Genomic DNA, 72,089 nt, shown 5'->3' with positions numbered 1-72,089 from the left:
ATAAAACTTATTTGTTTAATATAATAAAACAAAAATTATATTATTAACTATAAGGAATCAAACACCAATGCATGTATATATATATATATCTTTACATATCTAAGTTAATCAAAATTGTTAATTCAAATAATTTTTATATAACTATTTATTTATTTATATAATAAGTTTGATTAAAATTAATTAAAAGTATTTCATAATATACCTAAACTGAGTTATTTCATAAGTATTATTGAAATAAAAATACAAATAACAATATATATGACAAAATTGAAATATTATATACATTAATTTTAATCATTTATGTTAATTCAAATACATGAATTTGATTAATTCCTATATTTTATAAAGATTAATTATAATCATTTATGTTAATTTAAATATATTTATTTGATTTTAAATATATTAAAATTAAATCTAATATTTAAAACTAAATCAATTTAAAATTATTTATTCAAATAATTATATGTATATATAATTATATGCTACACCCTCTGTCCCATCTATAGTATCCATATTGTTGTTTTTTTTTTTTTTGTCTGTCTCATATCTTATGTTACTTTTTTTTAAAAAATAATTACATACCTTAATCTCATTTTAAATTTTCAAATTTATAATTTTTGTAAATTTTAATTGGATTAATTTGTTATTTTAATCTTAATGTATAATTATTTGTATTATAAAATAATTATTTTCATTAATACATTCTTAATTATTTACTAATTAAACTTATAATAAATATATGTATGTACATTAACATGGACATGGTAAGTGCCGCGAATTGAGTAGTTTATTTACATTTTTAAAAAAGTAGGATAACTAAAAATTAATAAATATTTAAACTTAAAAATATTCTAAAATTACTAAAAATAGATTATTGCTTGGTATGCTTTCTTCTCTCTTTTCTTCACCGTCGGACATTCAGACTTGATGTGACCGATTCCTCCACATCTATAGCATATTGGCTCTTTGACAGATTCAGGTTTAGGGGACACAGTGAACTTCTTCTTGAATCCACCATCAAACTTCTCTTTTGGCTTGCTGTAATTTGGAGCTTTCTGTTCAGAGTATTTTCGTTGTGAACTGGAAGTACTCACACCATGATAGCCACCACGGTTCTGAAACTTCCCATATTTCATCTTTGCTGCATGTTTCTCACTAATCATCCTCGAAAGTTTTCGACTCAGAAATGCCATTTCCTCATCAGATTCGATCAGCTCCATGTCCTCCACACTTAAGGCCATGATTTTTGGAGTTTCATCTTCAAGATAATTCATTTCATAGCTCACCAATGTACCATATAATTCATCCAACGTTATATTTTTCAGCTTTGGTGGTTCATCGAGCATAATCACCTTTGGTCTGAAATTTTTTGTGAGACTTTTAAGCATCTTCCTCACCAGCCTCTTTTCTTCAAAGTGCATTCTAAGAGCTTCTGCTTGATTGACAACATCCATAAAGCGATAATAGTAAACATCGATTGTTTCGTCCTCATTCATCTTCATTCCTTCGAACAATGTCTCCACATGATCTAGTTTAGATTCTCGGACTTGCGCTGAACCTTCAAATGCATTTTTCAGAATGTCCCAAGCTTCTTTAGAAATTTTGCAATTTGATATAAGCTTCGTCTGAGTTTCATCCACAGCATTAAAAATCGAAAACAAAGCCTTCAAGTTTGCTATTCCAGCAGCTTTTTCATTCAACGTCCATTCTCTCTTCGGTTTCTTCACAAGAGTAGTAACATCATCTTCATCTTGAATGGTTTTCATAGGATGAGACCATGCACACTCAACAGCATCGAAAACGTCTTCACCTTGAAGCATCAGAAAGGCTTCCATTTTATTCTTCCAACTTTGGTAATTTGTCCTATCGAACAATGGAGGTCTTGATGTTGAACGTCCTTCCTTACTCATGTCTGTAACTGTGACCAGATCTACTCAATGAATTAGAGAACACTGCTCTGATATCAGATGTTGGGGAAGTGATTTATCGAACAAAACACATTCAAACACTTTAAAGGGCCAACTCCCGAAGCGTGGGCAGTTCACAGTTATTACTACGTTTCAACAACGAAAAACAATGCAGAACATAAAACAACAATAAGACAAAGTGTTTGTTAACCCGGTTCGATTATCAACCAATCTACATCCGGGGGGATACCAATCCATGAGGAATTCCACTAACCACTGCTAATTAAAGACACAAACAACCACAACTCATTTAACTCTAATGCTAGTCATGGCTAACCCAGGAAAATACCTCATAAGGTTCTCGCTGCTACAACCTCTTACTAACAACGACCACACAGCAGAGAATTCCAGAGATTGATCATTTCCTCCGGTTGGAACTCCATTAATTCCGAACACCTTTGACCTCTCCGGCGAATTTTTCTTGTCAAAAGCTCATTCAAAACTAAAGAGAATCGATATTGATAGATGGATGAGAGCTTCACTCAATATTCTTCTTTCTAAAGTATGATCTCCAAATCACACATTACCAATCTTCAACCCTATCCGGTAGAGTATATCACTCATATTCCTGGAATAAAAGATTCCACATTAATTTCCCTTTGCACCATAATGGAAGGAGTGAGTTTCCATATTTTGATCTTTCCTCAAATATGTCTTTTGTCTTTTGGAAAGTCTTTGCTGCAGAAATTAAAACACCATTAGTTCATATGCCAAAATAACTTAGGGAATTTCCATTCACAATAGGATAACTAAAAATTAATAAATATTTAAACTTAAAAATACTCTAAGGGTGTGTTTGTTTGAGGGTTTGGATTTTGAGTTGAGATTTGAATAGTAAAAATTTTAAATTTGAATAGTTGTATGATGTGATATAAATAGGTGTTGATGTGATGTTTTGAATGTAAAATTGATTTTTAGTATAATATAAAAAATGAAAAATAGGTGTTTGATTTGATATTTTTGGGGGGAAAAAATTGGATGAATAGTAGAAATCTAATTAAATCCCCCAAACAAATTATTAAAAATATAAAAAGACTATTAGCATATTTCTGACTTTTCAAAGATCAACATGCAAAAATTCAATAACAACCTTCTTGCGGGACAAAGGGAATATATATATTCGTAAAAATAAAAGTTAAAAAAAAAAAACACACACAAACACCAACATACAAAACTTAACGCAAAAATCATTTCTTATTATAATTTTACGATTTTCTTTGTACTTTAAAAATAATAATTAAAAAAGAAAGAAACAAAATGCTAAACAAACTCACTTTATATATTTTATCTATTATATAAAACTTCATTGCGGCACATAATTTGTTTATTATACTTTTAGTAACGACTAAATATTATGCTATTATACCAATTATTTTTAAAGATAAATATGCACTTTCATTTTTAGACAATATTTGATAAACAAGTCATCAACTTTATCTCTTTTTATTAATAGGCCATTATATAAAAAATTTACAATATTTATTTCAATGGAAAATAATATCATCTATATAATAATAGTTTTTATTCATATAATTTTTTAAATAAGATTAGAAAAAATATGTGTTCATACTATTTATTTATTTATTTATTCCTTTTTATATATAATGTACGCAAATAAAAAAAAATAAAATTATGTAATAAATGAAATGTTTGATGTATATATTTTATGCATTTTTAATAAAATCTAATAGTATATAATATAAATTTTATTATTCAATATTTAAAATAAAAAATAGTGATTAAATATTAGGTTTAAAAAGACCATTATATATTGAATATTGTAATTTACATAATTATGAGAATTGAATTGAATTTTTCTTTAAATAAGATTGATTTTAGAATACTCTTTTTAATATAAATAAAAATATAAGGCTCAGTTGAATATTTTCTGTACAATTTTATAATTTTATATATAAAATAAATATGGGAATGGTTATGATGCTGATTTGAAAAGATTAACACACCTAATATATAGAAATATTATACGTATTTATTATACATAGCACATGATATGTGTAATAAAGTCATGTATTATTTGTTCATAATTACAAATGTGTTGTATAAGAATATATCATTTGCTAAAATCAATCGGTGCGTGTGTTGTATGAGATTATAGAATTTGTTTTTAATTTATGTTTTGTATTTATATTATATTAACATAAGTGTGCTATAGTAACAATAATGCGTGTTATCTGTTAAAACACAATGAGCTATTCAGCACAATGCTGAATTTTATATTCAACCTTGTAGCCACAACTCAACAATATATATGCATATAAATATCATATCAAATAAATTTATTTATTTAAAAAATAAAATAAATAAAATAAATAAGTATGGATTTTGTTCGCCCAAACTATAATACTTACTTAGACACCATTCCTAATATATATTCTATTTGTCCGCTAAAATTATCTAACTATTTTTTTTATCCATGATTTGTTTATAATTATTATTCTTACTTTAACAATTATTAATTAATTTTTTGTTATATTTTCTACTTATTCACTACTCTTTTATCAATCCTTTGAATTTATATAATTCCGTCAGTTTATTTTTTACCTACCCTATTTTAATATTATAATATTATTATTCCGTCAGTTTATTTTTTACCTACCCTATTTTAATATTATAATATTATTATTTATTAATCTTTGTGCCTAACTAAACTACATAATTTTACTAGACGGCGAGAACACAATTTATTCTATTCTTTCATAAAAAATCAGCATTCAAAACAAAATATTATTTTTTATATTACCGAAAAATTCTTCATACATCGTATAAAAAATATATCAAAATAAAACTCTAAAAAAATACATCCATCAAAAGAATATAATTCAAATAATTATAATATTTAATTTTTATAATAAAATATAAAATAAAGAATAAAATCATGCACGAGTATTTCGTTAGTTATTATTAATAAAACATATACGACTATTGATAGTATAGAAAAAATAATAATATAATAGTATTTTGTGTATACTTAGATTAATAAAGGTGTATTAATTATTTTAATTTGATTGGATTGATCGGATTTGACCAGTGACGGAACTAGCCGTAAATCTTCTGGGGGCAAAACATTGGTGTTTTTTTTTTATTGATTCAAATTTATTTTTTTTTCCGATTTCTTTCGGTACAATTGGCTAAAGAAATTATGAAAATATAAATATTTTTTAAAAAATTCAAAACAAACTAAATAAAATTTAATATGTTTTTATAAAAAACAAATTAAAATCTAAAGGCTAAAAGTATTATATGTACAATTCGACGGTACCAAAAATATTGGATAGTCATTCGTTCATTTATGCATAGTTAAAAAATATTGTCTCTAAACCCTATGTCCTAAGCCTTAAACTATAAAAATTATATTTTAAAATACTCAAATTTGTCTGTGTATAGGCTTGTCTTATTTATAATGCAAATATTAGCGACATCTTCAATCATTCAATGCTATCTTGTAAAAATTTAGAATATTGTATCAATACAATAAGGTCATCCTTTGTCTATTTACTAATTATCAATGTTGTAGTTCATTGACATTCATATTTTTATTAGGTGTACATGTATATCCACATAAGTTGCTATATAACATCACATTGGTCGTGATGATGTCGGAAACATAAAAATTATGTAAGTTCCCGAGATTCAACTTGTTGTGCACCAATATACCATAGTTTACAAATATATATCTCCATAAATATTGTATATATGTTTAATATATTTTTTCATACTTTACTAATAACGGAAAGACCCCTGCAAATATAGTACATGCTTCGGAAGTCGATCAATATAACTACAAAATGAGTGTAAATGCTCATATTTTTTTATATATACACCTGATAACTCTTGATTTTGCCATATTTTATAGCTTATATTTATTTAATTATTTATTTATTTATGTCAAATTTTGATATCATTTATGTTAATTTATTCTAATAATTGTATTAATTTCATATTGTTTGTATAATATTAATTTATTAGTTTTTAAGTGCAATTTATAATTATTTTGGTGTATAAATTAAATTAATTGATGTGTTTCTTGAATTATATTTTTTGGCATTATTTATGTGCTATTTAAGTATTTAATTTTAACTGAATTAATTTTATTTAATAAGTATTATTTATTTAAAGAAATATTTATAAGATGTTCATTATTTATATAGGTGAAATAATGCTTGAAAACTGATATGAGAGCCCAAAACTGGCCTTAAAAAGTGAAAAAATGGCTTCAGAAGCGAAAATACAGTCACCGGCGTGAAAGTCAACAAAAGTCAACGGTCAACGCCAGAAAGTCAACGCGCGAAAGTCAAAGTCAACCGAGCACTGAAGACAAGCGACGGCCGCGCGGAAGACAAGCGACGGCTACATAGGAGTGCGCAAGCGCGGAAGGCAAGCGAGCGCGGAAGGCGAGCGGCGGCTGTATTTATGAGCGCGGAAGGCAAGCGACGGCTGGCACAGAAGGCAAGCGACGGCTAGCACGGAAAGCGAAGCGGCGGCTAACACGGAATTCAAGCAGCGGCTGACACGAAAATGTGAGCGGAGCGGAAAGCCATACGTGGAAGTGAGCGAAGCGGCGGCTGCATTAATTCTCGCTGCATTTATTGCCGCTGGTCAGCAGTGCATTTACTGCGCCGCCACAATAATTTCTGCACAGAATTCTGCTGCATTTATGTCTCCTGCACCCTCAGCTCCTGCATTTACTACATTCTCCCAGCTCCCTTAATTAAAATCCTGCACTACTTTTTAGCCAATTTTTGGCTATTTTTTTATGTAATTTTTATTTTAGAACCTTATAGAAAATAGGTAGTTATTAGTAGTTATATTAGTAGCTATTTTTAGAGTTAGTTATTTATGGTTATTTTTAGAGGTAGTTAGTAGTTATTTTTAGAAGTAGTTATTTATTGGCGGTTGTAACCGCCAAGCTTCTAGAAGTTTTTCCCCCTATAAATGTCCCCTCTAATTGTACCATATATATATATATATGATACACCATAGATATATATACATATACACCATATATACACAATAATATACATTCCATTTTCTCCATTTCTTTTCTTCCGTATTTTTATCTAGTTTAATAATACGAGATTTTCGGTTTTGTGTCGCGAGCAAACTGATTTTCTCCCCCTTTTTCTTTTAATTCCAGCATAGTATTTTAGCTAGTAAAAATCCTATCATATTTCTCCACCTCACCTTTACCCAAAAATTCCATGTTCGATTTGAATTGTTCAAGTTGGATTTCGACAAGGTTGCGGAAGGGCGATAGAAGAATCGACTATTTCAGCCCTGTTATGCGCCAAAAGCGGTTTCCGGGTAGTTCAACGTAGCTAAGTACGCGGGAGCCTTGTCGACCTGCTTAATTGCTGTTCTGAATTCGATTTTGATTAAAGAGAGGTAATAAAAGGGGTAGAGCCACTAGCGGAACGGTTGGAAGAATAATTCATGGGGCATAGGCGGGGGTCTATTGGGTCACAGAGATTCCTAGTGACAGTAGGGTTTCTTGCTTATAATGTTCTTCGCCGGGTGTCGCTGAAGCCTCGTTGTAAATCCCCCAAGATCAAGTACCAACCGAGTCGATAATCAGCTTAAGCGAGCAAATGCGATCACATTCATTTCTCCAAGCCGCCCCGCAATTATACATATATTTTCCGCTATCACGCTATCGTCATCCCGCTCATTTCATCCATGGAAATCTAGTCATTAAGGAACGCAAAAGTCAGACACAAACGCCTCGCTTCATCCCTTTCGAGATACGTATATTTTATCGCTTTTTAGTTAGATTTAATTCCTGCAATTGATCTTTTCAGTTTCTTCGATTGCATTAACTCATTGCACTTTTTCTAATTAAATATAGGATATTCGCATATTCCCTGAGTTCGACCCGGACACTCACCGGTTAAAGAGATTTTTTATTTTTGACGAACTTTTTGGAGTTACTACACGAACACGCACGACACTATTTTCATATATCATTTTTTTTGTATCTTAAAAGATATTTTAAAAACTCTCCAAAAATCTTCGATCAAATTTTGGCGCCGTTGCCGGGGAATAAGCCTAGTATCTTTGTTTTAATTGGAAAATTTTGATTTAATGCTAATTTTATTTTAGTATTGAATTTTATTGTATTTTGAACATCTAATCCATCGGCGGTATGCTTTGTAGGTTTCGAGAGTGCGATATCCTTCAAGGATCAAACCTACACGGCAATGTATATTTCGGAGAAAAATCAGAAAAATTTTCAAAAAAAAAAAAAAAAAAAAAGGGCTCGGGAGCGGCATCTGCAGTTGTGTTCTAAATATACATATAGTAATAATCATATAATAATACACATAATAATAATATTTACTATATATATAATAAATAAATCATAGTAAATAATAATATTACTATAATAATAAATCAACAATAATAAAATAATAGTAATAATAAGAATAAGAATAATTAGAATAAATAAAAAAAAAATTAGGTTTAGGAGCCGTCGCTCCCTTTTCTCCCCTTTATATATATATAATAAAAATATATATATATATATTTTTATACAAAATAATAATAATTTTATTTTGTTGTTCATTCAGGATTTCCAAGATGATCTACTCGTTCATTCAGATTGAATTTTAAAATTGAAGTAGACATCTATCCTTGTGAACCAGCGGTGATGGCGAACGAAGCGGCGTTAATATCTCTGTATGCAAGCGAAGCGGCGTCAATGTGTGTGTGCAAGCGAAGCGGCGAAAACAAGCGGGAGAAGTGAGCGGGCCTGCGCGCTTGAGCGGCGATTACACAAGCAGAGCGGTAACTGCTGTAAGCAGCATCTCCCACCCAGCGGATCAAAGGAGACCCCAGCAAGCGGACATCCACAACAGCGGATCTGGCATCCGTTTTTCTTTTTCTTTTGAGCAGCGATGGAGTCCAAGAGGAGGGATTCGTCCGTCTTCCACAAGCGAAGCGGAGTTCTAAAATATCTCCTTAATCTGAGCAGCGATAGACAATTTTAGGATTTAAAAAATTCTTCCAGATCAAGATCCTCCCCTGCGCCAAGAAATTTTGGAAATTCTGCAGCGCCCAATTGAAGCCAAGAACTCCAGACCATTCAAGCGATTTCCACAAGATTTACCAACGATGTTGCCGCTGAAGCTTCACCCAATTCTCAGTGCAATTTTTGAGCGGCATCGGTAAGCGCAGCAGCGAGTCTATCTTAGCCGATATTTGAACAAAGCGGCGTGGAAACTGCAAGCGCAAGCGAACCGCCGGTCTGTCCAAACCTGCTTGTCCCTGCCGGAGAAAATCAAAATTGAAAACTGCCCAGTCCTAAATCAAGCGCTATGGGGCTGTTTTGACGAATTCTGAGATTTAATTGATTTTGAGAATTGATAAACGAGGATAGGAAATTCATGAAAAGCCTCCACTAGACGGACATGCTGTCGTGCGCGCATATTCTGAAATTTTCAGAATGTTCCCAAAACTTGACGCTTATGAGTGAGAGGAGGGGAATGTTTTAAAATTCTCCGAGCCACAAAGAAGTTGAAAAGGGAGTTCTATAGCATTATATTTTAATTGATTACATCTATATGAACCGTGCTATTTTTGAATTGTTATTTGGTGATTGCAGTCCCTCCGATTCTTATCAAGGTTGTTCGAGGGCGAACAACAATTCAAGTGTGAGGAGGGAAGCCATCGGCACCACCAAAAATTTTGAAAAAAAAATCTGGCTGCAAGACATGAATCAGGGAAGTTCTTGATTCCCTTATCGATTATTTATGCCGGCTTATTTATTTATTGCTAACTTGTTAGATTGTAGAATAACTGCTTCTTAGATAAATTAGTTTAGGCGTAATCTAGTGCATTAGGATCATTTCCAGATTAGTAATGTTAGAGTTAGATAATTAGTTTAGTTGCTGTATGTTATGTTTAGTAAATTCGGTTGTACATCAGAATTGGCTTTCATCGTGCTTCTCCTATTTAGTCTGGAAGTTGGTTGTAATTTAGTGTTGATTAATGTAGCCTAGTATAATACATAATAGATAGAGTATGATGTTCTTGGTTAGATTAGCTTGCTATATATTAGCTTAAATTAAGTCTACTGTTGTGTATTGCATTAGTATAAGAGTGCTAGTTGATGTTGTCATAGGCTACCTGCTTGTTTAATAAGATTAGATAAGTTTAGTTCTTTGGTTAATTTTAGCCTTAGTTGATTCCATTAGCTTAGCTTGTTAGGAAGTATAGTTGGTCGATGTTGCATTCACTGGGTCGAGTTTTCTAAAATGTGTTAACTTAAATTGTCAACTGTGTAGTAATATAGATTTTGCAGACTCACTTTTTGAGTCTCTGCATATTATTAGCTAATTAATTTTGTTGCTCCTTTCTTGACTTGCATTATGCTAGTTTTGTTGCAGTAGGAATGTATATTGCTTGTTCAGCATAAATGTTGTAGATTGTTAATCGGATTAGACTAGTTTATTAGTACAGAAAGAGGTTTGTTTAATTTCACTAATTAATTGTGTTACCAGTTAATTATTTATTATATTACTTAGTTTTGCTCTACTTCTATAATGTTGCTGCTAATTCTTTCTTTCTTTTTCTTTTTTTTTTTTTTATTTTTATTTTTTATTTTTGGCATTCATCGCCTGATTAATTAATTGTTTAGTTAGTTAATTAGGATCGATTAGTATATAAATTATTGTCTGTTTGTTTATTTATTTACATTTGTGTGCTAATTAATTTATGTGGAATTAATTTATTTTGGCTTAAATTATTCATATTTATTTTTTATTTATATTGTTTAATTTATGTCGATTAATTTATTTTGTGTAATTTATTGTTGTCTAATTTATGTTGAATTAAATTATGTTATATATTTATATTTATTTAAAATAAAATTAACTATGAAATATGTTCTTTTCTCGAGTAAATTGATTTCCATTGTGCTTAATTTGAGTTTGAAATTGAATCTATTCAATAATTGAAATTCTTTTGAGTATGAGTATAAATCGGGATTTTGATAAAGTTGGTTGATATCCCCTTCGTTTCATTAATTTCATACTTAGTCTAATTTTTAGATCTTTCATCTATTTAGCTGCGCTTGTTAGCGGAGAGGATGAATTAAGTATCCATAAAAATGAGATTGACGAACGAATAGTGTGAGGAGGATGCCGATTATCTTTATATGCGACTTGACTTGGCGAAATAAAAAAAAAAAATGTCGAAATTAATTTATTATCGGTAGCAATGTCTACCAGACCGCCTTGTTTCTTAATTTATGATTGATTATGGCGGTTTATTTAAAGCTTTGAGTCGTCGCATCACTTTTAGAAGCTACTCCGAACACTTAAGTTTGAAAATATTTCGGGAGACATAATTTCGAATCTTTGCAGATGAGCAATATCGCGTAAATGGCTTAAGGATCTGAACTTTAGCTAAGATTTGTTTACACACTACGTTGATATTGCCGACAATATTGAGTCCTTATTTAGAAAATACTTGGTTTAATTTCATAAATTGAATTTATTCGAGGACGAATAAAGGTTAAGTGTGAGGAGTTTGATAACTCTTGATTTTGCCATATTTTATAGCTTATATTTATTTAATTATTTATTTATTTATGTCAAATTTTGATATCATTTATGTTAATTTATTCTAATAATTGTATTAATTTCATATTGTTTGTATAATATTAATTTATTAGTTTTAAGTGCAATTTATAATTATTTTGGTGTATAAATTAAATTAATTGATGTGTTTCTTGAATTATATTTTTTGGCATTATTTATGTGCTATTTAAGTATTTAATTTTAACTGAATTAATTTTATTTAATAAGTATTATTTATTTAAAGAAATATTTATAAGATGTTCATTATTTATATAGGTGAAATAATGCTTGAAAACTGATATGAGAGCCCAAAACTGGCCTTAAAAAGTGAAAAAATGGCTTCAGAAGCGAAAATACAGTCACCGGCGTGAAAGTCAACAAAAGTCAACGGTCAACGCCAGAAAGTCAACGCGCGAAAGTCAAAGTCAACCGAGCACTGAAGACAAGCGACGGCCGCGCGGAAGACAAGCGACGGCTACATAGGAGTGCGCAAGCGCGGAAGGCAAACGAGCGCGGAAGGCGAGCGGCGGCTGTATTTATGAGCGCGGAAGGCAAGCGACGGCTGGCACAGAAGGCAAGCGACGGCTAGCACGGAAAGCGAAGCGGCGGCTAACACGGAATTCAAGCAGCGGCTGACACGAAAATATGAGCGGAGCGGAAAGCCATACGTGGAAGTGAGCGAAGCGGCGGCTGCATTAATTCTCGCTGCATTTATTGCCGCTGGTCAGCAGTGCATTTACTGCGCCGCCACAATAATTTCTGCACAGAATTCTGCTGCATTTATGTCTCCTGCACCCTCAGCTCCTACATTTACTACATTCTCCCAGCTCCCTTAATTAAAATCCTGCACTACTTTTTAGCCAATTTTTGGCTATTTTTTTATGTAATTTTTATTCTAGAACCTTATAGAAAATAGGTAGTTATTAGTAGTTATATTAGTAGCTATTTTTAGAGTTAGTTATTTATGGTTATTTTTAGAGGTAGTTAGTAGTTATTTTTAGAAGTAGTTATTTATTGGCGGTTGTAACCGCCAAGCTTCTAGAAGTTTTTCCTCCTATAAATGTCCCCTCTAATTGTACCATATATATATATGATACACCATAGATATATATATACATATACACCATATATACACAATAATATACATTCCATTTTCTCCATTTCTTTTCTTCCGTATTTTTATCTAGTTTAATAATACGAGATTTTCGGTTTTGTGTCGCGAGCAAACTGATTTTCTCCCACTTTTTCTTTTAATTCCAGCATAGTATTTTAGCTAGTAAAAATCCTATCATATTTCTCCACCTCACCTTTACCCAAAAATTCCATGTTCGATTTGAATTGTTCAAGTTGGATTTCGACAAGGTTGCGGAAGGGCGATAGAAGAATCGACTATTTCAGCCCTGTTATGCGCCAAAAGCGGTTTCCGGGTAGTTCAACGTAGCTAAGTACGCGGGAGCCTTGTCGACCTGCTTAGTTGCTGTTCTGAATTCGATTTTGATTAAAGAGAGGTAATAAAAGGGGTAGAGCCACTAGCGGAACGGTTGGAAAAATAATTCATGGGGCATAGGCGGGGGTCTATTGGGTCACAGTGATTCCTAGTGACAGTAGGGTTTCTTGCTTATAATGTTCTTCGCCAGGTGTCGCTGAAGCCTCGTTGTAAATCCCCCAAGATCAAGTACCAACCGAGTCGATAATCAGCTTAAGCGAGCAAATGCGATCACATTCATTTCTCCGAGCCGCCCCGCAATTATACATATATTTTCCGCTATCACGCTATCGTCATCCCGCTCATTTCATCCATGGAAATCTAGTCATTAAGGAACGCAAAAGTCAGACACAAACGCCTCGCTTCATCCCTTTCGAGATACGTATATTTTATCGCTTTTTAGTTAGATTTAATTCCTGCAATTGATCTTTTCAGTTTCTTCGATTGCATTAACTCATTGCACTTTTTCTAATTAAATATAGGATATTCGCATATTCCCTGAGTTTGACCCGGACACTCACCGGTTAAAGAGATTTTTTATTTTTGACGAACTTTTTGGAGTTACTACACGAACACGCACGACACTATTTTCATATATCATTTTTTTTGTATCTTAAAAGATATTTTAAAAACTCTCCAAAAATCTTCGATCAACACCTTTATGGACCAATAGAGTTGTATGTGTAAAATAAGTTTAATGCAAAAACTAATGTGGAGTTATATAATATTTGGTCCATTTATGCGTATTTGATTGACATGTTTGGATTGGGCAAAGTATATGCATTGGCTGGACAATTATTGTGGTCATAATATTAAGTTCTAAATCCTAGATCCTAAACCATAAGTCAAAAATTTAAACCTTAAGTTGAAACTTTAAATGCTAAAATTTCGATATACTCATTTTAATAGAATTTATTTGTACATTGAATTCTAATACTTGTTTTGATGATAAATTCTACTTAAAATGCTATATTTGGTGTCAAATGTAGGATATTTCAAAAGATGACAAAAGTATCAAATTGATGAAGAATTGCCGTTTAGTATCTTGGGCAGAAGTGAAAATATGACAAAATTAAAATTTGTTTTTTTTTATGGGAGATATAGATAAAATTTGCAAATGAAAATGATTAATCTTTGGGAATAAAAAAGAGGGGGAGGCGCCACTTTTAGATCAAACATGATATAACACTGCTGAACAATCCCAAAGAGAAATCGTGCAACGACAAAAGGAAAAAGATCTTTCAAAGAGATTTTTAATTCTTTCCCATCAATCCGATGTGATACCCCGGAGATGGGCTGGTGATAGGCCAACTTCCGTATATTGATGAGCCGGTGCTAGGTAATCCGAAATGGAATAGTGATTAAATGGATTGAACAGACTACTCATGATCAAAATTGTTTACCAACGCTAGCAGTCGATATCACGTGACCTTTATCTTCAAACAATTAAGAAAATAGCCGAAAAGTTACAATTTTATTACTTTAACAAGTATGTCCGATATTTTTTTTCTTTATTTTTTCAACCTCATTATGGTAGTAGGGCATGACAAAACGGGATATTAGGAATTTATTTTCTTACCGACTCTGTAAAAAATTAAATATCATTCAACAACAGGGGCCATATGAAAGACATTTAAAACTTAATGTAATTCTCTAGTGACTACGCAATACTACAATCATAGTACAGAAATTACCTATACAAGTATATGTTATAGCACATTAGGTTTAAGAGATGCAATTACGAGTACCTAACAAATGCATAATTGAATACCGGACACTTTAACTTGTACCACAAATGTCGACCGAAAAACATCAACAATGTGCAAAATACAACCAAAAAATTTTCTACAACTACAACAATCATACAAAAAAAAAAAATGATTTTATTTACTTTCAAATTATACCAAAAACAAAACTATACTTTCACATGACTTATATTAGTAAGAAGACTAAACGCTTCAACTATATAAAACTCAAAAAAAATTTTAATAATTTTGTATACATATCACCCACTTGACAACATGGGCATATATTATCCAATATGGCAACAAACACAAAACTACAAATAAATATTAATAGTGATGAAGAAATGGTTTGCGGAAACTAACAAACGCATACAATATGGGAACCAAGGTTACACCACATTCAACCGAAAAAAATGAATAAAATTACTACTAAAAACAAATTTCAAAACAGTCAGAGAACACACTTGCTTCCTCAAACTTCGTTTCGGTGATGGATCTATTGTGAAATCTATTTCAGCATTTTCCGGACATGTCATCGGAGCTTGTGAGAAATTCAAACACCACGTTGGTTTCAAGTACTTCGAACAACCGGAAAGGTTTTATTTGGGACAAAACAGTAAGAGTTAAAAATGTAGGTAGTGGATTGTGAGTGGATTGTTGCTTATTATTTCATTTTATTTATTATTATTTTAAAAAAAATTACATACGCATAATATAAATATAACTATTTTAAGAAAAACAATAGATACATAGCAGAATATTATATAAGTATACAAAAGAATATTTCAAGTAATTAAAGTTCAGCTGACGCATGACACGTATGGGTGGCAAAAATAAGCACGGTCCAACAACCCGGTCTGAGTAAGGCACGAAAAAATCGTGATTCGGTTCAAAAATTAAACCCGAAATAATTTTGGGATGGGCCGGTACAATTGAAAATTCGTGTCGAGCCCTGGCCTACTGAAACCGGGCCATTCTGGCCCAATCCAATTTCGAACAAAAATAAATAAATTAATTAATATATAATAATATAAATATTATGTAAATAAGAATTTATTTTAAAGGTTAAAAAATACAATTTCAAAAATAAAATCCTAACAAACAAAATCCTAATCCAAACATTCCACTCAATTTCTCACGGACTCCTCACGGTTGACGCAATCACAAAGGCAGAAAAGCAGATCTCTTCACAATGATGCAGTCACGCAGGCAGAACAACAACGCACCACGGTGCAGCCACGCAAGTAAGTGTTGTGTATCTTCTCAAATGCCTCACATTGGATAAGAGATAGAAAAGTGAGGGCAATGACTCCTATAAATTGACCCATTTGGATCTTGTTTTAAAACACCACAACAAACATTTTCTCCTTGATAACTAGAAAGAGTGAAGTAGAGATTTGGTGAGTTGTAAGAGTGTTTTACAATTTTGTACGTGCAAAAATTGTAATAAATATTTTAGTAGATTATTCTATTTTGGGATTGTGGATGTAGGTCTGTTATGAGACCGAACCACATTAAAATTCTTGTGTCTGCTTATTTATTTTTCTTTCTTCTCTTGTGTGTGTTTCCAACAAGTGATATCAGAGCGATGTCATAATTCTTTTAAAACTCTGAGAATACTCTACAGTTACAGCTGTGATTGATCTTCCACATCATAAAGGATTTTGCTAGAATTTTTTTTTTTTTTTTGAGCGAGTTCTTGGTAAAGGGAGGAGAGAATGACAAGACATGTTTCGAGAGAATTTGACTCCACGTCAAAATTCCAAGTTGCAGTTCCACAACGGATTCCGGCAACACACCGGATTTCTGCCAGAAATGTCGGTTTTGACTGATTTTGAGTTTCTAATTTTATTTTTGAGCCTCTGTTTATTTGGTTGTTGGAATTGCTTGTTAATTGGAGATTTATTAAGCACTATGTCCACTACTTTGAAATATGAGGTTTCGCTCTTTGATGGAAAGAGTGATTTTACTATGACAAAGTACAATTCGAGACTATTTCGTGCAACAAGGTCTTGATGTTGCCTTGAAAGATGGAAAGCCAAAACGTATGAAAGATGGTGATTGGAGTTTGATCCGGAAAAAGGCTATTAGCACATTTGATTTGCACTCACCCTGCAGATAAAGGTTATCATGTTAATGGAAACATTGTCAAAAAAGTTGTAGGATACTTTAGATAGTAAATTTGCCACGAAGACGTTGACTAACCACCCGATTATGAAGATGGATCTATACTTTTTGAAGATGGAGGAATGATGTAATATAATTTACCATACTAACAAGTTCAATGAGCTAGTATGTCAACTGTTGAATGCAAAAGAAGAAATTAAAGAGGAAGAACAATCGTTGCTCTTGTTAGCTTCATTGCGCAAATTCTACAAGCCGTTGGTGCAGGCAATGTTGGTTGGAAAAATTACATTGAAATTCAATGAGACTATAACAATTTTGAAAAAGAATGACAAAATAATGGAAAACGAAGGCACTTTAAAAGGAGAGTCAAATACTAGTTGTGGGGAGTTCTCAAAAAAGAGAAGGAAAATGAAGAGTGACTGCGGTGGAAGATCGAAATTTTGGCCGAGAGATTACAACTCTATTCAGTGTCATTATTTTGGAGAGCTTGGTTTCGACTTTTTAAAGAAGACTTAAGAAGTCTGAGAATACCACGGACATGGTCAGTTATGAAGGTGATTTACTTCTTTTAATTACAAATCCTGTTGAGAATTCTAATTGGGTGATGAATTTTGTTGTCGATGTCCATATATGTAAAGATCAAGCTTTAATTGATTCTTTGCATACAAAGAGAGATTTTGGCTACATTAATATGGGAAATAAGATGAAGCAGCGAATTGAAGGCATTAGAAGAGTTCGCTTAAAGCTCTACAATGATAATGTCAAAATAATTTTTAATGTGAGATATGTGTCTACTGTTGGAGCTAATGTTATTTCATTGGGCGAGTTCGCTTCACATAGGCATAGATATATTGACACTAAAAATCTATGCAAAGTGTACAAAGGTGACAACTTGATTATGCAAGGGAGAAAGAAATAAAACAACATATATTATTTAGATGGATATGCCTTGCGAGCAAATGTAGGAACAACATGATACGAAGAATCATAAAATTGAAAAGAAAATTCGTTTTTTCTGATATGGTTGAAATATGTGATACTATGGGAAGAGATAGGATTTGTTCTGTATCTTCCCAAATATCCCACATTGGATAAATGATAGAAAAGTGGAGGCAATGACTCCTATAAATTGACTCATTTGGGTCTTGTTTTAAAATACCACAACAAACATTTTCTCTTTAGTAACTAGAGAGAGTGAAATTGAGATTCTGTGAGTTATTGTAAAGAGGATTTAAAAATTTTGTCCGAGTAAAAATTGTAATAAATATTTTAGTGGATTATCCCATTTTAGAGTTGTGGATGTAGGTCTGTTATGGGACCGACCACGTTAATATTACTATGTCTGGTTATTTATTTTTCTCTCTTCTCTTATATGTGTTTCCAACAGTAAGATCATGTCAACGGCTCTTGATAGTTAGAAATCGCATGCGTTTTATATTCATATCATATGCGATATTTAGGTGATTTTGATTGGATTCTACCTAATTTATATGCGAATTGTTTATTTGCTGTATTTATTTGCTGTATGCAGATGGCAAATATTAAATTTGGCATAATTGACAGAAAAAGGAAATAAAATTAATTAAAGGCCCAAAAGTCAATCTACAAAATAATTAGGGCAAACATTAAATAAAAGGAAGGATCACACGTTTCAAAAGAGGAGGACGGCTAGGGCAGAAACGCACAAGAATAGGAGACTGACAGATTCATAGATCGCGCAGGAGCAAATCGACAGAGAAGATTTCCTCCTCCCACTATGACTTTATCTTTCACTTTTGTTCTTTGTTATTTAATTATGAAGTAGATACTTTTTTGGTTTGAGGGGTGATAATGTTTTGGTTCTTTTGTTTTGGAGATTCTTGATTTTCTTTATAAGAGTTCTTTTTTATTATCAATATTCGTCTAATTCTGATAATAGAGTTTGTGATTGTTAGATTGATTGAATATTTTGGTACCAATATTTAAATTAGTCTGATAATCTAAAGTCAATTCAGGTAGGATATCCGTAATTGTATTCGCACTTGAATAGGTGATAACCGGGTAGAATAGTTCATTCCCGGGGGTTAGACAATCAAATCTAATTGCTCATCCTAGGTAGTAATTGTTTTGAATTGGGTTTTTCTAAATTACAATGCGGTTAGGCAATATTCTTATGAGCGCACCTAGGTTTATTTGCTTAATTAGGGGTAGTTAACGGTCGTACCTTAATTACCTACACTGTAAGGAAAAATTGGTTGTCAGAACTTATTGATAACTATAACCAATTTATTGATTCTTTAATAAGAATTAACTTTATTGAATTAATGATAAAACACAAGTGCCATAACTGCATCATCCCTTGAGTCAGGTATCCCCTTGATAGTCAGTTCCCCCTTAATTTAATTGCTTTGTTATTTTATTTTCATTAGATAATAAAAGAAAATTCCCCCTTTATTTACTGCATTAGAACACGAAAGAGTAAATCACACAATCCCCGTGGAGACGATCCCTTCCCGGTATTACATTAAATTGTGATCACGGATTAGGTGAAATATTTGATTGGCCGCGCAACAGGTCAATTTTTGGCGCCGTTGCCAGGGATTGTCGCTTTGTTTTACTCTTTTGTATTATTTTAATTTATCCTCCTGTTTATGCCTCGTTCTTCTCGTACAGGTTAACTGATATTTAATCTTGAGATCAAGAAGGTTGAGCGAAAGCTACGAAAGGAAGCCAAGCAACGAAAAGCTGCTTAGGTTGCAAAGCTGGTAGAATCTTTAAACCACCTCAGAATCTCTAGCTCTAGCGACTCTAAAAGTGATCAAGAGACTGTCATGGCTGAGGATACCCGCACTCTAAGGGAGTTGGCTGCTCCCAACTTGGCGCAGCAGCCCTTATGCATTAACTTTCCAACTCTGAATAACACTATTGCTTTTGAACTGAAATTTGGATTAATTCATTTATTGTCTTCTTTTCATGGACTTGCAGGTGAAGAACCTCACAAACACTTGCAAAAGTACGACGTGGTGTGCTTCAGCATGAAACCACCAGGTGTACTGATGAACAGATCAAACTTAGAGCCTTCCCATTCTCGCTCAAAGATGCTGCAAATGATTGGCTCTAATATCTCCCACCTGGAAGCATCGACACGTGGAACGACATGAAAAAGAAATTTTTGGAGAAGTACTTTCCAGCTTCCAGAGCTGCGATCCTGAGGAAGGAGATATGTGGCATTAAGCAACAATCATGTGAAACGCTCCATGAATATTGAGAGCGATTTAATAAGCTTATCATTAAATGTCCACAACATCAAATTCCCCCTCAATTATTGATTCAATATTTTTATGATGGTTTGTCATTGATGGACAGGAACATCATCGACGCTGCAAGTGGTGGAGCTTTAGTAAATAAGACGCCGGCACAAGCTTGGGATCTTATTGCGAGGATGGCTGAAAACACGCAGCAATTTGGTTCAAGAGATGTTGGACATATGAGCGGAAACAACAGCGACCATGCCATCCAATCGATGCAACAACAACTTTCTGAGTTGACGAGCTTTGTTCGCAAGATGGTCGTGGAAAAATCAAACCCGAGTGTCCAGGTCAAGGTGTGTGGAATATGCACGAGTGCAGGACACCCTACAGATGCATGTCCGACCCTCTAAGAAAAATGTGCAGTGGATGTGAACACTGCAAACTACAGTATGAATAGACCTCCAGCGTACAATCCATACTCCAACACCTACAATCCAGGCTGGAGAGATCATCCGAACCTGCGTTATGGAAACACACAGCAGGGTAATGCTCATCAACCATTCGGAGCTATGCAGCAGATGCAACAACCTCGTTTCTATGAGAAACAGCCGCCCCAAGCACCCACAAGCAACTCCAATCCATCTTTGGAAGACTTGGTGAAGTCTACGGCTACCAGTACCCTGCAATTCCAGCAAGAGATGAAGTCAACTGTCGACAAATTACAAGGTCAGATCAATCAAGTGTCAGAGGAGGTGAGACAGCAACGTGAAAGAGGAAAGTGGCCTGCTCAACCTGAGCCAAATCCAGCAAATGTCAGCGCCATCACTATCTACAGTGATATGATGATTGAATGTTCCTCCCGGCCTAATCCAAAGAATACGAGTGCTATAACCCTTCGTAGCGGAAAGGAATTGGAAGGTCCACCTCATATCTCAAAGGAACAAAATGAGGATCAGATTAAGATGGAGATTGAAAAAGAAACTGAACTTCACGAAAAGGTACTTCCTAACTCTGTTCCTCCTACTGAAACTAAATCAGCTCCTTTTCCTGACAGGTTGAAGAAACCACAAAAGGCAAACAACAAAAAGAGATGATGGAAATATTCAAGAAGGTGGAACTTAATATCCTGCTCCTGGAAGCTATCAACCAAATCCCCAAGTACGCAAAGTTTTTGAAAGAACTGTGCACTAACAAAAGAAAATTGCGAGGGGACGAGCATATTATAGCGGGTGAGAACGTTTCTGCTGTTATCAAAAGAAATGTACCACCTAAAACAAGTGATCCATGTATGGTTTCTATCCTTTGTAAGATTGGAAAAACTAAGATAACTAAGGCTATGCTAGATCTAGGAGCTGCTATTAATGTCATGCCTCGATCAATATACGACTCTTTAAATCTAGGGTCTCTAAAAGAAACAGGAATTATTATTCAACTTGTTGATCGAACCCATGCTTATCCCGATGGTATGATAGAAGATGTATTAGTTCAAGTGAATGAATTAATTTTTCCTGTTGATTTTTATATTCTTGATATGCACGATGCACATTGTTTTAATCCACCGCCTCTTTTGTTAGGAAGACCTTTTATGTGCACTGCAGGAACAAAGATAGATGTTAAAAAAGGCATACTCAGCTTGGAGTTTGATGGAGAAGAATTTCATTTCAATATTTTTAATCCCGTCAAATGTCCTGTTGAATCTGAATCGTTATATGCAATTAATGTTATTAATTTTGTGGTGCAGGAAACTTGTGAAGTTGGTAATGAGAATAAACGAAGAACTGTGTTGACAAAACAGTTAGAGAAAAGACCAACTGGAGAGAGTAAGAAAGGAAAAAAGATTGTCGAAAAGTGGAGATGGATTCCCAAAGGATCACCATTGCTGGCAGCGAAAAAATGTCATAAGGAGAATCAAAATTCTAAGCCAAAGAAAAAATGTGTGGCCAATAGACATCGCTTCAAATTATACCACGAGGGACCCTCACTTGATCCTATAAAGTCGGCATCCGTTGCCGATTTCGATGTTCAGAATTGATGCGAGGCGAAGTCTAGCTCAAAGACTATAAAGAAAAGAGTTTTTTGGGAGACAACCCAAATCATTTAATTGCTTTCTTTAATTTTATTTATTTTTATTATTTAATTGCTAATAATACTTTTGATAGTTTTGTTTGGTTTAGTCGCCGCCTCCAACCTCCGGCGCCGTCGACTTCTTCCTCCCCTGCTCAGTCATCACCGATCACCACATCCGTTCCTCTAAATGGCTTTCGTTGGTTAGTTGTTTTCGCAGGACTCAGGAGAACTTCAAGCCTCCCTAAAAATCACGATCAAATAAATAGGTGTTAACAAAGATCCCAACTACTACACCCCCTATGGACTCCAGGGAAGTTCCTCTATTCTTTCATTGCTTTCTTTACATTGAGGACAATGCATACTTTAGGTGTGGGGAGAGTTATGCAAAATTTTGGGCAAATTTTTCAATTTTTGTGCTACTTTTTATGCTTGATTTGCTGTCATTTTGCATGTTTTTGAAATTTGTCTGAAGTGAGTCAAATGTGATTTGTGTGATAGGTTAGTTTGGCATGACTAATGACATTTGATTGATGAAATGTTAAGTCAAGTCGACGTTTGAACCCTGTGAGATTTGAGCCTATGTTCCAAAAGTTACATTAGAAAATAAATTGCACATATTCAAGCTTTTGGAAATTTCTTTCATGTGTGATTTGTAGTGCTCAATTAGATGACCTAGAACTTGAGTAATTATGCATGTTGAACTTGCAACTATCGAGTCTTGCGTTTTGAAAATGATAAGGGAATTAGGTAACCCATTAAGCCTTTCTTTATTACCCAGCACAATATATTCCCCTAGTTAGCCCATTTGAGCCTTCTTAGCCTATTTTTCTCTAATAATAACTTGTCTTTTAGCCTCGTACCCTTCTTTTAATTAAGCCTTCTCCATTTGAACCCTATGTTAGAATGAATTACTTTAAGTCCATGTTGTGATGCACTTCATTTCTTCGGCACTAGTTAGAAACGAACTTCGGGTACGAATAAGTCATAGTATGAAGGAATAACTATGGGTAGTGTAGGTATATGTATATATATATAAAGGCAAAAGCCAAAATAAAAAATAAAAAATAAAAAAAATAAAAAAATAAAAAAATAAAAAATAAAAATAAAAAAATAAAAAAATAAAAAATAAAAATAAATAAATAAATAAAAAGAAAAAAAAGAATATATATATAATAAATACTAAATAAATAATAAAATAATCATCTTGAAGTATTTCTATTTGATTATATTATTGAAGTTTGGGCAGTGAATAGAATAAGGATTTCATTGTTTATGCCGATTTGTTCTTCATGTGCTAGCATCGTGTTCTTATTGTATTCTTTTCTGACATATTTTAGCCCTTGTATATCCTTTTTCCTACCTTGACCATAAGCTCCATTACAACCCTTATTGAAAGTCCTTTTGATTCTCTATGCTAGATTCAAATATCTTTAGTAAGGGAGATTTGATTTTTACTCAAGCCTATAGGATAATCTTTTGTTGCACTACCTGAGTATTGAGCCAATTATACATTTAATTCCTTCAGAGAGCATGTGAGAAAACACTTTATCTTGTGAGGTTGAGTTGGCTTGATGTGTTAAAATTCGGATTGAATTGGTTGTGTTGGATCCTCTTGTCATATCGAGTTGCCTGCGATTTCTTTGGCTTATTTCGAATTTATACTTGAGGGCAAGCATGATCTAGGTGTGGGGAGAATTGATAGTTAGAAATCGCATGCGTTTTATATTCATATCATATGCGATATTTGGGTGATTTTGATTGGATTCTACCTAATTTATATGCGAATTGTTTATTTGCTGTGTGCAGAGGGCAAATATTAAATTTGGCATAATTGGTAGAAAAATGAAATAAAATTAATTAAAGGCCCAAAAGCCCATCTACAAAATAATTAGGGTAAACATTAAATAAAAGGAAGGATCATACGTTTCAAAAGAGGAGGACGGATAGGGCAGAAACACACAGGAGCAGGAGACTAACAGATTCATAGATCGCGCAGGAGCAAATCGACAGAGAAGATTTCCCCCTCCCACTATGACTTTATCTTTCACTTTTGTTCTTTATTATTTGATTATGGAGTAGATACTTTTCTGGTTTGAGGGGTGATAATGTTTTGTTTCTTTTGTTTTGGAGATTCTTGATTTTCTTTATAAGAGTTCTTTTTTATTATCAATATTCGTCTAATTCTGATAATAGCGTTTGTGATTGTTAGATTGATTGAATATTTTGGTACCGATATTTAAATTAGTCTGATAATCTAAAGTCAATTCAGGTAGAATATCCGTAATTGTATTCGCACTTGAATAGGTGATAACCGGGTTGAATAGTTCATTCCCGGGGGTTAGACAATCAAATCTAATTGCTCATCCTAGGTAGTAATTATTTTGAATTGGGTTTTTCTAGATTACAATGCGGTTAGACAATATTCTTATGGGCGCAAGTTAGGTTTATTTGCTTAATTAGGGGTAGTTAACGGTCGTACCTTAATTACCTACATTGTAAGGAAAAATTGGTTGTCAGAACTTGTTGATAACTATAACCAATTTATTGATACTTTAATAAGAATTAACTTTATTAAATTAATGATAAAACACAAGTGTCATAACTGCATCATCCCTTGATCCAGGCATCCCCTTGATAATCAGTTCCCCTTAATTTAATTGCTTTGTTATTTTATTTTCATTAGATAATAAAAGAAAATTCCCCCTTTATTTACTGCATTAGAACATGAAAGAGTGAATCACACAATCCCCGTGGAGACGATCCCTTCCCCTGTATTACATTAAATTGTGATCACGGATTAGGTGAAATATTTGATTGACCGCGCGACAGGTCAGCTCTATATATATACATTATACATATATATATATATAGGATACATACATAGTCTCCGTTGATAGTGTGTTTGGATTGATTTGAGACTTTTTTTATCAAATAATTAAATCGTTAAATTTAATTACACCATTATTAATTTTATAAATTTATTATAATTTACATTTATATCATTAGATTTTTTACCTATCCAATCAATACACATCAAAATCCTTCAAACTCAAACCAAACCTATAATCTTAAAGAAATACAAAATCTCAAACCCATTATAAATTCAAATCCAATCCAAACTCCAAATAAACACACCCCTAATTTTATCCTAAAAAAATAGTTAAATAATAATAATGTCATTTTTGTAATCATATGTAAGTTGTATAAGTTTCTTTAAATTATACTAGAAGTGCAACTACTAAAGAAGAAAAGAAATACATTGATTTCCGAACAATCAAAATGAAAAAACGAAGACATTGATTTAGGGCAGATAAGCATAAAAATTTGTTTTCTACAAAATAACATCAATAATCAATATCCTTTGAAATATAATTTTTTGAAATAGTTAAATTTATTTTAGTCAAATATATATTTCTTTTTACTAAACTCCATAATATCGAACTTAAAAAAAAAAAAAAAAACCCACTGTTAAAATATATTTAGAAGTAATATATTATATTTATGGTAGTTATTTTATTTAATAGATTCGTTGGATTCTTGCCTTATTTAGATGATTTGTATATCACTACAAATATGTATGTATTCTTATGATTGAAATAGAAATTTCAGTTTCATATTCTAACATGGTATCAGAGCCAAATTCTCTCCGGGTACATCCATTACCCGTTATATCATGTATATATTTTTATATTTTATTAATGTATTTGCTTTTATTACGATCATGTTGTTATTTTCATGTCGTCACCGTCTCTACTACTCTACTGACAAAGTCTACTTTAAACTCTAACGTCGTTGAGAGTCTTGTTTTCGACTCTAACTTTATTGAGAGCGAGGGAGTTCTGTTTTCGAATCTATCTCTGTTGTGAGTGAGCGAGTGTTTTTTCCGACTCTAGCTTTATAGAGTGAGTGAGTCCTATTTTCGACTCTAGTTCTGTTGTGAGCGAGCGAGCGAGTCCTGTTTCCAACTCTAACAGTGTTAAGAGTTCTACTTCTGACTCTAATATAATGGACGACTACAACACTTTCAGTCAATCTTGGCGAATTCAAATTCGTACGTGAAAAATCTCGGCTATATCTTTTTCGGTCACTTCTGACAAACTCAAGTTTGTTCTATCATATCTTGAGTTAGATGAGGGGTGTTAAAATATATTTAGAAGTAATATATTATATTTATGGTAGTTATTTTATTTAAGAGATTCGTTGAATTCTTGTCTTATTTAGATGATTTGTATATCACTATAAATATGTACGTATTCTTATGATTGAAATAGAGAATTTCAGTTTCATATTCTAACACTCACACCTTTCAACCTGAAACTAAGCGCATCCTTGATTGTAATCTCACCACATTATTTTGAGTTTGCCCTTTCGACTAATTTTTTCGACACAATTCTCAATATATATAATATATTATACTTCCTTCGTCCGCAAAAATTAGCATATTTGAAGTTGGCGCAAAGATTAAGAAAAATAAATAGTTTATTGAAAAAGTAAAAAAAGTAAAAAATAAAAAAAATAGTTAAAAGTATTTTTGCAAAATTTTAAAGTGTAATCCAAATGTAATGTCATATTTTTATCACTCTTCTAAATAAATAAATATATTTATATATATTAGAATTTTTATTTATTTTTTATCTTTTATTAACTAATTTATACTATGTATAAATATGTATAGTTTTTATATTTATCTATCTTATACTCCATCGTATGGAATGTATATAATCGTTCATATTTTCGGCATAAATTTTGAAATATTATATTATATATGTACTATAAGAGAAGTATTAGAAGATAATGGTTTTGTTTCTTTACAAAAATAAAAAATAAAAAATAAAAAAATAAAAGATTTCTAAAACAAAATTAATATGTACATAATTATTAGTTTTATATTATTTTCATAATTTTTATATTTCACATAAAAAAAATTAGAAATTTTGAGAAAAAATAATAAAATTGTATTTTTTATTATAAAAAAAAGGGTCTATATATTGGCAATACAAAACAGACTCGATAAACTCAAATTAAGTAATCTAATTTATAGATAAGACCAAATCTAAATATAAATCTACTAAATCTAAAATTGAATATTTAAAATATCTCAACAAAACCAAAACACAAAATAACTCACATAATTTTATCCCTCAAAAAAAATGAAAGAAAACAAATTTGTTAAATAATAATAATGACATTTTCATAATAATATGAAAGTGGTAGCAATTTCTTTAAATTATAAGAAAGATACAACTACTAAAGAATAAAATAGATACATTGATTTCGGAAGAATCCAAACAAATAAACGAATACATTGATTCAAGGCGGATGAAGCATAAAAGTGATGGTACAAATACTCGTAAAGTACGAATTATCCCTCTTGTGTAAATCTAGTAGGAAACAATAACAATAGAATAATTACGCCGAAAGAAGTAATACAACCAATCAACAAGGACACAAGCAATTTTACGTGGAAAACCTCCTCGATGTGAGAAGTAAAAACCACGGGACCGAAATCCACAAAATCCCCACTATAATAAAAAAGGGGTACAAATCGTTCAACACAAAAATCAACCAAAGTTCCAACTCACAAGATATAACACCAATTTTGTCAACGAATATATGAGTGAAATAGAAAAATCACAATCAGTACCCTTCCGTTCAGACCAAAATACTCAATGATCTAAAGGTCTTATCACAATCGCCACCATTCATAATTTACTCCATGATGTCCCTAACAACATACTCAAATTTCAGTCTGATCCAACGGTTAGATCTTCCGATTCGATATTAACATCGAAACTAGTCCGACATAATTCGAGAAGGAACAAAGCTCTATGTTCGTGTCTATATCAAAATTATATCTAGGTTGATTTTCTATGTGTGAAGTTACCGAATCCCCTCTACATTCAAAAAAATAATAAATCAAAAAAAAAAATTATTTTCTATAAAATAACATCAATAACCAATATCCTTTGAAATATAATTTTTTTAAAAAATTAAATTAATTTTAATCAAATATATATTTCTTTTTTACTAAACTCGGTAACATTGAACTTTAAAAATAATAATAATAATAATAATAATAATAATAATAATAATAACTACACCTTTGAACTTAAAACTAAGTGCACCCTTGATTGGATTCTCACCACAAATTATTTTGAGTTTTGTGATGATTTTGGACCTGTGACAATTGGAGGCCCGGAACACTCCAACCCGACCCGTCCATCCGAAACCTGGATCCAGTACCCGCGACCCGACCCGATTATGTTGAGATGTGAAGACAGCCATTGGATTGAGGGAATTGATCTGGGCCGTTGGATCTGAGCTTAAGCCTTATATATATACATATATATATATATATATTGGCTCTTCTCTTGAACCGGGTTCAGTCTGTTTCGCTCATCGCAATCTGTCTCTCTCTAAAAACCCTACCCTCATGACGGCGCTCTTCGATCGATCTTCCTGGTGTGCTTTCCGGTGAACTGACCGGCGAATCTTGAGCTTCGATAGTGCACTTTGACGTTCAACATGTTCTAAAGCTTTCCATCGGTTTTCTTTCTTGATTCGAGTCTGTTTTGGTTGTTCGCGGTGTATATTGATTGTCCGTGATGAAATTAGACCTAGAATATTAGCATTTCCATAGATTGTGGTTTGGTTAGCGTGATTGTGAGTTTCCGTGGATGTCGTTTGTGGTTTGGGTCGAGGTTGAGTGTTTGCGTTGGTTCGGTTGATATATTCGGGTATAACTGAGTCCGAGCATCTTTGATTTCGATATAATAAAAGATTCTTTAGGTTCGTTTAATTTCTGAATGTCTTTGAGTGAATTACAAGTGTTCGATTCGTATATAATTTCAAAACAATTGGTGTCAGAGCTGTAGGGCTTGTTTTTCTATTCACTGGATTTTTGAAACCTTTGATATCTTGGGAACTCATTGTTTGGTTGTTCAGTCTTTTTGCGTGTTTTCAATGACAAGTTAGAGCCTAGAGCTCAGAAATGTGTATTTCTAGGTTATCCCGATGGAGTTGAGGGATATAGGCTATGGGTAACTTCTAAACCAGGTTTTAAAACTTTTGTAAGTAGGGATGTTATATTCAATGAACATGACATGCCTTGTTTAACAACAAAACAGTCCTTAAATGAGGAAGTTGTTATTAATAGTGCTCCTAGCAACACTTAAAATAAGGTGGAGCATCATCGCTATGAACTAAATAGTAATGAACCTGGAGTGGGTGAGCAGACTGTTTCTGAATTTTTAGATCAGTCCATGGGGACTGATCCTGAAAGGCAGAATCTGGATGGTAATTCAGATTCTGAAAATGTTTGAAATTGATTATGAAAATGTTGAAATTGATTCTGAAAATGCTGAAATCGATAATCAAAATCTAGAAAATTATCAACTTGCTAGGGATAGAAGTAGAAGGAATATTAGACAGCCCCCTAGGTTTAATGATTTTGATATTGATCAATTTCCTTATAATGTGTTTGAGTCATTAGATGGAAATGAACCAAAGTCATATAATGAGACAATGTAATCAAAACATAAAAGGAATGGGTTAAGGCAATTAATGAAGAGATTAAGTCTTTAAGGGACAATAACACGTGGGAGTTAGTTCCTAGGTTGCCTAATGGGTTTATAGTTGATTGTAAATGTCTTTACAAGGTAAAACAATATGAAAATGGAGTTAGGTTTAAGGCAAGATTAGTTGCAAAATGTTATACTAAAAAAGAGGAGATAGATTACAATGAGATTTTTGTTCCTGTTGTTAAATATACCACTATACATGTCATGCTTGCTTTGGTTGCTTATTTTAATTGGGAGTTGAAACAATTAGATGTAAAAACATCATTTTTACATGGTGATTTGTTTGAAAAGATATATATGAGACAACCGAAGGATTATCTTGATAAAAATAAAATAAATCATGTTTGTCTTTTAAAGAAATCACTTTATGGGTTAAAACAATCTCCTAAACAATGGAATCTTAAATTTGATGAATGTATGAAATCTTTGGAATTCACTAGAAGTAAATTTGACTATTGTTTGTATTTTAAAACAGCATGTAAGCATCCGGTTTTCTTGCTGTTATATGTTGATGATGTGTTGTTAATGGGTCATAGTTTGGAAACAATAAATCATGTGAAAGATTGCTTAAGCAAGAAATTTGATATGAAATATTTAGGGGATACAAAAGTAATTCTTTGCATGAATATAGTGAGAAATAGGAAAGAAAACTTGTTTTAAATCAGTCCATTTATATTAGAAAAACTCTGAAAAAAGTTTCTATGTGTGATGCAAAACCCTCATATGTCCCTCTCGCATCTAACTTCATTTTGTCAAAAGAGCAATGCCCTAAATCTGAAAATGATGTGGTTTATATGAAGAATATTCCTTACTCTAATGCCATAGGCTCTATCATGTATTTGATGTTGTGTAGTAGACCTGATTTAGCATATGCTATTAGTTGTTTAAGTCAATACATGGCTAACCCGGGTGTAGAACATTGGAATGCTCTTAAGTGTATTTTTAGGTATTTGGTGGGTACTTTAGACATAGGTCTGGTGTTTGGTAGACATGTGCATGATATTAACTTGATTGGCTATGTTGATTCAAATTATGTGAACGATAGGGATACTAGGAAGTCTACTACATCTTACTTGTTTACTTTATGTGGTTCTTGCATTAGTTGGAAGTCGCAATTACAACATATTGTGGCTCTTTCTATGACGGAGTCGGAATATGTTGCAATTACCGAAGCTTTAAAAGAAGCACTATGGCTAAAAGGACTTTTAAATGAACTAAAATACTTGAACAATGAAGTAACAGTGTTTTCGGATAGTCAATCGGGGATTCAACTTTGTAAAAATCTAGTTTTTCATGATCGCACCAAACACATAGATGTTAGATATCATTTTATTCGAGATGTTGTGTCTAAAGGTCTTTTAAAACTTGAAAAAATTCCTTCCGAATACAACCTTACGGATATGGGAACAAAGGTTTTGTCGGTAACAAAATTCAATTTGTGTAAGAAAACAATGTATATCGATACTTTTGATTAGAATTTTGTAAAAACTGTAGAACTTAAAATTCTGTGTTTTAAGTTACCAAACACACTGTTTTTCTTTTTCTTTTATGTTACTGCTGTAAACTTCTTTTTTTTTTTGTGATTAAAATTTGTGAATACTAATCACGTTAATGAGTCCGCAGGTTAAAAGACTGAAATCATTGAATGCTCGGACTGTGATGACACCCGTATTTGGTATAGTCTCCAGCCCAAAAAGGTGGAGATTTGTGATGATTTTGGGCCTGTGACAATTGGAGGACCGGAACACTCCAATCCGACCCGCCCATCCGAAACCCGGATCAAGTACCCGCGACCTGACCCCGATTATGTTGAGATGTGAAAGTAGCCGTTGGATTGAGGGAATTGATCTGGGCCGTTGGATATGAGCTTAAGCCTTATATATATATATTGGCTCTTCTCTTGAACCGGGTTCAGTCTGTTCCTCTCATTGCGATCTGTCTCTCTCTAAAAACCCTACCCTCGCGACGGCGCTCTTCGATCGATCTTCCTGGTGTGCTTTCCGGTGATCTAACCGGCGAATCTTGAGCTTCGATAGTGCGCTTTGACATTCGATGTGTTCTAAAGCTTTCCATCGGTTTTCTTTCTTGATTCGGGTCTGTTTTGGTTATTCGCGGTGTATATTGATTGTTCGTGATGCAATTAGACCTAGAATGTTAGTGTTTCCATAGATTGTGGTTTGGTTAGCGTGATTGTGTGTTTCCGTGGATGTCGTTTGTGGTTTGGGTCGAGGTTGAGTGTTTGCGTTGGTTCGGTTGATATATTTGGGTATAACTAAGTCCGAGCATCTTTGATTTCGATATAATAAAAGATTCTTTAGGTTCGTTTAATTGCTGAATGTCTTTGAGTAAATTACAAGTGTTCGATTCGTATATAATTTCACAACAAGTTTGTTATTTCGATTAATATTTTTTTCGACACAATTTTCAATATATATAATATTATATTATTTTATTATCTCACAACATTCTACATTCAAAATAAAAATATTATTTTTTATATTATTTACATAATTCTCTATACCTCATATAAATTTCAAATATAAACAAACCCTTTGTTTGTTCATTGTTGTTGAAATATTTTGGGAGCGACTTTACTCTCGCACCCAACAATCATATATGTATATCATATCTATATATATATAGGCAATATGATTTTTCATTTTTTTATTAATTTTTTTTTAAATACTATTTCCTCCATCCCACGAAATTAGTTAATTTTTTTTTTTATCCGTTCCAAGAAATTAGTCCACCTTCCTATTATAATAATAATTAATAACTAATATTTCAAATTAAAAAACTTAACTATATTTTAACTTACTAATATCTTTAGTTTCATTATTTGTTATTTGTAAATTTAGAAGTTGGCTAAAATTTTGAATAATAAAAATAAAATAAATATTTAATATGATATAAATAAATATTCATTAAATTTTAATTTTTTTAAATTAAATTTTAATGTAATATATAATAAATAATGATGTTTGGTTTGGAATTTTATGGCTGAAAAATTAATTAAAAATGAGATTTGATATTGATTTTTTTTATGTTCAAAAATATATAAAATAGAACCTATTTATCATGCAAAATTACAAACTTATTTTTAATTTTGGTATTTTAACGTAAAATATTATATTCTAATACCGTGTATACAGTTGATCAGTTAGAGATGGTTTGAGACAATATACCAAAAATATCGAAATATATTGTATAACAAACCAAATTTTTTTGTTTATTAAAAAATGATATCGATATTGTATCGAATAATCAATATATACAACAATACCGATTTTTTTTTTTTCATTATCTATATATACTGAAAATATTTAACTGTATATCATTATCATACAAAATAATTCATATCGTACCGAAATTTTGAAATTTTGAAAATTTTAGGTATTTTTTTTACGAGTATGCATGTTACTTCTGCAATTCATTATTTTTTATTCACAAATTAGGTATACCAAAATATTTGTACGGTATTGGTACGGTAAAATATTATACAAAAGATGTTGGTACCATATACGATGTGATATTAAAGTTGGTATGTCATAACGAACTATTTCTAACAACCAAATTTGAAAAAATTTATGTACTGCTTATATAAAATTTTTGTTATTACATTTATTATTGTATAAATTACATTTAAGTTATTATTATTATTATTATTATTATTATTATTATTATTATTATTATCATCTAAATGCATGTATTGATTTACAATAAATACAATTATTATTATTTTTAAATAATTTCAGTAAATAAAAAATTCAATATTTAAAAGTTAAAATAAAAAATATTTTAACTTTCAATTTACATTTTATCAAATAAAAAATATTTAATATAATACTTTATTACATTCATTAATCAAACTAATTAACTATCTAATACAATATTTCTTATGTTGTGTATCCAAAAGAAAATGGACTAATTCCACAATGGAGGGAGTATCAATTAGTGAACAAATTCCAGAATTGCATAATAACCTACTAGCACAGGGAGGGACACGAACATGCCGAAGATAACCCTGAAAAAATAAAAAAATTATACATTATTTGAATTCAAAATGTTATACTCTTTCCGTTACATAACAAAGTATCTATTTTTCCATTTTATTCCGTCCAATAACAAAGTATCCATTTCCTTTTTTTTTTAGTAACTGTACTATCTACCTAACATTACAAATACCCTTACAACTTACAATATATTGCGCAAATGTCATTATTTTTATATCACACATACTAATAAAGTTATTTTAGTTATTTATACTTTATTCCTATTATATCCCAATATAATACTAATATTTCTAAAACTACGTGCAAAAAGCAAATGGATATTTCTTTATTGGACGGAAGAAGTATTAAAAAAATCTCATTGAATTAAAATAATCATAATATTAATTTTTTTTTTTTTATCATTGAAATAATTCAAAAGATATCTAAGTACACTGTACCCATTTTTTATGTTTTCACTACAACTTAATATAATACTAAATATTAAAAATTTTACGTGAAAAAAAGTAAATAACAATCTTTCTACGGGACGGAGGAAGTATTATTGTTTTTATAGTATTCATAAGAAAATATATATTATTAAAAAGCATCACCTTCAAAACCCACAGTTTATTTTTTAAAAGAAAATTATATATTTTTTAAAAGAAAATTATATTGAAAAGTTATTTATAATACAAATAAAAAAACATTACATTCGATGTCTATATCTATAAGATGCAACATATATTTTTCACTCAATTTTTTTTTTTTTTTTTTATGTTTTTAACAATCCAAAACAACAAAAATGTTTTTTATTTTTCAAAAAAAAAAAAAAAGTAACATAATTAAAGAATCCTAATAATTAAATGTAATAAGTAAAACATTGTGTTCTTCCAACAAACAAATTTTGACACACTTATCAATTAATATTATAAACAATAATATATATATATATATATATTCACATAAAGTATAATATATATTGTCTATTAAAAATTAATTATTCAATGCAAAATATAATTTTTTTGTCAACGACACATTTTTTTATACTTAACGTCGATAAAAGCTCAAACTAAAAAAAATAAAACCAATACATAATTATACTCCCTCTGTTCCATCTTAGTTATCCGGTTTTATGTAGATACGGAAATTTAATCTAAACAATTATATAATTAGTAAATAATTAAAAAAATATATAAGTAAAAATAACTATTGTATGATACATATAATTATAAATTAAGATTAAAATAATTAATTAATTTAATTATCATTAAAAATATTATAAATTAAGAAATTTAAGATACTATAAAAATATATAATTATTTTCCAAAAAACAAAATAAATAAATTATGTGAGACAGACGAAAATAAAAAATATGATCAAATTATGTATAAAGAATGAAGTACATATTAATTCTCCAGATATTTAATAATAATAATAATAATAATAAGTACTCACGCTGTGCTGAGAACATCTGCATGCAGTCCATATTCTTTGGCGAAGATAAATGAGGTGATCGACTGTGGAAGTGCTGCCTGAATCAAATAATACATGCATATAACATTAATTAATTATTTAATAATTAAATTGCATATTGTGTGTAAGTAACAATACATCACTACTCTTTTTTTTCTTTTTTTTTTTTTTTATGTAAATTTTACATGTAGTTTTAACATATGTAACAATCTTAAAAATTTGAATTATTATAGCTTACATTTATACTAATGACAATATACATGTAAAACATACATTTTTTTAATAATTATATGCACTAATTTTTGATTTTGTGAGCCATTTTAATAATACAAAGTTCAATTATTCGGTAAAATTAATAAATTATGCATATGTAATTTCCTATTTTCTTAATTGACATCTATTCCTTAACTCGTCCTTCTCCTTTATCTCTTGATTTCAATAATAATAATAAATAATAGGGTTTTTTTCGCAATTTTTTGGCCGAAATTTTACTATTCAATTTTTATAATTTCTATAAATATATATTACTATTTCTTCTCACCAAAAATTACATGCCAATCACTATTCAAAAAAAAAAAAAACTACAAACCAAACACACCCTACAAATTGATGGACTACAATACATTCATGCCATCAAAATCTTTTGTTATTATTTTTTATTTGGTATGTTTTAATTTTATACTCATTTGTTCACAAAAATTAGCCTCCATTGAGCTGGGCACATAAATTCAAAAAATGAATATTATATTAAAAATTTTAATTTGGTATATTATAATTTTATATTTCTTTTTTCCGCAAAAATTAGACCATATTGGAGTTGAGACGTAGATTGCAAAAATAATATTATATTAAAAAAATAAAATAAGTAAAATAAGTAATTGAGAATATTTTTTGAAAATATAATTAGTAATTAAGTGGAATGAAGAAAGAATGCAATAAATATAGTGACAATAAGAATGTCAATCGAAATCGAAATTGGTAATTCGGATATTTGAATTCGATTTTTTCGGAAATTTATAAAAAAAAATAAAATAAAATTCCGACCAAATTCAATTTCAGTTTTTCAATTCAAACTTAATTTGAATTCAGTAATTATCGAATTGACCGAATTCAATATAAACATAATAAATTTGAATTATGATGATTCAAATTTATTAATTTATTTAAAATATTATACTAATATAATTAAATATGAATTAAATAAAATTATATAAAATTATAAATTTTTTAAGTTTGGTAATTTAGTATTACATAAAATAATTTTTTGAAAAATAAAATATATGTATATATAATATTAAATAAAATAATTATTTGAATTCAGAATCGATAAATCCGAATTAAAAAATGGTAAAATTAAATTCAAATAAATTTTGAAAATATTGAATTCGGCATATCTGAATATCATCAGAATCACCAAATTACCGAATTTGAATTTTCGAATTTAATTCAAATTCGATCGGTAAATCGAAATTTGATAATTTCAAACACCTATACCGACAATTATAGTAAATTAGTGGTGAATAGAATGTAATAATTAAATACTGAATTTTTTTACTTTAATAAGTAATTAGATAAATTTAACAAACAGATAAAAAAAAAAAAAAAAAAAAACCTAAAATGATAGGAACTTGTGGGCGTAATTATTTATTGGCATACATACTTTCTAATTTTACTATTCAAAATATCATTTATTAAGATACTATTAACAAAATTATACAATTATATTTAAAAAGTCCAATAGAAACGAAATATGGAATCAATTTAAAAGGTCTTTATTTAAAAAAAGATATAAATATTATATGAAATATTTAATTATTCTTATAAAAGATCACATCAATTATATTAATTTTTAATTATTTTTCAAATTTTCTTAAATTTCAAAGTTTTCAAAAATTATGTTTACTTGTGAGGTTATAATTTTTTGTTTTGATTTTGAATAGTAAAATTTTGAATTGAAATAATTGTTTGATGTGATATAAATGTGTTGATGTGATGTTTTGAACGTAAAATTAGATTTTAGTGTAATAAAATAAATAAAAATTGGGTGTTTGATTTGATATATTTGAAGAAAAAAAAAGTTAAAATAGTAAAATCAAGTGTAAAACCTGACAAGTAAACAAATGAGACTCTATAATAAGAGATATATGTTCTACAAATTAAAATCATAGTTTCACATATATATATATATATAGAGCTGTTAACGATCCGAGTCGAGTCGAGCCGAGTCAAATTTTAAGTGTTCGTTAGCATTCGCGAACAAGGTTCGTGTTCGTTCGTTAAGCTTTTGAGCTCGTTCGTAGTGTTCGAGCTCGGCTCGTTAAGAATTTTTGTTGTTTGAGCTCGTGTTCGTGTTCGGCTCGTTTAGACTCGATTAAGCTCGTTCGAGTTCGTTCGAGCTAATTTGTCTTATTTTTTAAAATTTATATATAAATTATTAAGAAAATTTAAAATTATTTTATTTATATATTTTAAATTAATATTTTATTTATTTATAATTTATAATTTTATATGTATATATAATATTTATAATAAATATATTATTTAAACGAACGTTCGCGAACAAAGTCCGGGCTCGTTCGTTAACCAAACGAGTTTGTTTATATTGTTCGGCTCGGCTAGACTCGTTAACGTTCGCGAACAAGCTTTAACCAAGTCGAATCGAGCCGAACCGAGCCGACTTTTCGTTTAACAGCTCTATGTGTATATATTATATATATATATATATATAGAGAGAGAGAGAGAGACAGAGAGAGAGAGAGAGAGAGGACATAAGAATAATATTTATTTAATGGTTGTTGTTGATCGGTAGCATTTTGAAAGAATCAAATTCGATTCTTATATATGGTATAAATCAATAATGTTGTTATGATTGAACAATATAATAAATTTTGTTGGTTCGGATCCGATTCTAATTATTTAATTTAATATTTTCTATTAAGAAGCAGTAAATTTTCATTATAAGATTAAATAGTAAAAATATATATAAAAGAAACAAATCCAAAAAATAATTTATGGTTTGTTTGCTTTGGATATTTTTAATGCAATTTCATTTTTTTTTTATTTAAATCATGATATTTAACAATTATTTCACCTTAATTTTTTTTTTCTTAATTTTAAAACACACACACACACAAAAATCACATCCTTATTATATCTATATATAATATTGGGCATGTTAGATTTGTCTAATACATTTTAGTTCAAAAAACAAATCAAATTTAGTGGCAACATTCTAGTTATTTATTTTTTCAAAAATATTTTCACATTATTCACCAAATTTTTTTATAATTTAAATAGATTATATTCAAAATATTATATACAATATATATATATATATCACATCAATTATTTTTCTTACTTTTTTATTGTCAAAACTAACCCCTAAATTAATAGTATAAAAAATGAATTTTGAATGTATACTTCTTTTTTTTTTTTTTTTTTTACAAATTAAGCGAATTTGAAAATATATTTAAAAAAAAAAAAAAAAAAGAAAAAAAAAAGATTGGAAAGTTCAATTATACTATTTTTTTATAATTAAATTATATAATTAAGCAAAACAAATACTTCATTCCAAAATAATAAGAATAATAATACTAATAATCCTAAGGCTATATTTACTTATTTTCTTATAATTTATTAAAATCTTTTTTCTTATAAATATACATCAGAAATGATTTTACATTATTAAATATATACTCTCTCCGTCTCAATATAATAATTTTGATTAACATTTTTGTTCGTCCTGAAACAATAGTCTCATTTCTATAAATATTTACATCACTATAAAATTATCCTTACCTTTTTATTATTATTATACAAATATCATTACTTTTTACACTAATACGTCCACATGAGCAAAAAAGTCTTTTATTTATATGTTTTTACTAAATATCAATATAGTATCAATATTACTTCAATCTTGGGTCCAATCCAAATAAGACTAGTTTTGAAACGAAGGGATTACATCATATCAAACATTCATTTTATACTTAGGGAGTGTTTGCTCGGGAGTTTGGATTTTGAATTGTGATTTAAATAGTAAAAATTTTGAATTGTAATAATTGTATGATGTGATATAAATAGATGTTTTGTGATATTTTGAATGTAAAATTAATTTTTAGTATAATATAAAAATAAAAAAATAAGTGTTTGATTTGATATTTTAAAAAAAAATTAGATGAATAGTGAAAATCCGGAAAAATCCTCCAAAATAAGACACCCTAAATATTTTTCTTATGTTCAAAACAAATTTAAAAAGCTTACAAATATATCTAGACGCTATGGACTGTGATGATTTTTGTCACTTTGGTGTGTTTGTTTGTCGATTTTAATTTTTGGATTTGGATTTTTTAATAGTAATAATCTAAGATTGAATAGTTGTTTCATATTATATAAATAAAAGTTGATGAAATATTTTGAATATAAATAAATTTAAAATATAATATAAAAAAAAATATTTAATTTGATATTTCTTTTTCAAAAAAATATGAATAATAAAAATCTGTGTTAGAAAAAAAAAAAAAAAAAACAGTCGTTTGATTTATATGCTAATAAATAAATAAATATATATATATATAAAATGTGTGATAAATTAATGAAAGTGCACCTGTATGATTGCGACACGTAGGACGTCGCCGTGCAATCCAACGGCTAGAGAAGCAATGGCCATGGCGAGTGGGCCCAGAATAAATTTAAGTGCTAATCCAACTACTGTGAGACTTGCTCCACAGGCTATCACTTTTTCTTGCAATGCCATGAACAACCCTGCATTCATTAATATTATTATTATTATTATTATTATTTATTTATTTATTTTCGTTATTTTTATAAAATATAGTATAATATTTAATTAAAAAAAAAACCCATCAAATAAGTACATGCTTATACTTTAACTTATTGTATAGTATAATACAAAATTTAAAATAAAATAAATATTTGATAAAATAGTATTAAATAAATAATATGTTTTTATATAATGTTTTAAATAAAAAATAATTTTATTATTTCTTTTTTAATGTTCAAATTTATTTTCGCATTCTTTTTTTTTTGTTGTTAGTTATCTAAATTTGTTCAAGTTTCATTTTTAGTAAAAAAAAATATATATTTATTTATTTTTTAAAAATTTGTGTCCGGTAAAATGACCATACAATTGGACGACGGATGTGATAATATTTAATGAGAAAAGACTCTTGGGAATTATTTGGTTTTAAAACACAAATAAATGATTAATATTTAATAGATAATACTATTATGGTCTGTCAAATTTATTCTTAGTTTTTTTTTTAATATATCCGCTAAATTTATCTTATTAGTAATTTTAGCAAAATTAACAAATAAAGTGAATTTATTGCAATGATTTGTCCATTGTAAACTACCTTTACTTATACTTCTTTTTTACATGAAATAATTTCCGATAAAAAAAAAAAAAAAAAAAGTCATCATTTTAAAAATTGAACACAAAAATTAAGAAATAATGAATTTATATAAATGGAATATGCAAAAAGTATAGTCAGGTGCTATAGAAAATTTATTAATGAGTTAATAAAAAATATATAGTAAATTAAAAAATAATGAAAAAATTGATACTATAATTTTTTAGAATATAGTAATAAAATTATAGTTGGATAAAATGTTTTACTACAAATTAGAATGTGGCGGACAAAAAAAGAAAAAGAATATTGATATCATTTTGGCATACGGAAGGAATAATAACTAACAACAAAAATTATCGATTCTAAAATACTAAAATTATACAACTTGACTTTATTTGTATGTAAATTTTTATTCGAGTTTTTACTATCCATTAAAAAAAAAAAAAAAAAAATCCTAAAAGATAGTGTATTAAGCTAAAATTTTATTTATTATTTTTATATTACATTAAAAATCATTTTAAATTCAAATATTACATTAATATTCATTTATATCACATCAAATATTAGTTTCATCATTCAATTATGTCAGAGATAGTAAAATACAAAAAGAATGAAATTATATTTCAATGTCAGATATATGATTTCAATTCAAATAGAAAAAAAAAATAATACTAATAAAAAATTGAATAATGTGCAATAAACAGGATATAAATATTTTTTAAAAAAATAAATAAAACTTTAATATAATACTTTAAATAAAACTAAACATCAAATGTGATAAAAAGAAATATAAAATTTACGTATTTTATAAATAACATAACATAAAATTATAATAATTGTAAATGAGTCGAATTGAACAGAATTTGAAGTGTTTATAGTTGTTTGTTTAAGCTTAATGAATAAGACTCGTATTCATTCGTTAAAAATTAGAATTTGTTTGTAGTTTTCGAGCTCAACTCATTAAGCAATTTTATTGTATGATCTCGTGGTGTTCGTATTCAATTCGTTCAAACTTATTTGCTTGACCTTTTTTTCATTAAACCAAGAAAAGATTATTACTATTTTATTTTATTTTTAATTCATATACATACGATATTTTATTTTATTTTAAAATTTTTAATTTCATACATTCTTTGAAAATATATCATTTTAACGAATATTTGCGAACAAAATTCAAATTCGTTTGTAAATAAAAACAAGTGTATTTTTATATTGTTTAACGTTTATATTTACGAACGAGCTTAAATCAAATCGAATCAAATTGAATTTAGGAACAATTTAATTAGCTAAATAACTTACCCATGCTAAACATAGCAGTTCCAGTGGCAGCCCTGGACATGATCAAAATGGATCCTTCCATTAAACTTGGCATTCCAAAATGCCACCTGAATAATTATTTAATTATTTATTTAATATTCAGACATTAATAAATTAATAGTTGATTTAATAACTTTAAAACTATTTAAATAAATCAAGAATATCTATTATTCAAATGTAGGGTGTGTTTTGTCTGAGTTTTGGAAGGATTTTTCATATCAAGAATATGCGCGTATAGATATAAGAATTTAGATAAAATATAATTAATAAGTAATTAAAAAATTTATTAGTAAAAATAATTATTATATAGTAAAAAATTAATTATAAATTAAGATTAAAATAACTAAATAGTTTAATTAAAACTAAAAAAATTTAAATTTTAAAATTTAAAATATGATTAAAGGATAAATTATGTAGGACTGGCGAAAATAGAAAATAGGGACAAATCATGTGGGACGGAGAAAGTATTATTTACTTTTTTTTTTATTATTATTATATTAAAAAATAATTATATATTTAAAATGTTAAATGAGTATTTATTTATGTAACAGTTGAAATTATCAAACAAAAGTTGACTTACCTATTTGACAAGAATGCCCAAAGGATCCCAAACAAACAGGCGTAGGAATTCGGATTCTTCCCCATTTTCACACAAACCTCCTTCATCAAGTACCAAAACGAAACCCTAACGCCGGCCGCCGTCGCTGCCGCCGGATTTTTTTGTGGATCATCTTCTCCACCGGATTTACTCCGGCAATCCTCTTCGTCCTCTGCCGTTGAATCATTCTCATCGTCATCGTCATAATCACCACCATTTTCTGCGGCGGCGGCGCCGCCGCCGCTGGTCCGCCGGAGCTCCAAGACAAACAGAAGAATAGTGAGCCACACCAACGCCTGGAAGACCGACGACTGCACCACCAGGTCGACGGCGGCGGCGCCGTACATAGCCCTGAGGAGAGGGACGCCGACGACGAGAGAATTTGTGAGCGTAGAGAGAGAAAATCCGGTGATGAACCAGCACCACCCTCCGCCGCCGCCGCGGAACTTGGCCCATAAGGCGAGGACGGCGGCGATGATGACCTTGGAGGCGACGTCGGCGGCGATGAAGAGGAAGTTCATTCTGAAAGGGTCGACGTGGGCGGCGAATTCGAGGACGAAAAGAGGGTAAGTGAAATAGCAGACCATTTTGTTAATGGCTTCGCATTGCGGCGGATCGAAGACGCGCCACCACCGTACGGCGGCGTACCCTAAAATCAGCGCCGTATACAGCGGCGCGATCGCCACCACGACATTGTAAATGTCGCCCCATTCTATCATGTTAATTTTGAATGGTCGAATAGGTTTAGGGTTTGCTCTAGTGTATTAGCAACCTAGGGTTATATATTTATTTCTTGGAATCTAATCAAAAGTTGCGTGTTTGCTTGGACGATTTTGTAAGATTTTTATTATTTATTCATTTTTTTTATAATATTAAATCAAATATTTATTTTTTATTTTTTATTTTTTATATTATATTAAAAATTAATTTTTCATTTAAAATAGGATAAATTGTTTTTTAAGTCTCGTGTCTGACCCTTTTATCATTTTAGGACTCTAAGTGAACTTCGTCTGAAAATAGTTCCGTAAGTAAAAATATTTTGCTAAAATGATCCTCTGGTGCTGGACTCGCCACACTGGCAGTCGTTGCTGACGTGACACTGACGCGACTGATATATCATTGTCACGTCGGATGATCATTTTAGCTGGAAAAAATTTACTTGCATGACTATTTTGAAACAAAGTTCATTTAAATGACCTAAAAATGATAAAAGAGGTCATATACGGAACTAAAAAATATTTTACCAAGACATTTTATAAAATAAAAAATAAAAAATAATTTCACATTTCTCTGACGTGAAATCTATGTGGCGATGATTGTTAGCCGCTTCAGCGCCACATCAGCAACAGCGGGCCAGTTTGGCGAGTCCATAACCAAATAACCATTTCAGAGAAAAATTTTTATTTAGGGACTATTTTCATCGAACAAATGTGAAATTTTGTAAGATAAAAAATATATTTAATAATATTTTTTAGAAAATTAGTACAAATTAATAATCTCTAAAGTTCAAAAAATATCAAACAAATTAAATACGTCTGTGTCTTCGTTTGACAATAGTACTTTTTTTTTTTTTGGTCGTATACTTATTAGAGCACCGGCAATGAAGAAATACTACTTTGGGGTTCTCCATGTCCGCATAATGCTTTCTTTTTCTACCGTATAAATAAAATGAAATAAAATAAAACATATATATTTATATCTAAATTAAAATTATTTATTTTTAAAATTAAGTATAACAATAAAAAGGGATAAATTTACGGTTTAAAAGTCCCATAAAATGTATATTTCTTTAGTAAAATTTTTTTAAATTTGACTATTTGAACTCTGTGTTTTTTGAAAAAAATATATTTTTTTCTCTCACAAAACGTCCCATCAAACATTATTTTTATACCAAATTCAAACTAATTTTTTTCCAAATTCATGAAAAGAAACACACCAAATACTAACTAAATTATTTATGGGCTATTTCACTAAATCAAATAAGAAAAACTTTCTGAATTGCAATTAAAAATAAAAAAATAAAAGCAAAAGCAAGGGAACGGTTAGGGTGCTGATTTTGAAATTTCAGGACGGTTTTCAAATCAGCACCCGTAATATATATAGACAACACACAATCTTATTATGCACAACACATGTTGTATAGTAAAGACATGTGTTGTTGATTTATAATTATAAGTGTGTTGTATAACAGTACGTGGTGTACTGAAATCAACTATTATTTATATTGTATAAGACTATAATATGTGTTGTTAGTTCATACGTTGTATTTGTTTTACTGATTCATAATTACAAGTGTGATGTATGAAAATATGTGGTGTGCTGAAATCAACTATTATTTGTGTTGTGTAAGACTATAACATTTGTTGTTAGTTCATGTGTTGTATTTGTATTATATCAATGCATACAGTGTTCTGTTTGTAGTAACACTGTGTGTTGTTTGATAGCACATAATGTGCTGCAATGTGTTGTCATCATTAAAATTCAGCATCGTAGGCGCCCCAAAAACAATTATTTAGATTTAAATTAAGGGTAAAATTAATTTCAACATGTGTTAATTTTTTTTTATCAAATCAGCAGCCTATTATAGTTCATTAAGGAATCAACTATAATTAAGGCAACAAAATACTTACTCATCCTAGTTAATTTGTCCACTTTAATTTGAGCTATGGAGTTTTAGGTATTATGTAATTAGTACGTAATTAAGAAGTGTATTAGTAAAAATAATTATAATATAATAAAAAATAATTATAAATTAATATTAAGATAACTAAATAGCTTAATTAAATAAAAAAATTATAAATTATTAATTTTAAAATATAATTAAATGTATAATTATATTTTCAAGAAAAAATAGACAATTTATATGAGACGAATGAATATGAAAAGAGTAAATAAATTAAGTGAGACGGAATGAGTAAATAATGATGGTAAAGTCTATCTATTCAAAATAGGTAAATATTTTATTTATTTATTTATTTTTGTATTCGATCGGTGAACTCAATGTCTAGATTTGATACCCAATCTCAAAGCCCACAACTCGGTTCAGTACTTCATTAAATGATGTGATACTTATAATTACATTTTACAAATTAACTCATCTATTTTTTACTATCCTAATTTTGATTTAAGAAAAGATGAAATATTTAATTTTCAAAGTTAAATATTTATTCGACGGGTTGCAACCCGTGTTGATCCGGAGAAGTCAGCATGGTATTGATTTAACCAGATCAGCATATGCTAGTGGGGTGACCACCATATGTGTATACATATCTCAGCATATGTTGTGTTATAAAGTAGCATATATGCTGAGTTATAATATAATATATATTGAAATATGTGTAAATATATGTTGGTCATTCCTACCGCATATGTTGATTCGGTCAAATCAACATCATGCTCTTGTTCGACACTTGATTTCTCACATTCTCTTGGAACAAAAATTCCACGAGATGTCTCTGTCGTACACGGACACACACTCATGTACACACATGCATATATATATATATATAGATATAGATATATATGTATGTCTTAAGCATGCATGTAAAGCCATTGAATTTAATTATATTTATATGTGTATTCGAGAATAGTATATCGAATTAATCAACCCCATGTTTTGTTATTATTCTCTTTATCACACACTCACACAATTAATACATATAGATGCTTTTATATATATATATATATATATATATACTTGTTTTGTGAAAGTTCTAGTGTAAGTAGGGTTTATTCTTTATCTTTAAAATCTTCAATTTCACAAAATATCGACTATCGCTTAGCTTTAAAATATACTAATGTGAATGGATGAAATTAAACTAAACCCTAGTTTATGTTGATAATTCCATGAGCATATGTGCATGGTTCTATATATATATATATATATACATACATACATACATATATATATATATTAGAGTTCGATTTTAATCTCGTACTAACCATCATTTAAAATTATACAAACAAAATTAATTATAATTATTATTCAAATCCACAACCCTCAAACGAACAAACATCGGAATTATGTGCAAATCAATAATTTATTATGTTTCTATTTGTTTGGGGGTTTGGATTTTGAGTTAGGATTTGAATAGTAAAAATTTTTGAATTTGAATAGTTGTATGATGTGATATAAATAAGTGTTGATGTGATGTTTTGAATGTAAAATTGATTTTTAGTATAATATAAAAATGAAAAATAGGTGTTTGATTTGATGTTTTTGGGGAAAAAAATTGGATGAATAATGTAAATTCAATCCAATCCCCCAAACAAACACATCCTAAATTAAGATCTAATTATATATTAGAAATAATATATTCTCTCTGTCTCATATATCTTGCAATATTTTTTTTTAATTGTCCCACATACTTGCAATATTTTCAAAATAGAAAATAATTAACTCATTAATACATATATACTACTCTCTTTGTCCTTGATATAATGTTAGGGTTACTATAGACACGAAATTCAAAAGGAGTATGTTTAGTAAATAAATTAAGAATGTATTAGTAAAAATAATTATAAATTAAAGTTAAAATAACTAATTAGTATAATTTAAAATTTAAAATTTTGAAAATTAAAAATTTTAAATAAAGAAAAGTGACATAAGATTGGAGAATGACAAAAAGTAGAAAATGTGGTATTATATGTGAGACTAAGGGAGTACAATTCATCTCATTATATCACAAAAAATAAATAAATAAAATATACATATTTTTCTCTCTTATTACATCATTTAATTCTCAAATCATTATACTTAATACTCTACTCATTTAAATTATTATGTCGCTAATCAAATGTATTACTTTATATGGAACGGGGAGAATATTTTTTACAAAACACCAAAAAATAAAAAACAAATAAACATAATTACTATATAATAAAGAAAAATCTAAACAAAACTCCAACTAAATAGAACCAAAAACTTTATATGTATACTTAATATGGGAGATTTAAGGATAGACCGAGAATTTACCCGGAGCGCATTTTAATAGTAGCAGTTGCGGATTTCTACGTCATAATAAAAAAAAAAAAAAAAAAAAGTAGACGCCTAACAGCACAATATATATAGACAAGTTTTGTATCATTTTGATTTATTCAAATATATATGTAATCCACACATATATCCTAGCTAGTTCATAACTCAATACAAAATACCTTTCCACTACATTAAAAATAACAAGAAGAGATTTCTTCGTGGTTCATCATCATATCTCTTGATCTTATTCTTTTTTTCATCATAATTTTTCCCCGTTTTTCTTTTCCTCAATATATATGGAAATTAGATGTGTTTATTTTGTGAGATTGTTAGAAAGTAAAATTTTTTTTAGGATATAGAAAATTGTGCAGAAAATATAAAAATAATAAATATTTATAGTTTATTAATAATTTTAAAAAAACATGTAGAGAAAAAGTCAAAAGGAACAAACTCATATGTACTGAACAAAATTATTAGTATAGCACGAGCAACACCTTAAATATAGATAGACAACGCATAAAATATAAATCAGCAACAAAAGATTTGTATTGACGTATATATAATTGTAATATATGACAATAATCTAGATGCTTATATATACCAAAGTGGATCATGTGCTGATGTGTTAATTTAATATTTAATTATGTCATTAAATATTTAATTATTAATTATGTAATATAATTTTATAATTAACACCTATCAACCACTATCAAAAAAGGTCTTTTTGTAACGGGTTTTAATGTTCCGTAACAATAATCGCGTCAGAAAAAGTGGTTTAGATTACGATTTATGTCGAGACAAAAAAAGATGGCGGTGGTCAACTTTTTTTTCTATTGTTATGAAAATTTATCCGTACCAAATACAATTTTGACAAAAAATTATCTTATATATATTTGTTACAAGGACACACCGTAACCAAAAAAGTAACTATTATAAATTAAAAAAATTTTGAAAATTAAATCGAAAATTATTAAAAAAAACAATTAAATACACGTTTTTCATGACTTAGTAAATTATTAAGAGAAGTTTTTTTTAATTAAAATAAATTCAATATAAAACTTATTACCAAAAACAAAATTGAAAATGAAAAGCGTGAATGCACTTTCTATGACTTTGTTTACGTTTATAAATACAAGCGTGAATGCGCTCGAAATATTCTAAGTGTTCTCTCCCTCGACGAAATTACAGAGAAGCCTCCGATTCGACCCGCCGTTGCCTCCACTCTCGCTCCGCCGTCGCTGGTGGAAGGCAGCTCAGAAATCACCCTAAGCTGGCGACCTTCATCACCTAGGTTCAAAGGCGGTCGTCTCTGGAATCCGATTTCGAGTTAAATCAAGAGACGAAGGAAAAAAGACTCAGTGTGTTAGTGTGATGGTCAATGCGGAGATGACTAGTTATGCAACTGCAAGAGACCCAAATCCTCGTGTAAGTTCGGTCGCATATTACGGGTTAGTAACTAACATTATAGAGGTGGAGTATAGTAATGAAATCCGCTTCCTTCTATTTAAATGCAGCTGGGTTGACCCAGATAAGGGTGTTAATGATGATGAATACAACTACAAGATGGTGAACTTCCGGCACTTTATGTACAAAACAAATCTACCAACAGATGAACCGTTTATCTTAGCTACGCAAGCAAGACAGGTTTGGTACATCATTGATCCTGCAGATGAAAATTGGAGCATTGTTGTTCCAATGTCTAGGAGAGATACCTATGATGTTTACACGACCATGGATGATAATTTCAGGACAAGATTTAACCTTGACGATGGTTGCACATCCAGAGGACCGGCTGATTATTGGTTGAGGGAGGATGTAGATGGGGTAGTAGTGGAAGGTGAAGCCAATATGAATGTAGGCACTAGCCTATCAGGGATGGTTGAAGAGGATTATTCCGAAGAATCCGACTGCGCTTCATTATAATGGAGTGTAGTCCTTTTTGTGTTTGATGACTTTTTGGAAACCCTTCCAAAACATTTTGGCTGAATTATAGAGTTGGGAAGCAATAACTACATAGTAGATGTAGGATACTCTAATATCTTAAATCAAACTTCAGGTCCATTCATATTACTTGGTTATGTTGTTATATTGTCAATCATTTTTAGTGCCATTACAATGACGTTATATTGGATGTTCCTCCATATGCATGATTTATGTGTTTTTTTTTTTTTCTTATTTGTGTTTCCATTTTGATTACGCATTGTAGATTCACCTATGGATATTCGTTGCCTATTAATATATATACCATCTTTGACTTCAGGTAATGGCAAAAACCACTCGAGGAAAAGCAAATGCATCTCAGGATCTTGTCAACTCACTGTTGCACCGTGTCACTAGGTCACTTGCACATGCCACTCCATCACCCTCGGTGAAGGCTGTTCCAAGTAAACCTTCTTCGCCAAAAGTGATTCTAACCAAGAGGAATACGAATAATCGGCCAGGGGCACACGTATCACCTCTTCTGGACCGATTACGCAGGATTACTGTAGAGTGGGAAAAAGAGCGTGATTCCAGGTCGCCATCAGGTACAGCCCCATCCAAAGTCCGACGGAGTCTTCTTCAGGAATCACAAGCGCCAGAGGAGGAAGAGGTGCACCCTTGTTCTCTTTTCTATTTTGTAAAGTACTATTATTTAAATTGCTAACTTAAGATTGTCACAGCTGGATGGGGATGACTCAGAAGATGATGAAACGATTGGTCCAACTGAAGATCAGGTCCCGACTAATTGCAATCTCGATGACGAAGGTGGAGCAGATGAAACAGAGGCTGCGGAACTCCGGGAGACATTGGGCAATGACATTCGGGAAGAGGACACAACAATGCAGGATGATGGTACGGCTACTTCCATATGTTTTGTTGCTTTATTTATGGAGGCATTGTCATATGAATATATAACTACATACAACTGTTTCGGCCATCATGCATTTGTTGTAGGTCCTCTTTCGAAAAATAAAACTGGAAGAGGTGCCGCAAAGATGCCCCGTGGTTGGGGTGGTGACAACTCCCTTAAGGTATTTGTGTCCGATGATGACAAACGGATAATAGATACTGATGTTCATGGATATAAGAGTGCTCTCGGGATGATTGCGAGAAACGGACTACATCTTCCTCTCCATTATCCGACATTTCAGCAGATCCCAGAGACAGCTAAAAAAGAGATCTGGACTAAGGTACATGTATGTTGTGGATAATTAAAGTTATATTCACTGCACTTACTTATGCATTACTGCAATATCTTTGAGTCTTAAGTGGATTATTACTATTTGACGGGGTTAATTATTTTTAGAAAAACTACGGTCTACCTGATTCTGCTGAGAAATTAGTGGTCTCTGATCTTAAAGACGTCTGGCGCCACTGGAAATACAATGTGAAGGCATCACACTTCACACCAATAGAGGATGATGAAGAGGCCCTGAAGATAGCTCTGAAAGAACGTGTTGTTGCAGAACAGTGGCCATTGCTAGTGCAGTATTAGAAGGACAAAAAATTAAAGGTCTGTGCCCGAAAAAGTGCACTTTTTCTTAGAGCTTGTCATCGGACCAATCAAGCACTTACATATATGGTGTTTGTAGGATATTGCTAGCAGAAATGCCGCCAATGCAGTGAAAATAAGTTTTCCACATAGAACAGGCAGAAAATCATTTGACATATTGGCTGATTAAGTTTGTCTTTGCTTTATTTTCCAGTTTATCAGTACAAATCTTGTTGCATGTATATGCCGTTGTTTCTCGGTTTTTCTTTGGATGAGCACTTTTAGTAAGGCCGAGATAAATGTACTTGCAGATAAAGACCAAAAGCAAAGAACCGATAGCCTGGAAATATGGATGGTATCCCGCACCAAGGGACAACACGCGGATAATGAAGAGACTGATGATATTTTGGTAACAACACCTATTTGTTAAGAGCAACACAGTTTTTTGTGTTTTCACCCTCACGTAATGTTATTACATTTGTCTTTAAACTCATTGTATTATGCAGGAATATCTCAATTCTGAACTTAAAAAAATCCCAATAGATCAGAGAACACCAACCGTCCGTGAATCTTTGTACCGACGAGCGCTTGCAGTGAAAAAAAAACGAAGAACGGCGTCTAATGTCGCAGCAACCTCCACCCAAACCAAGACTCAATCTATCAGCCATGTCGATAGTGAAGCTATGCAATCACAAATTGCGGAATTTTGCAATGGTATTGCTGAGATGAAGGCGGTCTTGTCTGAAGTTAAAACTATTAGGGACGAAGTGACTATGTACAAGGCATAAATTTCTTTGTAGATAAGTTCTTCCATTGGACCATCTCCAGAACCCTCGGTAAGAATGGTAAATTCTATATGTAACGTGGGGGGAAAATATCGAGTCTACTAGTTGATGTGAATCCAATGTCTATTATGAAGGGAACTACCCGGTTGGCTGGAAGGAGGGGCGAGACAGCGGGAACCAGTTCACTTGATTTGATGACGGTTTGTGTTATTAATATGATTGATGCCTACAATAATGTCATATATTGGTTTTACGGTAAATTTTAATTTGTTTCATGCTCTTAACATAAAAGAATTTTGATAATAGTAAGAAATATTCTGGCGTAGATTGGGACACGTTCGTTTGTTCTCCCGCGGACGAGAGAAACATGTGGTCGGCGAAGGAATGATGCTAAGCCTCCCTACACTAGGTTTGTTTGAACTTGATAAGTTACGTTTTGATTGTGTAGTTGTACAACGTGAAATGGACATAAAATGGATCTTGTGTAAGATTGTTATATCTAGCATCTGGTTATATTGTTGTACGACATGTCTATTTGGGTTTAAGGTAGTTGTATGGTCGAACGTTATTTGTAGGGCTTGATTGGTGGTTAATTTGTTGCTATTGGAGAGCTATGTTTTTTTTTTTTTTTTACTGAAGTATTGCCCATCTATGATTGTGGTGATTTATAAATATTAGTATATGTGTAAGGGGAGTTGGCCCATATGGTCCATATTGTGTTTTTTTATTTTCACAATGTTTAGGGGTCAGCCTATTTTATTACCACTTTTCGAGTTTATTTGTTACTATACTTGTATTTAAGATAGGGTCCTTAGATCAAGCTAAAGCGTAAGTTTTATTTTATTATATTCATCCATAATGTTTAGAAAAAAAGACCTTCCTCGTAACTAGTGCTCGTTTAACCTATTTATATAGGTGATACCCTAGTCATTGTTAAGGTATATGTTACAGCTGTAATGGTCCCGGAGACCGCACTCATCCTCCAAAGTAATGCTGAAGCAAAAATTCTCGGTGATGTACTTGACGGAGATAATATTAAGTAGATTTACCAGGATGTACGCATTTTTTTATCTACTTTATTCATTTGGAAATTAAATTACTTCAATTTATGTATTAAATGCTTATATATTATCAAAAACACATTGCTGTTGGTTCGCCGCCCGTGATTGCATCCTCCATGATTCTGCACTCGACGAGCTGGGTCATTCATAGTTGTCTTTTTTAGTTGCCCTTAAGATCGTACTTCCGTATGATATCAAATATCTATTTACATATTAATTTTGGTTTGGCGTATCGTTATTTAGTAGGTTGTTATGTTGGTGTACGAATTGGTGTTTTGTTGGGATGTTTTGTTAGCACCGTTGACGACTAATATTTTATTTTTGGCTGAACTATGAACATCGTTGTATTGATGACCATGTGTAGCATTACCATGGATTTGGAAAAAATTATGATAAGATTAAGTTTTAAATTATTTGTCACGCAGATTAATGATACAGACAAATGAAATTTATTTATGGAAACAAAACTATTATGCCACACATGGACATCTTTTGTAGCGTATTTTTAGTTACAGACATTGGCCGGTACAAATGGTAATTTATGGTTGCTTGACTTTTGTCATGACTTTTTGTTGCGGACTAATTTTGTAACAAACAACTTATTTGTTAGGGGGCAGTCTTTTCGTAACATATTGTTGTTACGGACAAATTTTGTAACAAGAAGTTTTCTGACAAGATTAGACATTTGTAACACATTTTTTTATTCGGATATATGTCGTCACAAATATTCCTCTGATAGTATTCAACTTTTCTTCCGGATTATTTGTGTCGGATATATGTTGATTCAAAAACATGATTGATGTTTTTGTTACATACCAAAAAACATAAAAAATATAATTAACACGTGCTTATTTTGAGAGTTGACCACCAAATATTTGTTACGGATTTTGTTGCAACACGGACTTTTTGTACCGCGATTTTTCATAGCGGGCAAAATCCGTAACAAAGTCAACACAAAAAGCTATTTTGCACAAAAATTGAGTTTTGATTACGAATATATGACCGTTACAAAAAGACCTTTTTTTGGTAGTGAACACAAGGTGCTGAATTAAAACAATTCAGCACTTGATCCACTTTCTTTATATATATAGTTCAATATTGTAACTAGTCTCTCTCCCTATATATATATATATATATATTAAGATAGAGGATTCAAAATACAAAATAAATTGACAATCAAATATAATACTATTTATAATTTTGGTTAGATATATGACTAAGTTTTTGTAGTACTTAACTTAATTTGTGATAAGAAATTTTGTTAGAACATTAAAAAAGAGACCTATAAATAAACATGACATACAGATTCGTTAAACTCAAATCATAAAGATCAACCTAATAAATAAAATCTAAATCTAAAACAACTAAATCTAATTTAAAATTAAATAACTAAAATATATCTAACATCTCCCTCAAACTTAAGTGGTGTCGCAGAAACAATTTGAGTTTGCAAAGGGAGATAGAAGATAATGTAACAACCGTTCACCATGTCAGAATCAGAAGCAATGCTCTCAATTAAATTAGAGTCGGAAACAACAAACTCTCAACAGAGTAAGAAATGACAGTACTCTCACCGGAGCCAGATACAACGGGACTCTCCATATAGTCGAAAACAACGGAATTCTAAATAGAGTCAGAAAATGACAAGACTCTCAATAGAGTCGTACACATAGCTCTGAAGAAACATGACAAATAGATATACGGATATGACTCTCAAATTCAAATGTAGACAAAGACCAATACTTTGAACGAAATCAAAATTAGAAACAGAAAGATTAGCAATTATAGCAAAGATCTCAAAATTTTGAAGATTTTCGGGTATATTTCAGATTGAATGTACTCGGAAAAACATGGTTAGTAGGTTGTGTTTACTCCAAAAGAAAAGTAGGCTCTGATACAATATGAGAAATTCGTGGAGACTAAAAAATTAAATTATTATTCATAATGAAGATAGAGACCTATAAATAGACATGACATATATAAACTCAACTCATAACAACACTACCTAATAAATAAAATCAAATCTAAAACAACTAAATCTAATATAAAATTAAATAACTAAAATATCTCTAACATGATTGTATCTCACGTTGGAAATAATGTTGGTACTTCCCTAGTTTATATGGGTGAAGGGCTACTCCACATAATACCCATTGTTTTTAAATTGGAACCCCGGATCTCTTTTTAACTTTGGTATCAGAGTCATAATGTTCTTATTGGGTACTCCCATTTTAAAGTACATCTTTTCTAGTTTAGAAAAAGTAATTATACATTAATACCAAAATACCATTAATTTTTACTTAAATTACAAAGATACAATTACTTTATGTATAAAGTCAAATGACAAAAATGTCAAAAACTCTTACACACTTCTATTAATCAATAAAATACTACTCCCTCCGTCCCAATACAAGTCTTGTTTACCATTTTTGTCAATCCTAAAACAATATTCTCATTTTCATAAATATTCATATCACCATAAAATTATTCTTATTTTTCCATTATTATTACACAAATGCCACTATTTTTTACACTAATATAATCATAAGGGCAAAAAGATATTTTACTCATATTTTTACCGACTATCAATATAATATCAATATTTTTTAAATTTAGTGTCCAACTCAAATAACTCCGCAATCTAATACAAAACCCCGAGATCCTTTTGAATTGGGATAGAGGAAGTACAAAGTTTCTTCACTTTATGATTTGTATTCATCTTTTTGCTTTAAAAAATGGATGGTTGCACATAAAATATATATATATATATAATTCCTATACCAATAATAATAATAATAATAATAATAATAATAATAATCTCTCCATCTGCTATTAAAATACTTTATTTTATTTATTTTTGTGTTTCAATGTTGTTAGGTGTTTTTTTTTTTTTATGCAAAAAGTATTTTACTGTTAAGTATAAATATAAATAAATAATATAAAGTTTAAAGTATTTATAATAATATAGCATGAGTTTATACTTACTAAAAATAAAATAAACATTTTATATTTAAACGATGAAAAAACAAGATAAATACATTTGGAGGGGGTGAAGGAAAGTAATATATTGAATTACATATAAGAAATACACTATAATATATATACAAAATATATGGAGTTGTATTATTGTAGGGTGGAATATATTCATTGGCAGTTGTTTTCTGGATCTGTTCCATTACCATATAAAATAAATACATAAATATATATTCATATTCTTAAATGACGTTTTTTTTTTTTTTTTTTTTTTTTTTTTTGGGTGTTGTGTTTTGTAGATTTTATTTATTTTATTTTTTAGGTTAAATAGTGATTGAATATGATGTTTTGTATAAAAATATATATTTTTTAATTAAAAATAATGATATTGTATTGTAGAGGGAAAAAAAATAAAAATAAAAAGAACAGGGTGTGTTTGTTTGGGGATTAGATTGGATTTACACTATTTATCTAATTTTTTCCCCTAAAAACTATCAAATCAAACACCTATTTTTTATTTTTTATATTATACTAAAAATCAATTTTACATTCAAAACATCACATCAATACCTATTTATATCACATCATACAACTATTCAAATTCAAAATTTTTACTATTCAAATCCCAATTCAAAATCCAAACCCTCAAACAAACACAGTTGATGTATTGAGGGTGTGTTTGTTTGAAGGATTTTGGTGGATTTCCACTATTCATCCAATTTTTTCCCCCCAAAAACATCAAATCAAACACCTATTTTTCATTTTTTATATTATACTAAAAATCAATTTTACATTCAAAACATCACATCAAACCCTATTTATATCACATCATAAAACTATTCAAATTCAAAATTTTTACTATTCAAATCCCAACTCAAAATCCAAACCCCCAAACAAACACACCCTGAATGAACTTTTGGACCGAGTACTACGTGCAACTTCAGTTAGAGTGTATTTGTTTTGGATTTTCTGTTTTGAATTTTAAATACTAAAATTTAGGATTTGTATTGTTATTTAATTTGATATAAATATGTATTAATTTAATCTTTTAAAAATATACATTTAAGTTTTAATTCACATAACTTAAAAAAAAAATAAAAATGAGATGTTTGATTTAATAATTTTTTATTTAAAAAAAATAATATAATTTATTTTCACTTTCGTTAAATTTATCTTATTACAACAAATCAACGTGTAATTATTACACATCATTCAATATTTATTTACAATAAATATCATTATATTTATTATATTCTCTTCTCATTTATTTTCATTTCTAACTATATTTCAAAAAATACTCTCAATTATCTTTTTATTTTTATTACATTTTCAATAAACTATTTATTTTTTTAATTCTCGCATCGAACTCAAGTGAGCTAATTTTAATGGACGAAAAGAGTATTTGAATAGTGAAAATCCTCTTACAAAAGTGTCTCAATTTTCTTAAAAATAAAAAGAAAAAGAAGAAAAATGTGGAATAAAAATATTTTATTTCATCATGTTAAATAATCATTTAATTTCTTTTGGCAACACGAGTTTTTTCATTTTGTATTTTTTATTTAGATATGAAAATTATATTATTAATATAAAAAATAATATTTTGTCAATTATTGATTTTTTATAAGTAGGTAAAATATATATTATATATATATTATATTTTTTAATATTATTTATAAGGAATCGATCCACTAAAAAAAACACTATGTGAACAAGCTTTATGTAACCTTCACATTTTATTTCCATCACATACTGAATAATATAAGTAGGGGTCCAAACTTTCTAAGACATTTGCATTTGTTGTCTATGTATTTTTTTTTCTTCTAAACTTTTTTTATTATATATTAGTTTATAAAAATATCATATCAAATATTCTCTCCGACATTAAAATTTGTGTTCATTTTCTTTGTAATTTACAAAAAAATTAAACAAAAATTTGAATAATAGAAGTAGTATTTATTTTTACACAAAACACTATATCTTAAAATTATTTCACTTTAAAAACAAAGACAAACACCCAAAATTGTGTACTTTGGGTTTGTTCTTGTATTTGTTCTTTTTTTATATTTTTAAACTGAAATAAATATTAAAGATAATAAATTTTTTTTTAAGAGCCATTGAAAAGTTGAATTGTAAGACAAAATATATTTAAAACAAAAAAACAAAAAAAAAAAAAAACAAATTTAACAAAACCCTTGTAAAAACAATGTAACTTTAATAATTGTTGCAATCAATCATTCAAGATAATAATTATCCCTCGAATTTTTGTAATATATATTCCTAATTAGATTCTTATCTTATCGATCGGGTTTGCGATGTTCGTTGTGCCGGAAATATTCGTACCATTGGAATGGAGGACAACCATTCAAGACTAAGGATCCATATATAGTAAGTGTAAGATTACCTCGTATAGTTAAAATAAGCATGAAATATTTGGCTCGATTAATTGCATCTATTTTTTAATTATTTTTCTCACTATTTATTAATAGTTTTTTTTTTCAAAAATAAAAATAAAAATGCTACATCCAATATTTTAGAATATATTTTTTACAAAAAATATTACATCACTTTACGTCTATCAAAACACATTCAAAATATATTTAAATTAAATTTAATTATTATGTTATAATGCAAATGAGGAAAATATATATTATTAATTATATAAATTTAGATCAATTTTTTTTTATTAAAATCAATGGTAATTTATTTCAATTCGTTTATTATAAAAGTTATTGTCACTGTATTGTTTTTCCACTCCACCAAATTTATACTTTTTTTTTTTTGTCCATAAAAAATACATATTTTTTTATTTATAACCGATAACTCTTAAATATTTTTTAATATATATGATATAATATTACACATATTTACAAATATGTCATTGTTACTTACACATTCAATTTATCAAAAGTTTTCTTTTATCTCATTAATTCACTGATATATTTTTCAAAATATCTCTAGAATCGATCAATATAAGAATATATTCATTAAAACTCATATTCAACTCAAATAAATATAAATTTCATGAACGGATGGATGGAGTACTAGTTTTGATCTTGTTATTATCTACAAAATGTCAATTATTGGTGTGTTATGTTGTGTTTTTATTTTCACTTTTTCGTTTTTTTCATTCAAAAATTTTGAGGTAGATTAATGATTTGATTTGATGTTTAATAAAAAAAAATTAGGGTTTAAGAATAAAAACAAAAACATAAGAGAATTTTGTGTCCAGAAACAATTTAGTCGAATTGTTTTTTTCGAGCTTGAATATTCTTATCTTAGCAATGACAAGAATATATTTGATTCCTCTTTTATACATTGTTGGTGCTAAAAATTTAATAAATAGTGCAAAAAATAAACTTATAATCACAAATAAACATAGGTCATATGTTTGGTTGTAGGTTCAGTATGACCTTTTATGTGACTTTTTATTTAAATGCTATTCTGATATGATATATGAGAAAAGAAATAATAATTTTTATATTTTATAATTGCTCACATAAGTAATTTTAAAAACTACTTAAGTAAATTTATTTGTTTGGTTGAAAAAATCAGCACACGTAAAATATATAAATAGCATTTGTCTTTATTACATACAACGTGTTATGTGTAATAAATGCATGTGTTATTTGTTTATAATTATAAGTGAGTTTTATAAAAGTATGTCGTGCGCTAAAATAAACTGTTGTATATTGTATAAAATTATAATATGTGTTGTTAGTTATATTTATATTATATTAACATGTACAGTGTATTGTCTGTACTAATATTGTGTGTTGTCTATTACGATGTACTATTCAGCACAATATTGAATATAAGTAGCCGCCCCATATATAAATGGTTGGGATTTTAACAACATCAATAGTACAATAATGTAAATCGCATCATGTTTTAATTAAAATTGTAATTGAAAAAAAAAATCAGTTTTTCTTTCAAATAGTAAACCATAATATAAGTACAAACACTACAATGAACTTACCTTTTCCCATCACCTACATTTTCCATTAATTAATTGAATAATTCAGCAGAATATTATTTTTATTGCTGATTTTGTGTTTTTTGTGCATTGATTTTGCCCTCAAGTTTGATAGTACACTAGTCACACCAAGTTCGTTGTTGATTTTTTAGTTTTTCAGGGATTCTTGCATATATTTGATTCATTATAATTGCTTCTTGCCTCCGGAAAGAGGATACCAAAAATATCTTCAATGGTCGAGGCGTGATTTGTAATAGGGGATTTTCTACTTATGATATGGCAAATGTCATACTGTGGAGTGCGATTGAGGGTCAGGAATGGACAAAATTTGTGAAGCACTGACCAGAGAATTGGTTGCGGGATTTGGTGCAAGGAATTGATGCAAACAACTTTGTATTGTGTGGGTACAAGACAACGGTGCAAGGAATTGCAATCAGCTTTGATGTAAGTGTTGAAAAGTGACTTGGATTTAGAGGTCTACCCGATCCGAAACCAAAGCGAAAAGAGTGTTTCAATTGGTAGAGTTTCTTTGGGCTTATCATAATTAATAACAAATAGGCTTAGGGTTTAGGGTGTTTTGGGATGCTTATAAATAGATAGCTACGGTTCCTAGTCGTATGACATAATTGTAACTCTCTGAATCAGTATAATAAAATATCTTCGGTTCTTGCCCGTGGATGTAGGTTGACACACCGTCACCAAACCACGTAAAACTTATGTGTTCTTTATTTACTTTCTTTCTCGTTTTCTCATAACAAGTGGTATCAGAGTCATATATGATTGATTGAAGATGTCCTCGTATAAGTTTGATCTGGAGAAGTTTAATGGGTCGAATGACTTTATGCTCTGGAAGGTCAAAATGAGGGCACTTCTGGTTCAACAAGGATGTGCGTTGCGTTGGAGGGAAAAGACAAGTTTCCTAAAGACACGAAGAATGAGATAAATAAGGAGATTTTGGCAAGGGTTCATTCCGCGATCTTGTTGTCAGTTACTGATGAGGTGTTACGGGAGGTTGTAGATCAGACAACGGCTTTTGGGCTATGGAATAAATTGTGTGAGAAGTACCAAAGCAACTCTCTCACAAACAGGCTATATCAGAAGCGACGTCTTTACACCCTCCGGATGTCCGAAAGTACTTAGGTAAAAGGATTATCTTGATATCTTTAACCGTATCATTCTTGATCTTCAAGGGGTTGAGGTTAAAGTAGATGATGAAGATCAAGCCCTAATTTGACTGTGTTCACTACCTGGTTCATATGAGAATTTTGTAGATACTATGTTATATGGTAGAACTACAATTTCTGTTAATGATGTGAAAGATGCCCTTATGTCCAAAGAATTGAAAAGAAAGTTTTCGGTTCTGGTTCAAGTCTGTTTGCAGGTAAGGGAAGACCACAGGGGAGGGGTAACGGGAATGGGAGGTCGCGTTCAAAATCAAAATTCTCTAGCAACGTTAAGTGTTATCTCTACAAGGAGAATGGGCACATTAAAAAGGATTGTCCACAGAAGAAGGGAAATACAAAAGTTGATTATAGTAGAAGTGACAGCAGTGCTACTGTGGTACAAGATAGTTCTGATGATGGGGACTTTGGTGAAGTTCTGACAGCGTGTAGTGCTAGTATTGCTGATTCTTGGATTATGGATACCGGTGCTTATCACCATATGACGTTCTCTCATGATCTACTCACTTCTTTTAAGGAGTGAAATGGAACGGTGAAGTTAGGTGATGATGGAGTTCTAGCCATAAAGGGGAGCAGTATAGTGCATATAAAATTGCATGACGGTACTATCAGGAAATTTGATTGTTGGTATGTTCCTGAACTTAGAAAGAATTTGATTTCTCTTGGAACCTTAGCCAAGAATGGTTTGAAATATCATGGTGAAGGTGAATGGATGAAAGTCCTGAAAGGTGCTCTGGTGATGATAAAGGAAAAACTGCAGCATGAAATTTATTTTCTACAGGGCAATTCACTGATGGGAACGGCGGCGGTATCCCAATCTTTGGATAAATATGATGATAGGACAAATTTGTAGCACCGTCGATTAGGTCACATGAGTGAGAAAGGGTTGTCTGTGTTGAGCAAGCAGGGTTTATTTGGTGAGGATGTAACAGGTAAAATTCAATTATGTGAGGTTTGTGTAAAAGGGAAGCAACGCAGGGTGTTAGTACCGATCATCACACTTCAAAAGAAATTTTGGAGTATGTTTTCAGATTTATGGGGTTCCTCTCCAGTGAAATCTCAGGGCGGTTGTTCTTACTTTGTCACTTTCATAGATGATTATTCAAGAAAAGTCTGGTTGTACTTTCTGAAAACTAAAGATGAGGTATTTGGGAAGTTCAAGGAGTGGAAGACCATGGTTGAAAAACGGACGGGTAAACAGGTCAAGACTTTAAGAACTGATAATGGGTTGGAGTTCTGCAACGCTCCATTTGATGATTTCTGCAAGAAAGAGGGTATAGAGAGGCACCGCACTGTACGACACACAACATAGCAAAATGGAGTTGCAGAGCGTATGAACCAAACCCTCATGGCGCGTGCTAGGTGTATGCGCATATTGCTGGCTTATCTAAGCAATTTTGGGCTGAAGCAGTTAATACTGCTAGTTATCTGGTTAATAGATCTTCATCAACTGCAATTGACTTAAAGATTCCTCAAAAGGTATGGTCCAGTAAACCCTCTGATTACTCTAATCTAAGAATATTTGGATGCCCTGCATACGCTCATATGAATGATGGTAAGCTGGAGCCGAGGGCGGTGAAATGCATATTTCTAGGGTATGCAACAAGAGTCAAAGGTTATCGACTGTGGTGTACAGAAGGTAAAATTCCTGGTAAATATCTTATTAGCAGAGATGTAACCTTTGATGAATCTGCTATGCTTAATCGGAGTAGTGGTTGTGAAAGTATTGCATGTACAAAAGATTGTGGTGCTGACCAGATGGTGGAGTTTGAGACTCTTGACAGAGTTGTGTTAGAGGAAGAGCAGTAAGATAATACTATTGATCAATCCAATCAACCAGATCAGTCAAAACCTCAAGGGAAACCGGTTGAGGGGGAAACTGATGACGCTGGTACTGGGGTTGAAGATTTCATAGCAGCAAGAAAGAGAAAGAGAAATATTCAGAAACCAACTAGATTTGCAGGATGTGTCAATACATGTGACATGAATTCTGTGGCTTATGCATTGACGGTTGGTGATGATCTTGGCTCTGATGAGCCAAGGACATATAAAAAAGTTGTGGCGAGTAAATATGCAGAAACCTGGATTATAGCAATGAATGAAGAGATACACTCTCTTGAAAAGAACAAGACTTGCGATCTTGTTGCACTACCAAAAGGGGTGAAGCCAGTGTAATGCAAGTGGGTCTTTAAAAGAAAAGAGAAATTCTTGGTGTTGAACCTGCTAGGTTCAAGGCGAAACTGGTGGCAAAAGGGTTCTCACAGAAGGAAGGAATTGATTACCATGAAGTCTTTTCTCCTATGGTGAAACACAAAACTATCCGGGTTCTTTTGGCAATGGTGGGTGCTTTTGATCTGGAGCTGGAGCAGCTTGATATATAAACAACATTCATTCATGGTAATCTAGAAGAACGGATTTACATGTCTCAACCGGTGGGGTTCGACAAAGTTCTAAAGGGGACCAGGTATGCTTGTTAAAGAAATCTCTGTATGGCTTGAAGTAGTCTCTGAGGAAATGGTATAAGAGATTTGATTATTTCATGGTGCCTAATGGTTATACGCGTAATCATTTTGATAACTGTGTTTACTCGAAGAAAGTTTCTAGTGATTCCTTTGTGTATCTGCTATTGTATGTGGATGATATGTTAATTGCAGCTAAAAATATGGCTGTAATTAATGACTTGAAGGTTCTGCTAAAGGGTGAGTTTGAGATGAAGGATTTAGGTGCGGGAAAGAAAATACTGGGTATGGAGATCTAGCGTGATAGAGAAGCAGGACGGCTATGAGTTTCTCAAGAAAAGTATAATGAGAAAGTTTTGCAGGCACTCTTTGTTGATCAGTCCAAACCGGTAAGTACCCCTTTGATGACACACTTTAAACTTGATCGAAGCACTATACCGGCTATCGATGAAGAGGTTAGCTACATGAAGACGGTTCCATATTTAAGTGCAGTTGGAAGTCTTATGTATGCGATGGTATGTACGAGACCGGATCTCGCTTATGCGGTTAGTGTGGTGAGCAGGTTTATGGCTAATCCAGGTAAAGCTCACTGGGGAGCTGTAAAGTGGATCTTGTGATATTTGAAATGAGAGTCTGATATTTGTCTGGTATATGATGATAAAGGCCACGATGATGGTCTGGTTGGCTATGCAGACTCTGATTACGGGGGTGACTTGGTGAAATAAAGATCACTGACTTGCTTTATCTTCACTCTGTTTGGATGTCAGTTGGAAGTCTACTTTACAACCTCGGTTGCACTGTCGACAACTGAGGCAGAATACATGTCAATGACTGAAGGTATTAAGGAGGGTATCTGGTTACATAGTCTGGTGCAGAGTTTGGATCTGAAGGTAGAGAAACTGGTGTTATTCTGTGATAGTCAGAGTACTTTGAGTTTGGCTAAAAATCCAGCGTATCATGAGAGAACCAAGCATATTGATGTAAGGTTGAATTTTATATGTGATGTTCTAGAGGAAGACAATTTTTCTATTTAGAAAATAGTTACAGAACACAATCCAGTTGATATGTTGACAAAGGCGCTAACGACGGAGAAGTTCAAGCACTGCTTGAACTGGTGAATATTCACAGGAGGTAAAGTCCTCTCGGGGAATTTGGCAGGAATGAGACGACTGAGAGATACTGACGAACCTTTGGCGGTTGGAGAAACTCTAAGTCAATGTGGAGATTGTTGAAAAGTGACTTGGATATAGAGGTCTACCCGATCTGAAACCAAAGAGAAAAGGTTGTTTCAATTGGCAGGGTTCCTTTTGGGCTTATCCTAATTAATAACAAATAGCCTTAAGGTTTAGAGTGTTTTGGGGTGCTTATAAATAGATAGCTATAGTTCCTAGTCGTATGACATAATTGTAACTCTCTGAATCAGTATAATAAAATCTCTCTGGTTCCTGCCCGTGGACGTAGGTTGACACACCGTCATCGAACCACGTAAAATCTCTGTGTTCTTTATTTGCTTTCTTTCTCGTTTCCTGATAACAGTAAGGACTATAAATAAATTTCTAGGGGTAGTCTCAATCCTAGATGGGCAAGAACTTTAAGCATTAATTTACGATGCTTTCATTAGGGTGAATATAGCCGAATGGTTTTAGAATTACTATGTAAATAGGGGGAGAGCGAGATTGAATAGTATAGAAATTCAATCGAAGATGGACATCCTCGCATACCAATGGTTCTTACTATGTTGCGGGAAAATTCATGCAATGTCACATACTACTTATTTGAGGGTGATGAATGTGTACCCGGCCTTTTGGGCCATGTGTCGGATACCAATAAGTATTTGGTGAGATGACACACGACCATATCATTAGGTGTATTACAGACCAAAATGGACAGAGTAAATTGGCTTACCCAAAAATAATCTAACGACTATGTCAGCGAGGTAGAGTCTCATTGCACTACAAGAAAATAGTATTTTTGCAACCAAATTTTTTGTCCTTAAATCTATTTTTTCTGTTACTAATGACAATATGAACGAAATTAGGGACGGAATTTTCATTACAAATATGTTATTACTTTTCTTTTTTTTTTTTTTGTAGTGTTGGATGAGTATAATATGGACTACAAGATGAAAATATGTATCCTATGCACAAATATGATTGAAGAAGATTCAATCGAAGATGAGGTGGTTGCTCAGTCAATAGATTCACTACAAAAAAATAGTATAATTGTAACGGAATCCGTTCCTAAAGTTCACGTAGCTAACATAATTCCATCTCAAATTTCGTCTCTAATATCATTAGTAACAGAAATAGTGGATTTAACAACGAAACAATCTTGTTACAAAATTGATATTTTTTTGTAGTGATTGTTTGCGCCGATGCGGCGAGAGCCTCTGCCATATGGCATAGCAACACTCGCACAACTCCACAATCTAGTGTGAGATGAAAGATTGAACAAATTTATGGCCAGATCGATTCACTAGAGCAAATGAATTTGAGCACCAATCACATGCTGCAATCGATTATGGAAAAAATGAATGCATCTTGTTTTCTCAGTGTGGATGAAGTTGGACCTTCAAATTGATTTTGTTGAATTGTATGAACTAGCATATGCATTAGTCGTATCCAAATTTATAAAAAAATTGTTGTAATTCTCTTTATGTATTTTAGATAATAAGTTGTTGTTTGACATTGATGATCTCAGCGTTTTATTTAAAATATTAACAGTAGCCTCTTAGTTGTGATTGTTTCTTTTTTTGTCTTTTCAAACTATGATATAGTTAGAAAAATATTATTTAGTTTTTCGTAAAAATACAATATGTTTCTCTAAGAATATTAAGAGTGTGTTTCTTTAGCTCTGGTTTGGCAAAACTTACTGTACATTTATTGTGCACGGTAATTTGGCGACAAATCGGGGCCTCAGCCGACAGAACCTGCAAGTTGCATCTTTAATATTTTTTTCTCTTTTTTTTTTTTTAAAAAAAAAGACATAAAAACTTGCACATATCCAACAAATCAATTATTTGATAATTAAAATAATTATAGCTTAATAATTTTATATTTAGATATAATATAAATTCATATTTAAATCATACCATTATTAAGTTTAAAAAATTAAATTTAATATAATTTTATATTATTATATTTATTAACTATCAAATCAATACATATAAAAACTTTTAAAATTCAAATCAAACCTATAAACAAAAGAATCATACAAATTCAAACTCATTTTAAAATTCAAATCAAATTCAAACCCAAACTCAATTTTTCCAAACCCACCGTAAAGAAACATACACTAGTTTTGTTTTAATTTGTTTTCCGTTAAAACATAAATTTTTTTAAGAACCGGTGGAATAAATAATTTGGATGAGATAGTTTCTTGTTTCTACAAAAACTATTATAATTGTGTATTATTCTATATAACTAAAAATAAATTAGTTTATGGCATGTTAATAGTTGTAATCTGTTAAATATGATTACAATTCACACTGTTGTATACGAAATGAAAACTATAAAGAAGCTCCGTGCAAGTTCAGGGATTGTGTCTAATATTTCTATATTTATGATGATAAAATATGACTAATTTCATCGAAGATGTTGATGATATGCCTTAAATCTAGTTTGCCACTTCGCTGAATTTTCACGGGGTCTCAACGAGTCGGAGGGTCAAGGGGGGTGAAGTCCCCCTTGTCTGGGTCCGGGGGTGCAGAGTGGCCCCCGGCCAACGGTATGCAGTATTGGGCTTTGGATTTGGTATTGAACTAAGCTCGTATGATGTATCATCTTGGTTTAATTAAAGAGACTTAAAGATACAAAATCTGTAATTTGTAATCTTGCCATCGTGAATAAAATCTATTTGTTCCTGCCCGTGGATGTAGCCAACACGTTGTTGGTGAACTACATAAATTTGTGTCTTCTTTACATTTTATGTTTGTTATTCGATCATTAACCCTAATCCGTCACAACACATGTTTATTCTAAAAACATAATAACATAACAAAAAGCATTGAAATGTAGAACTAACAAACAATATACAATTTCTAGACTAGGAAATTCTAGTTAGAGAATAACCAAATAGCGGGAAGAATGTTAAAAAAAAAAAAAAAAAAAGCATGCGTAAGCGGGATTTGTTTTAAAAGTGTAAACTTAAAATTACACTTTTATAGGAATATATTTTTTTTAACCTTTAATAATACACGATAGTGTGGAAAGAAAGAGAATATTTAACATGGAGATTTATTGAAAAGAAAATTATAAATGAGAAGTTACCGAGAAACTACTTTGGTCGAATGAATTTATGTATAAGTCTCTTTTTTAAAAAATACTATTGGATAAGATGGTCGCGACAAAGAAACCAACTCCTCCTAATATATGTGAGCAATAACGGTGAAACCACAAATTGTTAGCACTGTAGATAAATTGTTGTTGTCCCATGGTTACACAATTGTGTGATTATGATGATGTAAAAACACATTCTAGATACCTAGATTTGGAAGATTTCAATCCAAAAGATATCCATTACAATCTAAAACCAGGTTTACAAGACTTCGAAACATAAAAAACTTACAATTTAACTAAGGGAAAATTGTAAAAACTATCTCACATATATACCCCATTATCACTTTTGAAATGTATTTATCTCGCTAGAAAAATATATCCTACATGTTTGCAAAAGTCGCTATTTATGCCCTTTGGCCGCTCGTGATGTTCACACCACGCGCGGTCACGCGACGCCAAATGATAGAAATAGCAATTTTTGTGAACATGTAGGATATATTTTGCCAACGAGATCAATATAGGAAAAAAGTGATAATTGATACATGTGAGATATTTTTTGTAATTTTCTCGTTCAACTAACATCTTCAATAGTTTTCCTTACACCTCAATGTACAAAAACTCATTAGTCATTCCGCAGACATAACATCACCATACCACAATTTGGCTAAGATATAGAATGTTTACAAATAGTATTCTTCTCCGCTTGAATCTTCAAAATCTCTTTTTTCAAATCACGTTCTGAGCTTCATAAATGCTATTGGAAGTGAAAAAATTGAGGAAAATGTAGTTGGTGTGCACTGTCCGTGGCCACCAGTTTCTGAGATAAGGTGTCTGTTTGTGGAAAATTTATGTCTTTGTAGTAATTAAGTGCATTATGGTAGTTTTATTATAATTACTTTCCATAACTATTGATTTTGTAGATTATTGTGTTTGCGGTAATTATCAGTGTTATAAACAGCAATATGCTTTAAAATTATCTTTGTTTGTAAAGTTGTATATTTTAAAGTATGCATGTTTGAATTGATTATGTATTAAAAAATTGTATATTTTAAAATTAGATTATTGTTTGCATTAATTAATATTTGTTTACTTTCTAACACTTATCACTTCACTAGGGGTATTTATGTTTTTTTTTATTATTTGTACACTAAAATTATCTTGTAAAGAAGTTTTCGTGTAAAGTTATTCTAATTTATCCGACAACTTTTTTTAGTTTTAACTTCTCATACTTTTCTAATAACTGGATTTAAAAAATGAAATATTATACAAAAATAAGTTATTTCATCTATTTCAACCTTTTTCTTATAAGTTACAAACCCTTCAAAGTTTCCATCTAGTGCCTCTAAAGAGTTTTTGTGTTATCAAAATCTATTTTATTTTTTGTTTCAATATTACAAAATTTGTTTTAACATTGAATTGAATTAAATTTAAGAAAAATGGATTTGCCATGCTTATTTCGATTTTTAGAAACATATTTTTCTTTTAAAATTTTGAGAAATAAAATAATACCATAAATAAATAAATAAATAAAAAAAACAAGGTTCTTGTCCTCAAGCACAATTCACACACAAGCCACTTATCAATAATCAGGTTGACATCATGAGATTCTACTATAGGGGTGTCTTTATTTTGCATGAGTATGATGGATAATATTATTTTATCCACCATAATCAAATATTTACTATTAATTATTATAGCTCATAATTAAGTAAAATCCAGCATAATAGTAGCATAATTAGAGATTATTAATCCTCCTATTTTAGGTAGGATTAAATAATAACATATATTATTAATGTTAAAGAGGCTATTTTGTCTTCAATTAATAGTTAACTTAGTATTAATTTTATCATATAATTTATAATATTTTAGAAAAAAAAATTATAATCTTATACAATAATCCATTAAAGTAAACATAATATAATTTTATCATATGATTATATAATTCATTAAAATAATATTATGTTTTATAATCATATTTCATAAAGTAAACAAACCATAACACTCCAAGGATGCATGGACATGTGACATTGCCAGCAAGGGGTCGGAACAATGTTTTAGAGCAAAAAAAATACACAAAATAACACACAGAGCTTTAATCTATTGCACAGGGGATAAGTTAACATAATAAAAACTTTTAAAATGATTTTCACTCACATAAAATAATAGGCACACATAAAGCAAAAAATATAAAAAAAAAATAGCTACAACAAGTGACTTCCTAGCACAAGTAGGCAACAATTAATGACTTTTCGAGTATAAATTACAAGTAACCTCGAGTTTTCACTTCTTTGTGAAAACCACAATGAACAACCTTTATGTTCACTAAAAGCAAGTTTCACCTATCCTACAATACCGACATGGATTAGAAATAATAGAAATTTCATATTCTTTTCCTTTGCACTATATGTGATACCCTGGAGTTGGGCCGGTGCTAGGCCATCTCCTGTGTACGAATGAGTCAATGCTAGGTCATTTAAAAGTTATTAGAGATTAAATAAATTGAATAGACAATTCATATCAACAATGTGCACATTCATTATCTATATTCCTACTAAAAGAACTCTAGAGTTAAACGTGTTTGTCTTTAACAAAACAAAATTTTTAAGTGGTGATTTTCAACATATGTTTTCTCTTTAACAACACAAGATTTGGGATTGTTCTATCAAGAGCAGTATTAAGCAATTTTGTTAAACAAAAATTCTTGGAAAAACTAACGATCTTAGAAGGTCTTAACAAAATTAAACTCTAAAGTTTTGAAAGAACTTTGTTTAAGAATATAAAGTATCAACAAAAACAGAGAAAAACATTTTCAAACATTCAGTACTAAAACAAATTTATAGAGAACAAAATGAAAAATGTTAGATTTTTGTCAAGATTTGCGAAAACTACCGGAACAACATTGAAAACTCAAACTTTCTTCAAAACCTTTTCGAAAACACAACAAAAAACAAAACCGAAGGCTACGAGTACAAGTATTTCAAAAAGCCCTAAAGATCTTATACCAATATTGTATTTTGATATGAAGAATGTGAGATATAAACAAACCAAACACAAAACTTAAAATGATCGTGTTGAATCAAACCAAAAGAAAGCAAAACAAAATTAAAAAATATTTGATGGTTAGTACACCCTTAATAAATAAAAGAACCGTGGGAATACTACTTCAGCTTTGGCACAGCCAAGAACAGCCGAAGAAACCACAAAATCTTCCGAAAATCGAAATTCTACCAAATTGCTCACAAATTTATAGATTCTCTCAAATCTTAGTGTGGAACAACTCAAAACTCTAACCTAAAACTAAGATCGAACTATCCTATGAATTGTGATTGAAAGCAGCGCACAACATAACACATAAACACATATTACAACCCTAATCACAATTCGATAGATCACATCCAATCCCTAGATCCAACGATTGAGATTTGATCTCGGTAAATAATCGACTTCTTGGATTGGACCATAATCTTGTCTAAAGTAATAAAATTCGGATGAAAAGAAATACATGGCCAGGTATAACAAATCATGGCCAACTAAATAAAAAAATAAAATAATTTGAAATAAGAAAAAAAAAAAAAAAAAACTTTAATACTCCCTCCATACGATTTATAAGTCAATATTTATTTTTGGCACGAATTCTAAGAAATAATATTATTTTAATTATAATGTTTAGTTACAAATAGTGTAAAAAAAAATTTACCGTTACCTTTTCGTATAAAAGTAATCTTGTGATGGTAAAGTATGATTATTTGTGAAAAAAAAAAAAAAAAAAAGAGGAATTAAATTAAATGATTATTTTATAATTGAACAACCCATAATAAAAATAAATTTACTTTTTGAGTAGACGAATAAAACATTCTCTTTAATTTTTTTATTTATTATACAATCTCATTCTAACTAATAAAGAATATATTCATTCTACTTACAAAATACTCGGTGTGGTCAAAAAGTTCAATTGGGTTATACGAGTAAATTTGATTACAATACAAAATTTGTATATTTTATATTTATTTGATTCAGTTCGATGTTTATTTTTAATATTTTTAGGTTAACTTAACCGAATACATTTATATTTTCAATTTTATATTAATAATTATATTCAATACGATTTAGTTTGGAATATTTGAAACCATCTTTAGTTAATTAAAATTTGTTATTTTAATGTATTTATTTTTAAATTCTGTTTGAATTATTTGTAAATTTTACAAATATTTTTGGTTAATAGAAATTTTCGATTTGATATGATTCACAGTTTGGAGTATATTTATAAATAATGAAACAGTGTCCATGCCTACAAAATACCATATTAGATATTTATGTTATCTAAAAATATTAATAAATATGAGAATAATTAAAAATAAAGATATATATATTAAAAGATCC

General features: G+C 30.3%; 2 protein-coding genes and 1 non-coding gene across 3 annotated transcripts; 1 reads left to right on the top strand and 2 right to left on the bottom strand.

Moving 5' to 3' along the window:
- Positions 1-20,105: 20,105 nt before the first annotated feature.
- LOC127256533 (small nucleolar RNA R71) lies at positions 20,106-20,212 on the bottom strand. The gene has a single exon (XR_007839870.1). It is a non-coding gene; the product is annotated as a small nucleolar RNA R71 (small nucleolar RNA).
- A 388-nt stretch (positions 20,213-20,600) lies between these two features.
- Positions 20,601-22,183, top strand: LOC127256093 (uncharacterized). The gene is made up of 2 exons (XM_051281924.1): positions 20,601-21,149; positions 21,206-22,183. Exons 1-2 carry the CDS (start codon positions 20,601-20,603, stop codon positions 22,181-22,183), a joined length of 1,527 nt encoding a protein of 508 aa, XP_051137881.1.
- An 11,429-nt stretch (positions 22,184-33,612) lies between these two features.
- Positions 33,613-43,288, bottom strand: LOC127256374 (auxin efflux carrier component 5). Its single transcript, XM_051282352.1, has 5 exons — positions 42,533-43,288; positions 41,935-42,020; positions 39,870-40,027; positions 35,246-35,322; positions 33,613-33,822 (listed from the first exon to the last, which is right to left on the bottom strand). Exons 1-5 carry the CDS (start codon positions 43,267-43,269, stop codon positions 33,750-33,752), a joined length of 1,131 nt encoding a protein of 376 aa, XP_051138309.1. The 5' UTR covers positions 43,270-43,288; the 3' UTR covers positions 33,613-33,749.
- Between the last annotated feature and the right edge of the window lie 28,801 nt (positions 43,289-72,089).

This window comes from Andrographis paniculata, unplaced genomic scaffold (genome assembly GCF_009805555.1).
Source record: "Andrographis paniculata isolate CXL003 unplaced genomic scaffold, ASM980555v1 Contig55END, whole genome shotgun sequence".
NCBI lineage: Eukaryota > Viridiplantae > Streptophyta > Magnoliopsida > Lamiales > Acanthaceae > Andrographis > Andrographis paniculata.
This window is presented reverse-complemented; position numbering and strand designations above follow the sequence as displayed.

What these genes read in the sequence shown, in the direction of transcription:
- LOC127256093 (XM_051281924.1), top strand. Translation starts at nt 20,601, where the DNA reads ATGAATAGACCTCCAGCGTACAATCCATACTCCAACACCTACAATCCA. An exon ending in AAACTGAACTTCACGAAAAG is followed by an intron (nt 21,150 to 21,205) that starts GTACTTCCTAAC and finishes TTTTCCTGACAG; the next exon opens with GTTGAAGAAACCACAAAAGG.
- LOC127256374 (XM_051282352.1), bottom strand. Translation starts at nt 43,269, where the DNA reads ATGATAGAATGGGGCGACATTTACAATGTCGTGGTGGCGATCGCGCCG. An exon ending in AACTGCTATGTTTAGCATGG is followed by an intron (nt 40,028 to 41,934) that starts GTAAGTTATTTA and finishes TAATGAATGCAG; the next exon opens with GGTTGTTCATGGCATTGCAA. An exon ending in GCAGATGTTCTCAGCACAGC is followed by an intron (nt 33,823 to 35,245) that starts GTGAGTACTTAT and finishes TTATTTTTTCAG; the next exon opens with GGTTATCTTCGGCATGTTCG.